The 57458-nt window shown below is 42.0% G+C and overlaps 1 protein-coding gene across 2 annotated transcripts; it reads left to right on the forward strand.

Annotated features, from left to right (window-relative positions):
* The first annotated feature begins 780 nt into the window (after positions 1 to 780).
* DCTN6 (dynactin subunit 6) lies at positions 781 to 28469 on the forward strand. Of its 2 annotated transcripts, none has more exons than XM_055295874.2 (7): positions 781 to 1356; positions 9024 to 9088; positions 20047 to 20152; positions 22080 to 22168; positions 24307 to 24354; positions 25390 to 25532; positions 28008 to 28469. In XM_055295874.2, exons 1-7 carry the CDS (start codon positions 1334 to 1336, stop codon positions 28104 to 28106), a joined length of 573 nt encoding a protein of 190 aa, XP_055151849.1. In that variant the 5' UTR covers positions 781 to 1333; the 3' UTR covers positions 28107 to 28469. The 2 variants fall into 2 exon arrangements, with proteins under 2 accessions (XP_055151849.1, XP_063466973.1); XM_063610903.1 differs by having other exon boundaries at positions 1211 to 1356; positions 27839 to 28469.
* The last annotated feature ends 28989 nt before the right edge of the window (positions 28470 to 57458 follow it).

Raw genomic sequence — 57458 nt, forward strand, 5'->3', positions numbered from 1 at the left:
AAAATATAAAAACGGGATCTTGCTGTGTTGACCAGGCTGGTCTCCAACTCCTAGCCTCAAGCGATCCTCCCATCTCGGCCCCCCAAAGTGCTGGGATTACCGGTTTGAGCCACGCGCCTGGCCTCAATTTGTCTTCTAAAGGATGATTTTGACTACAAGAGAACTACTTGGATCAGGGTTGGGGGTGGGAGATGAGGGGGTGTGATTTCAGAGGCCAAGTACAGAATGAGCGAACAATTGGGAGAGACACATCAGCTGAGATTAGAGAGATGGTCAGGTTGACAGGGTAAAGTGTAAGCATGAGACTCGAGCTAGGACAAGCAGAACTTGCAGATCTATTACAGATGTAGGAGTGAGGAGTGCCAGGGTGACTCTTGAGTGTCTGGCTTGAGCAACTAGGCAAATGGTGTGGATCAAAAAAGCAGCAGGTTGGAGGGAGGACGGCAGTGTTAATCGAAAATCATGTTCTGTAAGTTTTAGGTTCGATACGACTCTGAGCGGAGATGTCAATTAGTCAACCGAATGTCAGGTGTGAAGATCGGCACAGAGGGGGCAGAACCAGAGACATTCATTAGAGAGCAAGCAGGTAGAGGGCACTTAACCTATAGGAAGGATGCGCTCATATAGAGCGAGAAAAGGGCCAGGAGGAACCCTAATAAGTAGAGAAAGGCAGAGGCTGAAAAGGAGCATCGGCGAGGTCAGAGGAATACCTTTAGGGTGTAATTACGCCTACGCGAGTGGGTAAAATGAGGGCATAATGACGCGCACTGGATTGCAATAAACAGCTTTTATTCTTTTATCAGAGACAAGATCTCGCTTTTTAGCCCAGGCTGGAGTTCAGTGGCATCCTCACAGCTCGCTGCAGCTTCATTGGGCTCAGGCGATCCTCTCGAGTAGCTGGGGGTACAGGCGCAGGCCACCATGACAGGCTTTTTTTATTTATTTTTTTTTTGAAGAGAGGGTCTCACTATGTTACCCAGGCTAGTCTCGCAGTCTCGCACTCCTGGCCTCGAGAGATCCTCCTGCCTTGGCCTCTCGGCCTCCCAAAGTGCTGGCCTGTGCCCAGCCAATGGCTGTTCCAAATTAGGGTCTACCCGTCTCTGGGCAGGGCTAAAATCCGCGGGCGGCCCCGCACCGCTGCCACGCACAGTCCTGTGCGCCCAGACCCGACGCAAACAAGAGCCGCAACCTTCCGGGCCCCCGCCCCACGCAGGGTTCCCGCCCCACTCCGGCTCCGCCCCTCTCCCAACCCTGCCAGACTCTCCAATCGCATGTGGAATTATCGCTCTACCCAGGCGGTGGTGTCGATCTCCGCTCCAATTGGGGCAGTACCATGGCGGAGAAGACTCAAAAGAGGTGGGTCTGCTGCTTGAGAAAAGCCCTTTCTCAGCTTTCCGTAGGGGTGGAACCTGTTCCTGGTCGCCAATGGTGGCGACTCAGAGGGTGTCTCATCCTGGGCCTTCGGGCTGAAGGTACCTCAAGCCCAGACCTGGCGTCCACTGAGGGAGGGGGCGACAGAGTGGGGGCGGGGAGGGTTGAGCAGGGACGCGGAGTCGCTGCCTGGAAGGTTTTTGTTCCCGTCTGGCCGTCCCTCCCCACATGCGCCTGCGCAGAGGGGTCTCCCGGCGGATCTGTGAGGGGAGGGTGACGTCAGCTTTTTCCTGGGGGAGGCCGGCTCCCTTCTCCCGCATAATCGGCGGTGCTTGGCGCGGCGGTACCCCACGGCTTGGCGCTGGATTCTCTGCTGCATGTTGCGAGACCCCCACGCCAGTGCTGGCCGCACCCCAGGCCCTTCCTGTCTCTGGAGGGTGGGATATGTAAAGGGATTTACGTCGCTGTCAAAAGGGGGGCCGCGCCTGGACTTGAACTGTGACACACACATACACTATATATTAAGATGCAAGGAGTACGTGCGCAGATTTGTTGCATAGATATATTGCGTAATGGTGAAGTTTGGGCTTCTAGTGTACTTATCACCCGAATAGTGAACATTGTACCCGATGGGTAATTTTTCAGCCCTCACACCCCTCCTACCCTCGCTGCTTTTAGAGTCCCCAGTGTCTGTTATTTCCCTCTTTATGTTTATGTGTACTCATTTTAGCTCCCACTTAAAAGTGAGAACATGTGCATTTGATTTTGTTTGAGTTATTTTATAAGGTAATGGCCTCCAGTTCCATCCATGTTGTTGCAAAAGACATGATTCCTTTCTTTCTTATGGCTCTGTAGTATTCCATGCTATAGATACACCACATTTCCTTTATCCAGTCATCCGTTGATGAACACTTAGGTTGATTCCATACTTTGCTATTGTGAATAGTACAGTGATAGTCATAGGAGTGCAGTTGCCTTTTTAATACAATGGTTTCCTTTGAGTAGATCCTGGGTCGAATGGTAGTTCCATTTGGATTGGTAGTTCTATATGGATTTCTGGGTCCAATGGTACTTGTCTTTAGTCCTTCGAGAAATCACCATACTATTTTCAATAGATGAACTAATTTACATTCCCACCAATAGTGTATAAGCTTAGAACTGTGACATTTTTTGCCAGGCGTGGAGTGGACAAGCTCCTTTGTAAACATGTGGGGACAGGAATTTTGGCTTCTTCTCCGGTAGTCTTCATTGCTGGGGGCTGTTGGTGGCTGGGATGAGACAAGCGCATAAGTAAAGCGATTTCGAACAGCAGCAGTGTTGAGCTCCCTCTGCTGACTCTTTTTGACAAAGAAAACAGACATTGTTTCTGGTGCCATAAATTAAAATTTAGATTTTTCTTCCATTTAAGTAGATACTCTGTAATCTTTTTTCATAAGCCAAAGAGGAACAGATGTACTATAAATATTATGTGCAGTAGATAGTAGCTTACATTGAAGATTAAGGTATTGTTGACTTGTTACTTTAACAGATCTAAGGTTAAGTCTTGCCCTCCCATCTGCCGGCTCACCTCTCTGCTCCCACCACTCCAAGATACAGAGGGGTCCTTGCAGAGATATTGGGACCACCTTTTAGTTGGCCTAGTAGCCTGCCCCACTGAGAAGTGTGCTGATTGTGACGCAAGCATTACCTGGGATCTCTCCCTTGGGCGTAAAACTGAAGGCAGGGGGCACTTGTGAGTCTGTCCTACTCTCAGTTGCCCATGACAAGTTGAATATTAGATAATGCTCTTTTCATAATGAGAAGGAAGCTGAGGAAATGGAAAATTGTAATGAGAAATAAGTCTAAAACAGAGACATTTTATAGAGGCTAATTTATTTGACCAGGGCTTAATAAAATTGCATATTTTAACACAAAAACCCACTTTAAATGAAAAGTATCAGAGAAATGACATTTACAGATGGTGATACATTCAAGGACAGTGTCGTTCATTTATCATGGAAAAACATCTGGAGTGACAGGATGTTTCCAGAAAACTTTCAACTAGAAGACAGATGACTGATTTCAGGACAGTGATGCCCCAGGAATGAACTCTGCTCCAAGAAATTTCTAGTCTCTGAATTTCACTTTTTTCTTCTATAATATGAGAGGGTTAGACCAGGTGATTTTCTTCTAGTCTTACTAAAATCTTTCTTTCTTCTCCAGTACAACAGGAGGGCTACATATTTTCTGTTATTTCAGCAGACTGACTTATTTTTTTTTTTTGAGACAGAATCGCTCAGGCTGGAGTGCAGTGAAAGCTTTGCACCATGCCTGATTCCTTTTTTTTTTTTTTTTTTTGAGATGGAGTCTCACTCTGTTGCCCAGGCTGGAGTGCAGTGGCACAATCTCAGCTCACTGCAACCTTTGCCTCCCGGGTTCAAGTGATCATCCTGCCTCCATCTCCAGAGTAGCTGGGACTACAGGTGCCCACCACCACACCTGGCTAATTTTTGTATTTTTAGTAGAGACGGGGTTTCACCATGTTGGCCAGGCTGGTCTTGAACTCCTGACCTCAAGGAATCTGCCCACCTTGGCCTCCCAAAGTGCTGGGATTACAGGCATGAGCCACTGCACCTGGCCCTGATTGACTCTTGACAGACTGTGTCACCCAGAAGGACCACTGGTAGGATTTCATTGACTTATGCCTTGTAAAAAGTCAGAGCCTGACAAAATGTTGGAAACAGCTGGAGCTGTGTCTATTCTCAAAACCATTTCTTGAAGATAGACTCGGGGATTATTAGTTTCTTCTATTTGATACATTTTTTTTGTTTACTTAGAGCTTTAAAAATACATTGTGGTGTGAAGGTTTGTCCACTCTAATTTGTGGAAGAAAAATTTGTGTATGTCTTCTTTTTTTTTAGTTCATCACACCAGTAGGGAAATTGGTACAATCTTAAAAATAGTTCTCGTCTTACTTTGCATGTATATTAGGGAATACTTCGGGGGAAGATTCTGGCATAGAAATGATGGAGAGACATGTTAATAAAAGAATCTTTACCCTTCTGAGTCTCAGAGCTGTGTTTTTAGAACTCTCTTATGAGCTTCAGAATCTGTATTTTCAGTCGCTTATTGGGTATATCTGGTGACCATTCCATAGACACCTCAGACTGAGTTTATCTAAAATTTAGCCAAATGACTTTTTTCTCTGAAATCTACCCCTCCTCCCATAGGCTGTTCTCAGATGGTGCCATTAGTTTTACAGATCGGAAACCTAGAGGCTTTGACCTTGCTCCCTAGCTCCTGACTTTAGGTTAGTTTTCTTTTTCTTTTTTTTCCTTCTTTTTTTTGAGACAGGGTTTCACTCCATCACCCAGGCTGGAGTGCAGTGGTGCGATCTCAGCTCACTGCAACCTCTACCTCCTGGGCTCAAGCGATCCTCCCGCCTCAGCCCCCCAAGTAGCTGAGAGTAAAGGTGTAAGTCACCATACTTGGCTAATTTTTGTATTTTTTGTAGAGATGGGGTTTTTTACCATGTGACCCAAGCTGGTTTTTGTTGTTTTTCTGGCATAAATGAAGCTGAGTCAGAGCAGCTGATTTTGAGCCCTGGAATTTGAGCTTCCCTTCCCATCAGGAATCATCCCTTTCCAGGAAGAGGACAGGATGGCACCAGTTTCCTTATTTCACTCCATGCCCCTCATCCCCATCCTTCTGTAGTTGATATGGTTTGGGTGTGTCTCCACCTAAATCTCATTTTGAATAGTAGTTCCCATAATTCCCACACGTTGTGGGAGGGACCAGGTGGAGATAATTGAATCATGGGAGCCGTTTCCCTCATCCTGTTCTCATGATAGTGAGTTAGTTCTCACAAGATCTAATGGTTTTATAAGGGGCTTCCCCCTTCACTGGGCACTCATTCTTCTCCCTGCCACCATGTGAAGAAGGACGTGTTTGCTTCCCCTTCTGCCATGGTTGTAGGTTTCCTGAGGCCTCCCCAGACATGCTGAACTGTGAGTCAATTAAACCTCTTTCCTTTATAAATTATCCAGTCTCAGATACGTCTTTATTAGCATTGTGAGAACAGACTAATACACTAGTCAAACTTATTTCCCCTGCACAGAGAAGAAAGCAAATACAGTTTGCTGTTTATATCCATGGGTTCCACATCCATGGATTCAACCAACCTCAGATCGAAAATAGGAAAAAAAAATTGTGTCTGTAAACAATACAGTATAATTATTTACATAGCATTTACATTGTATTAGGTATTGTAAATTATCTAGAAATGACAAAGTATGAGAGGATGTGTATAGGCTTTATGCAAATACTGCAGCATTTTATATCAGAGGCTTGACATCTGAGGATTGGTCCTGGAACCAATCTCCCACAGATACTGGATGCTGAGGGATGCGACTGTACACACTTCGTGGTCCATAGGGCCTGTAACAAGGAATGGGAAGTACCTACCTTCAACGTTGCCTAGAAACCAGATTTTTATTAAATGTGTTTGTTGCCAAGTCTTGTTTCTATTTCCTAGACATACCTGCAGCTTCTCCTATGTGCTACCAGTGCATTTGATATGGTTTGGCCCTGTGCCCCCACTCAAATCTCATCTTGAATTATAATGCCCACCTGTTGAGGGAGGGACCCGTAATCCAAGTGATTGGATGATGGGAGTGGTTTCCCCCATGCTGTTCTTGTGAAACCTGATGATTTTATAAATGGTAGTTTTTCCTGCGCTCACACTGTCTCTCTGTCCTGCTGCCTTGTGAAGAGCGTGCCTGCTTCCCCTTTACCTTCCGCCATGATTGTAAGTTTCCTGAGGCCTCCCCAGTCATGTGGAACTGTGAGTCAATTAAACCTCTTTCCTTTATAAATTACCCATTCTCAGGGAAGTTCTGTATAGCAGTGTGAAAATGGACTAATACAGCATTTCAGGCCTGCATTATCTCTGTAGGATTAGACCAACTGCCTCCCTGACCCCCACCACCACCAAGTACGTCTTCATATAAGTGTCAATTATCTGCATACCATTTGGTGACATTGTTGGCTTGGGAATAGGAATCTTTCAGTGACTTCTTGCCTACAGGTGCAAATTCGAATCCCTGGTCATGGTGTACAAGCTTATTCATGGGCTGGTCCTGCTTTTCCTCCCAGCCTTACCTGCTCCCTTTCTCTTTATGACTTTCGTGCTTCTTCTCATTCAGTGATGTCCAACCTGAGAGGGGGGAAGAGGTTTTTACTTTGTTACTTACCAGTCTTTGCTTAGGTGTATGCATATGGTATTTTAAAATAGATAGAATAGATAAAATTGTGTTTGAATTTTTTTTTTTTTTTTTTTTTTTTTGAGACACAGTCTTGCTCTGTCGCCCAGGCTGGAGTGCAGTGGCGCAATCTCGGTTCACTGCAAGCTCCACCTCCCGAGTTCACGCCGTTCTAGACTACAGGCACCCACCACCACGCTCGGCTAATTTTTTGTATTTTTAGTAGAGACGGGGTTTCACTGTGTTAGCCAGGATGGTCTTGATCTCCTGACCTCGCAATCCACCCGCATCGGCCTCCCAAAGTGCTGGGATTACAGGCGTGAGCCACCGCGCCCGGCCTTAATATTTTTACATAAGCGTTCTTGCACAAATATTTACACTTTTCTTTTCTTTTCTTTTCTTTTTTTTTTTTTGAGACAGAGTCTCGCTCGGTCGCCCAGGCTGGAGTGCAGTGGTGCTACCTCGGCTCACTGCAACGTCCGCCTCCTGGGTTCATACCATTCTCCTGCCTCAGCCTCCCCAGTAGCTGGGCCTACAGGTCGCCACCATGCCCGGCTAATTTTTGTATTTTTAGTAGAGACAGGGTTTTGCCATGTTGGCCAGGCTGGTTGGTCTCAAACTCCTGACCTCAAGTGATCCATCTGCCTTGGCCTCCCAAAGTCCTGGGATTACAGGTGTGAGCCACCATGCCCAGCCCAAAACTGTTGTATTTCTGTATACTGGAACAATTGGAAATCGAAATTTTGAAAAATCCAAACAAAATTACAAAGACAAAATATCTAAAATGTTAGTGTTATTTCATAGTAGCTGAGAGCAGCAGATTTAACACTATGAATGTCATTGCCACTTAGAAAAATTCTTTTCTTAATGAAAAGAAGTTTCCTAATAACTATCACTGTAATGGAGAAGTCATTTGATGCACTTCCTCATGTCAGCTCATGGTTCAGCTAGGGTCAGTGTTTACATATAGCTTTGTCAAACAAAAGATAACAGCAGAATATAAAAAAGCATCAATAAGTTATATGGAAATTTTTAGAGGCTTTTGAAGAATTTGTACTACAATTTATATTACTTGGTAAAAAGTTTCTCATGTGTGTGTATGTATATATATATATAAGAGTAAACAGAAATATTTGTAAATTTTAAATTTCTAAGTATTACCTTGCTGGTTGTTAAATAGTTTGAATGTATATTTTTTCCTCCTGCCTTTACAAAAATAATGGCATATTACATACTGTCCATTTTCTCACTTAACTTTTTTTACTTTTAACAATATAGCTTGGAGATCATTCCAATTTTTTTTTTTTTTTAAGAGATGAGGTCGCCGGGCTCGGTGGCTTACGCCTGTAATCCCAGCACTTTGGGAGGCTGAGGCAGGCGGATCACCTGAGGTCAGGAGTTCGAGACCAGCCTCACCAACATAGAGAAACCCTGTCTCTACTAGAAATACAAAATTAGCCAGGTGTGGTGGCATATGCCTGTAATCCCAGCTACTAGGGAGGCTGAGGCAGGAGAATAGCTTGAACCCGGGAGGTGGAGGTTGCAGTGAGCCGAGATGCTGCCATTGCGCTCCAGCCTGGGCAACAAGAGTGAAACTCCATCTCAAAAAAAAAGAGATGAGGTCTCACTATGTTTCCCAGGCTGGTATTGAATTCCTGGGCTTAAGCAGTTCTCCTTCCTTGGACTCCCAGAGTACTGGGATTACAGGTGTGAGCCACTGTGCTCAGCCATTCCAAAATCTTGACAAGGGATTATTCGTTCTTTTTGGTGGCCATGTAATAGTCCATAGTGTGCCATAGTTTATTAACTAATCTTCCACTGATGAATATCTAGGTCGTTTTCAGCTTTTTGCTGTTTAGAAACATGCTGGTATTAAAAGAAAAGATTCAAAACTCTTCTCAAGCGTTTTAGCACATGTGATTTGGGATGATGGACAATATACCAATTGAAAAATTTATAATCTATTAAAACCTTACCCTCTTACCTTTGACTTTTCGTTTTTCCATCTTTTTTTTTTTCCTGAGACAGAATTTCGCTCTTGTTGCCCATGCTTGAGTGCAATGGCGCGATCTTGCCTCACTGCAAACTCTGCCTCCCGAGTTCAAGCGATTCTCCTGCCTCAGCCGCCCGAGTAGCTGGGATTACAGGCGCCCACCACCACGCCTGGCTAATTTTGTATTTTTAGTAGAGATGGGGTTTCTTCATGTTGGTAAGGCTGGTGTCGAACTTCCGACCTCAGGTGATCCGCCCACCTCGGCCTCCCAAAGCGCTGGGATTACAGGTGTGAGCCATTGTGCCTGGCCTTTTTTTCCATCATTTTTTAAACCTTGTTTTCATTACAGTGTCACAGTAGCTTCTCCAGCAGTATTTTTAATCTTACCCCTGGTATATGTTACCTTTTTCTTGCTACAGTGTGAAGATTGCTCCTGGAGCAGTTGTGTGTGTAGAAAGTGAAATCAGAGGAGATGTAACTATCGGTAAGAAATAGTTTATTTACTGTTTTTCAAGAATTGATGTGATTTAATCTATTTTAGTGCTTTACAATTAGATACTGTCTTCCATGTTTATTTCACTGATGTCCTAGTTTTGTTGACAAAATAATGCATTTTCTCCTATGTGTTTAAAATTTCTGAAAGAATATAGTGTGATGGAGGCTGTGTTTAAACTCGTATCTGAAATACTAATGAGGCTGTATAACAAAGTCATTCGTGTATTTAAGAGAGATCTGTTGTGTACCTGTGATGTGCCAGGCACTGTGCTAGTGCTAGGGACACGTCAGTAAGCACAGCAGACAAAGGTGCTGCCTTTGTGGAGCTTCATGGAGAGCGTGGGCCATGGAGTCAACAGACCTGGGCTACTTTGCTCCTTGCTCTTTCTTGCTGGGTTACTTTGGACATATTACTTAACCTCTCTAATCTTGATTTTTTTTCCCATCTATATAATTGTGCGTATCAGGATCAGGTTCGGCTGCATGTAGGGGTGTCTTACACCTGCAGAGGTTTATTCTCTCATATAAAAAGTTTCGAGGTAAGTAATGCAGGGCTGATCAGTTGACTGTCCAGCATGGGGCTCTGGCCCTGCAGGCCAGGAAGTGATGGCTAGAGCACCAAGCATCATCTTGGATGAGAAAGGGGAGGCATGGAAGCAAAAGGGCATGTGTTCCAGCTATGAGTCAGCTCCCTTTAAATAGCCTTCCTGAAAGTTCCACACAGCCCTTCTCTGTGTGTCTCATGGCTAAGACAATCTCATGGACACATCAAGCTGCAGGGGAGTTTGGGAGATGTAGTCTTAGCTGGTTGCATTGCAGCCGCTAATGAGATCAGGGTTCTATTACAAGGAAAAAGAGGAGAAGAGATATTGGATGGCAATGAGCAATTTTCATAACATGCAAAATAGTAGTATCTACCTCCTAGGTTTCTTGAAAGAGAAGGTGAAAATTGTGAGTAGTAAGCTGTCAATAAATGTTTGCTGTTAACACTGTCAGATCTTCTCAGTGTAGCCTTGCCAGAGTTCAAGTCCAACATTTTACCTACATGAACTTGACTAAGCTCCTCAAACATTTTACTCTGTTCTTTTACCTGGGGTTTATCTGGATATGGTGCCCTTGTAGCTTTATTGGTGTGAGCTCATTCTTACCAGCAGCCACGTGTCACCTATATGCTACCAGACTAAAGTGTTCAGTGAACTATTACACTTTCAGAGAGGAAATACGCTTTATTTCCTTAAATGAACAGTTTCTTTAATAGAAAAAAAAAACCCTGTAACGTCATTTTTTTTTTCCAAAAAAATCTAATCCTCCAAACAATTTAGGCATCTTGTCTTATAAAACCAGTGGAGATTGTGCCAGTGTTATGGAACATTGTTAAGAATTTGCCAGGTTAGGCCAGGCACGGTGGCGCTCACGCCTGTAATCCCAGCACTTTGTGAGGCTGAGGCAGGCGGATCACCTGAGGTCAGGAGTTCGAGACCAGCCTCAACATGGAGAAACCCCGTCTCTACTAAAAATACAAAATTAGCTGGGCGTGGTGGTTCATGCCTGTAATCCCAGCTACTCGGGAGGCTGAGGCAGGAGAATTGCTTGAACCTGGGAGGCGGAGGTTGCGGTGAGCCGAGATCGCGCCATTGCACTCCAGCCTGGGCAAGAAGAGTGAAACTCCATCTCAAAAAAAAAAAAAAGAATTTGCCAGGTTGGTTGATCTAATTATTTCTTTTCAGTGCTGTGTTAACTCTTTGTCTTTTGTATTACCTAAACCACTTGCAAAGTGTTCATGAAGTAAAATGAGGAGTCATGTTTTTTAATTTTTTACAATCTCTACTGCAGACTGGGACCACATATTTATCAGAATGCTCATCTGTGTTCTTTTTACTCATCATTTTACTGCATTATAATTGTGGCTATCATCATGATATTCTAGGAATAATACCTTATAGTAGTTTACAATGCATTCTTCAGTTAGAAGGAAAGTAAGACTGAAGTGATGTAATTAATTATGTAGATATTCCCTGGCATTTCTACTTCTTCCCCATTTTACATTTTTTCTTTTCTTTTTTTTTAAATCCCCCAATGTTACAACAACCCTATTTTGGTTTTTTTTTTTCTTTCTTTTTTTTTTTTTGAGACAGGGTCTCGCTATTTTGCCAGGCTGGTCTTAAACTCCTGGGCTCAAGCGATCCTCCTGCCTCAGCTTCCCAAAGTGTTGGGATTACAGGAGTGAGCCATCACACCTGGCCCGACAACAACCCCATTTTAAATAAGTATATAATGTCTACTATAAGATAGATATGTAGGTAGTATAGATACATCTGCAGGCATAAATATACACAGACATTATGTGGTGGGAGGGGTATGTATTTCAGATTTGAAATAACATCTTTTACAGAAGCTTTTCTGGGCTGTAAAGGCATTATCCTGTGCAAGGAAGGTAGTTGCCAGTGATTGGTGGACCACTGCCTAGGACTGAGTTTTAGGGGTATCAGGGATCAGTATTCACTTTCCTGTTTCTTTCTCTGGTTTTCACTACCTTGTGCTCCTCCCCCTTCTTTATCACTCTTATGTTCCTACCTTCCCTACACGTTGAAATTATTTAAGGAAGTATAGGCTGGATGCCGTGGCTCATGGCTATAATCCTAGCACTTGGGGAGGCTGAGGTTGGGAGGATCACTTCAGCTCAAGAGTTCAAGACAAGTGTGGAAAATATAGTGGGACCAGAAAGAAAGAGAAAAAGAGAGAGAGAGAGGAAGGGAGGGAGGAAGGGAAGAAAGGAAGGAAAGGAGGAAGGAGAGGAAGGGAGGGAGGAAGGGAAGAAAGGAAGGAAAGAAAGAAGGAAAGGAAGGAAGGAAAAGAGACGAAAGAAAGAGGAAAGGGAGGGAGGGAGGAAAGGAAGGAAGGGAGAGAGAGAAGGAAAGAGAAAGAAGGAAAGAAGAAAGGAAAGGAAGAGAGAGAGAAAGGGAAGGAAGGAAGGAGAAAAAAGAAAAATTAGCAGAAGGAAGGGAGGGAGGGAGGGAGGAAGGAAGGGAAAAATTAGCCACATGTGGTGGCGCATGCCTGTAGTCCCAGCTACTTGAGAGGGCTCAGTGAGCTATAATTGCACTACTGCACTCCAGCCTGGATGACAGTATGAGACCCTGTCTCAAAAAAAAAAAAGAAATTATATAAGGAAGTGCATTGTTTAAATCTACTTTCCATCTAGTTTGTTTGTTTGTTTAGAACCAAGGTCTTGTTCTGTTGGGCAGGCTGGAGCGCACTGGTGTGATCATGGCTCACTGCAGTGTCGAACCCCTGCACTCAAGTGATTCTCCCACTTCAGCCTCCCAAGTAGCTAGGTCTACAGTGACGCACCACCATACCTGGCTAATTTTTGTATTTTTGCCCAGGCTGGTCTCAAACTCCTGGCCTCAATTGATCCTCCTGCCTTGGCCTACCAAAGTGCTGGGATTACAGGTGTGAGTCATTGCTCTTGGCCCTTCAGCTAGTTTTTGACCACTAGCTGGTGGTGCACAATTCTGATAGTTAAAATGACATTTTAACACAGATTTTCTTTTTCTTTTTTTTTTTTTTTTTTTGAGACAGAGTCTTGCTGTGTTGCCCAGGCTGGAGTGCAGTGGTGTGATCTTGGCTCACTGCAACCTTCACCTCCTGGGTTCAAGCGATTCTTATGTCTCAGCCTCCCAAGTGGCCAGAATTACAGGCATGTGCCACCACACTTGGCTAATTTTTTTTTTGTATTTTTAGTAGAGACAGGGTTTCACCATGTTGGTCAGGCTGATCTCAAACTCCTAACCTCAAATGATCCACCCCCCTCGGCCTCCCAGAGTTAGCACAGATTATAACATAAGAAATGGTAATACATTTTTAAGGAAAGAAATCTCTAGCGATTTAAAGTTTATCACAGCAGACGGCCTCCAAGTGAATACTTGTTATATTTACTTTGACCCAGTGTTTCAAAACAAAATTTTTGCTCAAATACTGAAGAGAACTCAATTTTAAAAGTTAAGGAAAATATGAGGAAAAATGAAGGTTCAGAAGAGTTATATAGTTACTCACGGTTCTGTCTTCTACAATTCTTGTCTCCTTTTTGTTATATATGTTTCTTATCTTCAACTGTATAGTATGGGAATTTTCCAGAATTGGTAATTAGATAATCATTTTTGTCATTGTTTTGTTTGGTATAAAATGTCTCAAGTCTTTTGGCTTCTATTAATTCATTTTTCTGATGTAATGCATCAGATTAAAAAGCTCCTGGGAGATATAATTATAAAAGCAAAGAGTGGAGATAAGTCATCTGATTACAACTCTCCCCACCCTGCCTTATTTTTCATTTTAGGGCTTTTATTGTTGTTTTTGCTTAGTTTATCTGAGTTAAGTAACAATAAACTGTAGTTTAATTCATAGATTTGTTTTCAGGATGTTTTGTGTAATTTTCCATCTTCTAGTCATGTATACTTTTACAAATTATTCCATTCTGAAATATTTCAGGAAGAAAGTAATGTTTTCCTTTGCTATGTTTCAGGCTAATGGAACTTTAAACCCGATCTGTTTTCCTAGAAAAGCAGGTATTTGTTTTTTCCGAGAAACTAGCTGGATGCTTGGAAGTATGGTCCTTAACCAGAAACCCTATGACTTGAAGCTCTGCTGGAGCCTGACCCCCTTATTCAAGGCTGTTCAGAGACAGAGCTTGGGAAAAGTAACAGCCCTCTTGTTAATTATAATTTGGGTAAATAAGGTTTCATAGCATCAAGCCTATTTTTAGTTAGTTTGCCTTAATTCATGGGCCATGAATTATTTCCTGTAAATCTTTATTTTGAGAGCTGATAACATTTCTGAAAGGTACCTTGAAGCACAGTCCCGTGGTCCATTACAGGGCGAGAGGCCGGGACAGAACTTGGTCAGGACATCAGTATGTGAAGGCAGAACTCGGCTCGGTGGAAATGTTTTGTGCTGGAAGCACTTTGTCCCACTTACTGAGTCTCTCTAGGAGAGTTTTAATACAGACCAGAAGCCTCCCTTTCATTGCAGCGTCTTTTTCAGTAAGGCAGAACAGTGGCTTTGACTTGAGAAATTATCACCTATAAAGCACTCTTACAGGTACTTCAGCTTACAGTTCAAGAAACTTGTTTAGTTGTCAAAAAAACAGAGCTTAAGGCCTTTTGAATTATTTATTGACAAATGGAAATGTATACAAAGATTGCTTCTGTGGCAAAGATAGACAGGGAAAGTGTCCTTTACCAGGGAAATGGAAATTGGATGCAAGGAATATCTTTCTGGCTATGTGGCACCAAGCCCAGCCAACCATTTAGAAAAATAATTCATCAGCCAGTAAGGCAGTTCCAACTCTAGACACATTTATCCAAACAAGCAGATAAGCCAAATAAGGCTTCAGCACATTTGGTAAGAAAATACACAAACTACCCTGCCAGAAGGAGCGCCAGGGTTCACAGCAGGCTTTCAAACAATGTTTTCCATGGTGACATTTTTATTTTTAAAGCACTTTAACCTCAAGACCCTTAAACTTTATGTTGAATTCAGACCCGATCTGGGTGTAATAAAAGTGCTTACGGCATCAGAAAAGCATGAAGTGAACCGTGGCCACATTTCAGTGTGCTGTTTCTTATGGTGCTTGAGTTGCTGGGCTCTGGGCTCTCTGCTGCCTAACCTCAATAGACCACGCAGACAAAGCAGAATTATCCGCATCATTCACGGAAATCACAGCCTTCCTTTAAGAAGTCCACCAGGCCAGACGCGGTGGCTCACGCCTTTAATCCTAGCACTTTCGGAGGCCGAGTCGAGCGGATTTCCTGAGCTCAGGAGTTCTAGACCAGCCTGGGCAACACGGTGAAACTCCGTCTCTACTAAAATACAAAAAATTAGCTGGGCGTGGTGGTCGGCTCCTGTAGTCCCAGCTACTTGGGAGGCTGAGGCAGGAGAATTGCTTGAACCTGGGAGGTGGAGGTTGCAGTGAGCCAAGATCGTGCCACTGCACTCCAGCCAGGACGACAGAGCGAGACTCTGTATCCAAAAAAAAACAAAGTTCACCAAACCAAAATCTTAGCGGTTATAAATCCTGAAGTACGCTTATGCTAACCACTTCAGTCTGTGCCCAAAAAAGACCCGCAAGAAGTTGAGAGAAGCTATTTGATGTATTATTGCCCGTGACATTTGCTGTCACCTCACAATTTAAAGTTGATCATTTCTCAAACTTTTATTTCAGCCACTTAACACTGGGACCTGTAGTTTGGCAATGCTGCCAGCAGGTGGAGGTGGTGTCTAAATCACTGGTCTCGCCTAAATGCAGCGGTGCTTTCCCTCTGGACACAGCCCTCAGATTTCTAACCAGGCATTTTCCAGTTACTTGTTTATTAATTATTAATAATGATAAAGAGTAATAATAATAAAATACCTGCTTAAAATAGCTCACATATTATTTTTTAAATATTGTGCAAGACGTCTTATGGGACTTGGGGTTATTTAATTTTCTTTTGAGACAGAGTCTCACTTTGCCACCCAGGCTGGAGTGCAGTGGCACAATCTCGGCTCACTGCAACCTCTGCCTCCCGGGTTCAGGTGACTCTCCTGCCTCAGCCACCCAAGTAGCTGGGATTACAGATGCCTGCCACAATGCCCGGCTAATTTTTGTGTTTTAGTAGAGGTGGGGTTTCACCATGTTGCCCAGGCTGGTCTCGAACTCCTGTGATCAAGTGATCCACCTGCCTCGGTCTCCCAAAGTGCTGGGATTACAGACGTGAGCTACCACACCTGGCCTATTTTAATTTTTAAAAATGCGTGCTTCTGGTATCTTCTGCGAAAAAAATTTAAAAAAATTTTTTAAAAGTGTGCTTATTTGTTTGGGTTCTTTATATAAGAAACTTGTATTACTTAGTCATTTTTGAAAGGGAAAAATGAAACTATCACTTGTTTTCGTAAGTTTTAAAGAAACACACAGGTCCCAGGGGTATCTTTGTCTTGTCAAGAGCTACAGCTCAACCACCGGCAGAATATCTAGTGTTTCTGGCTACTTATCTAGCAGTGGCAGAGGATCTGCTTTCTGTAACAGATGTGACAATCACTTCCTCCTATCTTTTTTTTTTTTCCTCAGAGACAATGTCTTGCTCTGTCGCCCAGGCTAGAGTACAGTGGTACAATCATTGTTCCCTGTATCCTCGAACCCCTGGACTCAAGCAATCCTCCTGCCTCAGCCTCCCAAGTAGTTGGGACCACAGGTGCACCCCACCATAACTGGCCAATTTTTTTTAAATTTTTCATTTTGTAGAGAAGGGGGTCTGACTCATTGCCCTGGCTGGTCTGGAACTCCGGGCCTTAAGTAGTCCTCCCACCTCAGTCTCCTGAAGTGCTGGGATTACAGGTGTGAGCCACTGTGCTCAGCCCCATATCTAAGATTTTTAAAGCTAGTTATGGAAAATACTTTCATTAATCTTTTTACTATCCGATCATGTGGTGTGGAATTTTTCTCCTTAGCTAACAGGAGGTATTACCCTGATACCTGAGTAGAGGTGCAAAGTGGTTCTTTTTCTTCTGTGTCCCAGACCAGAATTAGTTATTTTGCTTACTATGAAAAAGTTATGCATTAGCTCTTAGTAGTAAATAGTGATAAATCTCCCATTTTTTAAGAACCGTGGTCCAGATCCCACAATTCTTCTTTCAAACATTATTTCATATAATCCACATTTCAGCCCAATGAAGTAGGTTACAGATCTCTTCTTTCTATAGATGAGAAAACAAGCCTTTGTGAGAGTAAGCACATCACCTTTAGGTGATAGAGTCCGGTGTCTAGACTTTCTAGACAAGGGGGGAGTGGGGTTGGCTGGGGCTTTGATTACAAAGAACCTAAAAGAGGCAGATTGTGTCCTGTTATCATAGAATATTTTGACGTAAAATGTAAACCTGGTATGGTGCAAACTACAAATTTCAGTTGGTTCCCACAGCTGGAAGCCTTACAATTTCTCCTTTAAAAGAAATCCACTGCTCATTTCCCTGTTGTTTAGGGTCGCAGCCCCAAAAGTGGTGATGTCTAAATGCCATTATTAAGGGACCTGTGAAATAAATTATGGTATATTAATATGAAATGAGATACTTTTCAGCCATTAAAAAGAATATCTATCTAGATACATTTACATGGAAAAATTACCATGAAATAAGCAAATTGCAGAAGAATAGGTACTATTTATTGGTTTGAAAGAAGTATGTGCTTGAAATGCATATTTTTCTCTAAATCGTATTTATTTTTAAACTTTTTAATGAGATATAGCTTATAGGGAGTGATATTTACAGATTTTTTTTTTTTTTTTTTTTGAGACAGAGTTTCACTCTGTCACCCAGGCTGGAGTGCAGTCATGTGATCTTGGCTCATGGCAGCTTCCGCCTTCCAGGTTCAAGCGATCCTCCCACCTCAGCCTCCTGAGTAGCTGGGACCACAGGTGTGCACCACCATGCCTGGCTAATTTTTTTTGTATTTTTCGTAGAGACAGGGTTTCACCACGTTAGCTAGGCTGGTCTCGAACTCCTGACCTCAAGTGATCCACCCACCTCGGCCTCCCAAAGTGCTGGGATTACAGGCATGAGCCACCACCCCCAGCAATATTTACATGTCTTAAGTGTACAGTGGAGCTTACGTCTGGAATAATATACTCCAAACTTTTAAGAATAGTTACCTATTTTTTTGTAATTTTTTGTAATGATCATGTTATTTTATATATATATGTATGTGAATATATGTGTATATATGCATATATATTTTTTGTTTGTTTTAAAGAAAAGACTAAATGCACACATTTACACTCATGTTCAACTTGAGAAGCTTTCCAGGGATCTCAGAGTTCCATCCCATCTTGTGTCCTGAAATCTTCCATCCTGAATAGGAGAATATGCCTGGGAAATTTTACTTTAATAGCTGAAGATTTGGAAAGCCAGAAGTGACTGAGAGATCAAGGCCACTCTCTTGTTATTTCTTACCAGACTGTATGTCCTGATAAGAAATGTTGGGATGTTGGACTGAGCACCCTGCTTTAGGCCCCCACCCTTATTATTAACCCCCAGCAATTCCTCATCAGGAAAAAGAATAGGCATCCCTGAGGTTCTCTCCAATTCTCTGGGCACCAGAAACACCTCCTTATTTATTTTAGGACATTTGTGAATGAGTGTATATTAAGCATTCCCAGTTTTCAAGATAACAAATTCAAAAGGACAAAAATAACATGTATTTATTTTTGTTGCCCCATAACATATAGTGAGGCATCTCAGCTGTCACAGGCAGATAAGAATTATGAATTGACAGTTTATATAATTAGGTGGGGCACAGTGGCTGACGCCTGTAATCCCAGCATTTTGGGAGGCTGAGGCAGGAGGATTTCTTGAAACCAAGTGTTCAAGACCAGCCTGGGCAACATAGTGAGACCCCGTCTCTAAAAATTAGCTAGCCTGTAGTTCCAGCGATTCAAGAGGCTGAGGCAGGAGGATTGCTTAAGCCCAGGAATTGAAGGCTGGAGGGAGTTATGATCACTCTACTACACTCCAGCCTGGGTGACAGAATGAGACCCTGTCTCTTAAAAAAAAAAAAAACTAAAAAAAACCCAATTTACACAATTGAATACTGAGTTTCTTGGACAGTGTCACTTTCCTAATCCACCACCCCCTGTCAACACTTCTGTCCACCCTCCCTTACTTTCAGAGTCAGTTACTTCATCTGCACTTGTTTACCCATAAAAATTGCCTTGGTATTGAGGGCTACGTGGGATGGATATTGGAGAGAGGCTAAAGGAGGCTATGTTTTCTCATCAGTGGTTTCATTATCACCAGAACCCTCAGCCTGTGGTAGATAAAGCTGGGAGGGAGTGTGTTAGCATTCCAGGCTCAGGGCGGAGTAGACTGTGCTGGTGAAGTGGGAGTAATGAGGGCCCTGGCTGTTCCTTTCAATTCGAGACTGGAGGCATCGCCTCAGGGCTCCCCACGCCAAAGTCCTAGGACTCCAGTGATCACCTTTGGGTCCTTCTGCTGCCTCCCTTTAACCTTTTCAGCTTTCACTGGTTTGAATCATATCCTGGGCCAGACAGCAGAAGCTGTGCCACCTTTCAGTAGGTGTGCTCGTAACAGGGACACTGACAGAGAAACAAAGCTGTTAGATCCCGTAATTTCTGACTTCTGTCCACCCATATTTCTCCTTTTTTTTTTTTTTTTTTTTTTTTTTTTTGAGACAGGGTCTTGCTCTGTCACCCAGGCTGGAGTACAGTGGCATGATCTCAGCTCACTGCAGCCTCTGCTTCCTGGATTCACACAATTCTCCTGCCTCAGCCTCCCAAGTAGCTGTGACTACAGGTGCACATACCATCATGCCTGGCTAATTTTAGTATTTTTTGGTAAAGACGGGGTTTTGCCGTGTTGGCCAGGCTGGTCTCGTACTCCTGACCTTAAGCAATCTGCCCGCCTCGGCCTCCATATTTCTTCTCAATTACGTGATAAAAAGACTAATTCGGAGGTACGCTCACATAAGGAAGCAGAACATCTTAAGCAAAGAGAGCGTTACCTTGCTGAGGGAAAAGAAGGAATTAATTTTTATTGCCAACTTTGTGTCACATGCTGTGTCTCCAACATTATCACCCCTAGCCCTTACAGCAACCCTGTGGGACTGGTGTTGTCATCACCTCTGTTTCACCGCTGAGATCACGGGAAGCTTCCGAGTGAAGGCTGAGCCAGAGCTGTCTGGCTGTAGTGCCTGTGCCATTCCACTCACATTGGCTTGCAACTTGGCCCTGACTACTGATGATAAAGCCCAGGAGATAGTATCTGTGAAGTACCTAGCTTGGTGCCTGGCACATACTTAGAAAATGTTCCTCCCAACAGCCTCACCCATCCTCAGTCACCTTCCGCCCTCCTGTTGGAAGCATAGCCTCCACCAATAATTTCTTCTCAAACTATTTTTAACAGGACCTCGGACAGTGATCCACCCTAAAGCACGAATTATTGCGGAGGCCGGGCCAATAGTGATTGGCGAAGGGAACCTAATAGAAGAACAGGCCCTTATCATAAATGCGTAAGACTCTTATACATACTGTGAACCAAGTACCATGGGTAATGGTTTTTCTTAATTTCAGCTGTCTGTAAGAACCTTTTCAACTGACATCCAGGAGGCCTACTATTTTAGAGCTAGAGAAACATTAAGGATCTTTTTCAACATAAGTAAATGAGCACACCAAAAACCATATGAGGGAAAAGACTTTTCCAAGATGAGAGAGCTGAGTAGCTGCCTAGAATCTTTGACGCTCGGTCTGGTCATCTTCCCCTTACATGTGGCTATCTCACCCATTCCTTAAGCAAACATTTCCTGAGCACTTCAAGCCTCCACGTGCTGTGCCCACCACCCTGCAGTTTGTTTGTTTTTTTTTTGGATTTTTTGGTTCTAGCTGAAATGTTATTACTCATGCCTAAACACGTGAATTTAACTCTAATACATTTTTTCTCATGTTTTGCACAGGTGACACCCAGAATTATAGTTGAAAAATGTGGAGTCCTAGAGGCAATTTTTAAACTGTAAAGATTAAAAAATAATAAAATACTAGAACATGCGCATGATCGTAGTGAACTAGACTGTAATACCTATGAATTTTTCATAAACATTTATAAGTTCTTTCTAGATAAAATTTTGGGAAGGAATTCAAGCTTATACCTAATTTATAGCAACCATGTATGGAATTTGTAAGAAAGACCTTGGGAAAATATTTAACTGTCAGAAAAAGACTGATTTAATGCTTACTTAGGATTTAAAATACATTTGGCACCTTCAGTGTAAGTCAATTAACAGCAACTATATTCTGCAGTAACTCAACAGTCAGAGATAAAGCACCATTTAAAAATGGCGTCCTCTTCTTAGAACACAAACATTTTATCTTCCAAATATTTCAACTAACTAATAGCAATAATTATTTTATGTGAATATCTGTTTATGTTTCACAATCCCAAATGATTATTAAGGGTGGAAAATTTTCAAGTTAGGCATGATTTTGATTCTAATTAACAGCCTAAAAAGATAGCTAGCATCTTCTTTCCCTTGTCCTGGAGAAGACCCACTGGACTTTGAATTTAAAAAATAAAGTAGGCTGGGTGTGGTAGCTCACGCCTGTAATCCCAGCACTTTGGAAGGCTGAGGTGGGCAGATCACGAGGTCAGGAGTTCAAGACCAGCCTGACCAATATGGTGAAACCCCATCTCTACTGAAAATACAAAAAAAAAATTAGCCGGGCGTGGTGGCACCCCACCTTGCAATCCCAGCTACTTGGGAGGCTGAGGCAGGAAAATCGCTTGAAGCTGGGAGGCAGAGGTTGCAGTGAGCCAAGATCGTGCCACTGCACTCCAGCCTGGGGGACACAGCAAGACTCTGTCTCAAAAAAATAAAAAATAAATAAACTAAGGAAGGCTGTTCTTCTCTACACACCAATGACTTCTTCACTTTTCAGTAGCTCTCTTCAACTCAAAATCAAGCCTTCTTTAGCACACAGGATGAATGAATCGCTTAAATTAAGAAATAACTTACATAGGCTGGGCGTGGTGGCTCACACCTGTAATCCCAGCACTTTGGGAAGCTCTGGCTGGTGGATCACCTGAGATCAGTTCGAGACCAGCCTGGGCAACATGGTGAAACCCCATCTCCACAAAAATACAAAAATTAGCCAGGCCTAGTGGCACATGCCTGTAGTCCCAGCTACTCGGGAAGCTGAGGCAGGAGAATCTTTTGAACCCGGAGACGGAGGTTGCAGTGATCCAAGATGGTGCCACTGCACTAGCCTGAGTGATAGAGTGAGATTTCATATCAAAAAAAAAAAAAAAAAAGAAATAACTTACATAGTCATGTCTTTTAAACTTGATGTAGGTAAAATTGAAAGAATTAACCCAAATTCAAAAATGGGAAGAAAATTGCTTATTGTGTTATTGACTTTTTAGATGATTGTTTCTTCTGTTTACAGTTACCCAGATAATATCACTCCTGACACTGAAGATCCAGAACCAAAACCTATGATCATTGGCACCAATAATGTGTTTGAAGTTGGCTGTTGTATCCTTTACAATAATCTACCATAAATAATTTCTGGCTCTCCTTTAGTACCTAAGTCTTCTCCTGTAGAAATTGTAAAAATGTCATAATTTGTCTATCAAATGTACTTACATTCATAATATATATTATAATTACATTTTTAAAAGTAGGTCATCCAGGCTGGGTGCGGTGGCTCATGCCTGTAATCCCAGCGCTGTGGGAGGCTGAAGCAGGTGGATCACTTGAGGCCAGGAGTTCAAGACCAGCCTGGCCAACATGGTGAAACCCCATCTCTACTATTAAAAAAAAAAATTACAAAAATTAGCCGGGGACAGTGGCACACGCCTGAAATTCCACCTACTCGGGAGGCTGAGGCAGGAGAATCGCTTGAACTCGGGAGGCAGAAGTTGCAGTGAGCCAAGATTGTGCCACTGCACTCCAGCCTGGGTGACAGAGGGAGACTCCATCTCAAAAAAAAAATAATAATAAAAATAAAAGTAGGTCATCTAGCTCTTTGAACAGACTTATTGAATAGTAAATATTTTAAAAATGGTCCTTTCTGTTCCTGTAAATAAGTCAATAGAGTAAAGTAAGTATGCCATTTTTAGACAAATGCAGACACACACATATCTTTAGCTCAGCACTTTGAAAGTAACCACTTCTTTTGCTGGTACTACAGCTTGTTGACAGGTAGCAATGGCTGAGTGACAGTAAACATAGAAACAGCAATGCTGGCTTCCTTCTTGATTCAAGAACCCCAGCTTGTGTCAGTGTGGTTCCTATATAGTTTTAGGTAGACAGTGCATTGTCTGATTCAAGCAAATGGTGTGTAGGGGTGAAAATATTCCATTATTCATGTGTTGTCTTTTTTCCCCCTAGAATGTCTCCAGTTCTTTTGCTTAGTTTATACTCTAAAAAGATAGTAAAATCAGGCCAGGCGCGGTGGCTCATGCCTGTAATCCCAGCACTTTGGGAGGCCGAGGCGGGCGGATCACCTGAGGTTGGGAGTTTGAGGCCAGCCTGACCAACGTGGAGAAACCCCATCTCTACTAAAAATACAAAATTAGCCGGGTGTGATGGTGCATGCCTGTAATCCCAGCTACTCGGGAGGCTGAGGCAGGAGAATCACTTGAACCCGGGAGGTGAAGATTGCGGTGAGCCGAGATCGCGCCATTGCACCCCAGCCTGGGCAATGAGCGAAACTCCGTCTCAAAAAGATTAAAAAAAAAAAAAAAAAAAAAATAGTAAAATCTTATGGTGTCAGCAAAACATACAATATATAGTAGAAAATATTTAGAAGGAAAAGTCTAAATGTTCAATGATAGCAAGATATTTAAATAAATTGAACTATGAGCGTAAAACCACTAGGACCATTAAGCAGTCATTTAAAATTATGTTTTTAAAGATTTTATTTTATTTTATTTTTTTTGAGACAGGATCTTGCTCTGTCACCCAGGCCAGCATGCAGTGGCACAATCATAGCTTACTGCAGCCTCAGCTCCCAGACTCAAGCAATCCTCCCATCTCAGCCTTCCAAGTAGCTTGGATTATAGGTGCACACCACCGTGCCCAGCTAATTTTATTTTTAGTAGAGATAGTGTCTCACTCTGTTGCCCAGGCTGGTCCTTGAACCCCGAGGCTCAAGCAATCCTCCCACCTTGGCCTCCTAGAGTGCTGGGGTTACAGATGTGAGCCACCCTGCCTGGCCTAAAGATTTTAATAGCATGGAATAATGCTTGCAAATTTAAGTGAACTGAATAAGCTATAAAAGTTTATACAGTTTGATTCCCACTTACATACAGGAAATTCTATATATTTATATAAAGATATATCAGACTTTTAACAGTGTTTAAGTGATTGGGTGATGGATAGTTTTAATTATCTTGAAACAATTATGAAAATATTTTACTCATAAAATCAGGGTATAAGGTGCTCATTTCTTTAAAAACACAAGTCATTTATTTATACCTAGAGATATTTATGTTTAAAAATTAAGCCGTTACCACAGATTGCCCAGAGCAAAGAGTTCTGGCAAGGGTGAGCCTGCGTGGCCCCTCTGACACCCCTGTCCTCTGTCCCAGTGCAATATAAGGATATACTGTGTTAGTGGGGACTAAAGGTGAACATATTTATAGTATTTACCTAACTCTGGCTTACAGATTCCCAAGCCATGAAGATGGGAGATAATAATGTCATTGAATCAAAAGGTAAGCTACGTTCAGAGTTTCATTGTCAAAGCAGTGACCTCTTTTCTCTTTGTGGTGTCCTGGGAAACAACCTAATGGAAACTGTGGCAAGGTGTTGTGCTTGGAAGTGGGCTACAATAGCTGGCAAACTAATTGTTTGCCACTAAGGAACCTAATCTGGTTATGTGGTTATCTGGTAATGTTAAATACATTAAATTTAAAATCAGCTGTGTACAGGATTGAATTAAACCATAAAGTTTAAATGAAAGATTCGGAAAAGATTTCTACTAAATACTAGTCTCTGAAATTTTAGTTGGTTAGTGTTGTTGTAAAATTAAAGGGGAGAAAAAAATCACAGTGTCTCTAGCAGTTGCTTTCTTTAATTTCAGGAATACTTTTCCCTAGCCAGTCAGAAAGAAATATCATGTGCTTGTAAGTGGGACCAGACAGGAGATTACATAAAGTCACTGTCACTACTGGGAAGCAACTTCAAAAGCTTGTCCCACCAAGGTCCAGAAAGAACCTCTGAATGATGACAATTCTTTAGACTAGTGGGTTATCTTTCTTGGTCCTGAGTGGCATGAAAGAAAATGCTTCTTTTTTAAATAATAAAATTATACATTTTGTTAATCTACTTAATGACTTTTATTTTAATTTGGATTATCAATTATCACTATTATCATCAGCATTTTGTGTTTATTTTATGCTTACTGTGTGTCAAACCTGTGCTCATCACTTTACATCTGTTATCGCATTTATTCCTTAAACTGTGAAGTAGAATGGCCTGTTCGTTTTATAGATGAACTTGAGCTTAGAGACTTTGCAGTGACTTTCCCAAGGTCACACAAATAGCAGCAGAGCTCCATTTTGAATCCATCTGACCCTGGCTTGTACTGCCTGCCTCTGTGTTGTCCATACAAACTCCAAACTGATGTATTTTCTTTAACTTTTTTCTGAAGGCCAGTTTACATTTTTACACCTAAATCATCTTAGGAAAAAAAGTGTTGGAATCATTTGATGTCTTAAGTTGCAGTTCTTTCTATGTTTTTATTGCAGCATATGTAGGCAGAAATGTAATATTGACAAGTGGCTGCATCATTGGGGCTTGTTGCAACCTAAATACATTTGAAGTCATCCCTGAGAATACAGTGATCTATGGTGCAGACTGCCTTCGTCGGGTGCAGACTGAGCGACCACAGGTACTAGAACCTCTCTTTAAAAAGAGTTTTATCTGCTAATTTTCCCAAAATACAATGTAATTGTCTTCATGAGGCAGCAGGTACACTATTTAAGAAGAACATAATTAAAATAAAACAAAAGAGGCCAGGTTCAGTGACTCATGCCTGGAATCCTAGCACTTTGGGAGGCCGAGGCAGGAGGATGACTTGAGGCCAGGAATTTAAGACCAGCCTGGGCAACATAGTGAGACTCTGTCTCTACAAAAACTAGAAAAACTTAGCCAGGTGTGGTGGGGCATGACTATAGCCCAGCTACTGAGGAGGCTAAGGTGGGAACATAATGCTTGAGTGTGAGGTTGCCATGAGCCATGATCATGCCACTGCACTCCAACCTGAGCAACAGAGACCGCAACTCAAAAAATGAATAAATAAAAAGAAAACAATGAGAAACATCCCGAAAACCAGGATTTAATTGCAGTTCAATCCCTAAAACCAGGATTTAATTGCAGTTCAATTATTTAGTCTTTAGGTTAATATCAAAAATATATACAAGGATGACAATGACAAGTCAGTTATGAGAAAAGATCCAGAAATGTTACTGTTGGTCTCATGCACTGTCACTGACAATGCATAAACAAAGTGTACAAGCCATATTGATTTACTCCTAAAGTATCAGTCTTCAAGGTTAAGGAATGACCATACTACATTTATCCTGTGCCTCTAACTGGGGTGTGTCTATTTAGTTTATTGCCATAGCTTCATAATAAACACAGCTTGTGAATAAGAAAGTGTGTTTGGATATTTTCCTGGCTTGAGAAATTATCTCCTCCTAGAAATTCAGATCAAGAATAATGTAGAATACATATTTGGAGTTTAATATTAGAGTAGGAGATGAAAAAGATAGGGCATTTGGGCTTCCTTTGGACATAAGACATTTGTATTGCAGTTTCTAGCCTCATTGCTTGGCCCATTGGATATGTATTTCTTTAGTTACCTAGCCTCCTTTTCCTCCCACCAAAGAAAATAGTTTCAAGCACTGTGGGAGGCCAAGGCGGGCGGATCACTTGAGCCCAGGAAGGAGTTCGAGACCAGCCTGGGCAACGTCATGAGACCCCATCTCTACAAAAAATAAAAAATAATGAGTTGGGCATGGTGGCGTTCGCCTGTAGTCCCAGCTACTTTGGAGACTGAGGTGGGAGGATCGCTTGAGCCCAGGAGGTCAGGGCTGCAGTAAGCTCTGTTTGTACCACTGCACTCCAGCCTGGGTGACAGAGTGAGACTCTGTCTTGAAAAAAGAAAGAAAAAAAGAAAAGTTTCAAGACATAACTTTGCCTCTGATTCTTAGCCATATTTTATCAGAAATCAAAACTCCAGTTCTTTCTGGGTTACTCTATTTCTGTAATGTTTGGCTTCATTATTATTATTATTTTAAGCAAGTATTACTCTATAGACTAAAAAGGAAATAAGATCAAATCCAGTCATTTTTTTTTTTACTTTCTGCATAACAGCAAAAATGACTGAAGAGTGGGAAATGAAGCTGGTGTTGGGGAAGGGAGATTAGAATTAAGTGAGCAAGAATATCTGAAGCTTAATATTTTATAATATGCCCAAATTTCACTAATTATAAGGATTATGTAGAGGTCTTTATTAAAAATAAAGATTCCCCAGACTTACTGACTCACAGTGCTAGGGCAGGGGCCTAAAAATCTATGTTTTTCACAAGTACCGCAGTGAGGTTTACAATCAGGAAAATCTGGGCAGTACTGGTATATGAAGAGTGAAGATCAGACAGGTGTATCCAAGTACACCTCAGCTGTGTGGCTCTGTAGGTCACGTGGAAAACAAAATACTCTGGGTGTTTTACTTATGTGGTCTTCTGTAATTGGAACTTTTTAACTTTTCAGAAGCCAGGATGAAATCTACAAACGCAAGTTTGAAAACTGATTTCTGTATATTTTTATATAAATATATAAAATCTGTTGGCTTTTTCTTGTAACCAAACTTAGTATATGTTCATTATAAATTTAAAAAAAAACAAGCAGGTAAGCAAAAATGAGTCAATGAAAAGCACCTGTAATTCCACAACTTATTAATAACCATTGCTACCTGGAACTTTTTTTTTTTTCTTTCTTTGAGACAGGGTCTGGCTCTGTCACCCAGGCTGGAGTGCAGTGGTGCAATCATGGCTCACTGCAGCCTCAACCTCCTGGGCTCAAACAATCCACCTCTGCCCCTAGTGCCCTGCTTCCACCTCAGCCTCCCGAGTAGCTATGACTACAGGGGCGTGCCACCACACACAGCTAATTTTTAAATTTTTTTAGTGACAGGATCTCCCAATGTTGCTTAGGCTGGTCTGGAACTCCTGGGCTCAAATCATCCTCCTGTCTGGGCCTCCCAAAGTGCTGAGATTACAGGCATGACCCACCACGCCTGGTCGCTGCGTGGTACTCTTGACTTGCTTTCTGCCAGTCAGCCTTAATTACCTCATCTTTTTAGCCCCAGACACTACAGCTGGATTTCTTGATGAAAATCTTGCCAAATTACCACCACCTAAAGAAGACTATGAAAGGAAGCTCAACTCCAGTAAAGAACTAAGAACAGTATATGACATGAAGATAACATTTTGTCTTTGACCACTGTCTTTTGAATGGGCCCACAGTGTTTATGTACTCTTAACAACTCAGAATAATACATGTTCACTTTATTTTGTAAAATTGGGTTGAGAGGAAACTAATGGAGTTTCATTGTAACTGTCCTTTGTAATTTATATAAATGTATTATTTTCCTGTATCCTTGCTTCTTTTCTGATAATTTACAGATTTAGCTTTTCTTTTGTTATATAAACTGCTAGCCACAAATTTTAGTTATGTAAAAGACTACCCTTGACAAGAAAAGACATACTGTTATGTATTTATATTCTAGCAGAGACTAAACTGAATAAAAATGCTAATAACAGGACCTTTAGTGAGCATACTTTAATCAGTTTTTCTACTTGAATTAATCTTTTCTCTTAATTTGTATTATGTATTAGTTGTATTAAAGCTAATGTGTTTACTTTTTCCTCCTGTGGATTTGTAGCTGTTTAAAATTTCAGGTGAAATTTCAGTAGCTATTGAATTAATTTAGACTTCACTTTGTTTTTAAGAAAAATACACGGCCGGGCGTGGTGGCTCACGCCTGTAATCCCAGCACTTTGGGAGGCCGAGGCGGGCGGATCACGAGGTCAGGAGATCGAGACCATCCTGGCTAACACGGTGAAACCCCGTCTCTACTAAAAATACAAAAAATTAGCCGGCTGAGGTGGCAGGTGCCTGTAGTCCCAGCTACGCGGGAGGCTGAGGCAGGAGAATGGCGTGAACCCCGGGGGGGCGGAGCCTGCAGTGAGCCGAGATCGCGCCACTGCACTCCAGCCTGGGTGAAAGAGCGAGACTCCGTCTCAAAAAAAAAAAAAAAAGAAAAATACAGTTTTTTATTTTTGGTAAAACAAAAGTAATCAGGGAAAGATGTCTTCAGTGGAATACAAATTAGTGGCATTCTTGGGTTTCTGAGGACAATGAAACTAAAAGAAATTTTGAAATTTATACAAATTTATGAAATTAATATTTTAGCATAGTATTAATCACTAATCATTGAGCTTTATTATTCTGTTGTCTATGTAGTGAGCAAAATGTTGAGAATTTTATAATTCCAAATTTTTAAAATAATTCAAGTGCATAAATTTACTGGAACATACTTCTCAACTTTTGAATTAGTAGATATTGACTAATACTAAGATACTAAAATACTAAAATTTTTCTCAAATTTTTTTATTTATTTATTTTAGAGACAAGGATCTCACACTGTTACCTAGGCTGGAGTGCAGTGGCACAATCTTTGCTCACATGGATCACTTGACCTCCTCAAACTCAAGTGATCCTCCCGCCTCAGCCTCTTGAGTAGTTGGGACTATAGGCATAAGCCACCATGCCTAGCTTTTTTATTTTTTTTAACTTTTTGTGGAGACAGGATCTTGCTGTGTTACCCAGACTGGTCTCAAACTCCTGACTCAAAATTTAATATTTAATTGTGCATAGAAAAAAATATATTTTTGAATTTCTGAAACTGACAGTGCAAATTAGCCTAATTGTTCAAAATTGGAATGATTTTGGTGAGAATACTCATGACTAAACTTGGAAAACTATACTGTAGTGGATGAAACGGTGAGCTTTTGAAAAGGAGAACATCAATCCCCTATTTCTGTTAACTGCTATTTATTCATTTTTCAACCCCCTGGTGATCAGTTCAAAATGTTGTTGATCATGGAAATTTTCTAGTTAAAAGAAATGAGAAATTACAAGACAGTCTTTGAAATTCTATACTGGTTCTAATGTATTCTCTCTGGACAGGCTCCGATATGCTAAGTAAATGGCCTCTCCAAACTACACAGGTACTGTGTGGGGCAGCAGTGAGATACCTTCTAAGGACTTGATAAGAAGAAACACCAGAGAGTCTACACATAGTGAGGAGAGTCTCAATGCTTCCCAGGTACACTGTAGGTTATTACATGATATTAACTCATTTGAGGAAGGAAAATAACCAAAATTATCAACTCACCAAAATGGGGTTTGAAGAAACAAAATATGACACTGTGTATACAGTATTATCCATGAAAAGGAAGTCCTGCATCCAAGAGATGTGAGTAATTCAGTGACCAAAAGTGTTCTCTACTTCAGTTAGGACTAGTTTATCAAGACCCAAGGTATGTGGCTTAGGGAGAACATACCTTGAGACTTGCCACTTCTTTTGGCACTAATTACAAGCCTAACTGAACCATCTTCTGATTGTTAATATGGCCTTTAAACTATTATTGTTCAGGAAAAGGGAGAATTCTGCATAAAGGCACCAACATTTCATTCTGCACATAGTAAATTTAGAGAAATTCTCTGGTTTATACATCAGTCTCATGTGAATTTTGTGTGTGTGGTTCTGTCCCCAAGTTTGTCAGTTTAGCCTATGAGTTTCTAAATATTCTGATGAAACATAGTTTCTGATTCTTCAGGATAGAGAACCAAAGCCCAGACAGATTATTGCAAACTTCACTCTTTGGGGCTTCTGCATAGCCAGGCTGTCAGCCTTCTTCTAGTGGCACTCTATCTCACTTGAGACTACACTCAAACTGCATCCCAAATATTCTAGACAAATAAGCTAAGTGGTTAGGAGAACCCAGACATCCATGTGACATGAGGTAGTAACTGGGCAGGGAAAAGAGAGAAACCATTTTATCAAATCATCTTACTGCAATCTGGCACTAGCTCTTCGGTCAGGATGATGGATCTTCACCAGTTGAATAGTGTAAGGTCTAGAAAGAGTGATGAAACTTCACTTCATCCATAAGCACACACTGTAGTAGTTATGTATGCTATGTAACAAATTACCCCCAAAACTAAAACAACACACATCTTATTAGCTCACTCAGTTTCTGAGAATCAAGAATCTGTGTGTGGCTTAGCTGATGCTGGAGCTGCAGTATTCATTTCCAAGATGGCGCACTAACATGGTTGTTGCCCGAAGGCTTCAGTTCATCATCACGTGAGCCTCTCTACAAGGCTACCTGGGTGTTCTCTTGACATGGCAGTTGGCTTTTTCCAGAATGAGTGATCCCAGAGAGGATGGAAGCCACAGGGCCTTTCATGACCTAGTCTCTGAAGTTGTACACGATCATTTCCAATGAATTTGATTTGTTAGAAGTGAGTCACTAAGTCCATTCTACACTGAAGGGATGGGGAATTAGGCTGTACCTTTTGAAGGGAATAGCATCAAAGAGTTCATGCTCATTTTTTTTTTATTTCATTTATTTGAGACAGAGTCTTGCTCTGTCACCTGGGCTGCAGTGCAGTGGCATGATCTCAGCCCACTGCAACCTCTGCCTCCTGGGTTCTAGTGATTCTCCTGCCTCAGCCTCCTGAGTAACTGGGACTACAGGTGTGTGCCACCAAGCCCGGCTAATTTTCGTATTTCTAATAGAGACGGGGTTTTGCCATTTTGCCCAGGCTGGTCTCGAACTCCTGACCTCAGGTGATCCACCTGCCTCAGCCTCCCAAAGTGCTGGGATTACAGGCATGAGCCACTGTGCCCAGCCCATGCTCATATTTTTAAACCCCAGCATGTACACACACATCCATTTACATCTGGGTTTCTCCCAGTGCACCGTCAGCATCTCTTTAGAGAGTCTCCACACTGGGAGGAAGATGACTTTGGGAAGGACTGCTGTATATTCATTGCCATGGCACATGACGTCATCAAAGGTCATCTTTTCCACTTGAAGCCCCATTGTGTTTTCTGACACCAAATGTGTGGTTTTTCCAACACCAGCAACCAATTCTCCAACACCAACTGAATGTCCAGCAATTCAGAACAGTTCTGGTGCTATCTGGAGTTAGCCCAGACCCCACACTCCCATAAAACTACCCCCACTTCATTTGCCAGCACCAAATAGGGTACCCAAACTACTCATACTTCTGTCCAGCCAACTCCAAATTGGGGTATTCCCATGATCCTTCAGGCTCAATAATTCTCTAGAATGACTCAGAGAACTCAGGAAAGTATGTATTTACTACTGCAGATGTATTACAAGGGTACAACTCAGGAACAGCCAAAAGCAAGAAGTGCTGAGGCCATGGGATGGGATGGGATGGCACAGGGTTTCCATTCCTTCTTTGAGCACGTCAGCCTCCCAGCACAGCACCAGCCTGGAAGCTTTCCAAATCTAATCATTCAGGAGTTTTTATGATCCGGTCTGTAGCCCCTCTAACCTCCCTGGAGTTTGTGGGTCAGGGCTGAGAGTTCTGATCCTCTAGCCCTGTGTTCTCATTAGCATACAAAAGACAGTACATTCTGGCCAGGCATGGTGGCTCATGCCCGCAATCCCAGCACTTTGGGAGATTGAGGCAGGCAGATAACTTGAGGTCAGGAGTTCAAGACCAGCCTGGCCAACATGGTGAAACCCCATCTCTACTAAAAATACAAAAATTAGCCAGGCATGGTGGTGGGCGCCTGTAATCCCAACTACTTGGGGAGGCTGAGGCAGAATTGCTTGAACTCGGGAGGCAGAGGTTGCAGTGAGCCAGGATGGCACCACTGCACTCCCCCTGAGAGCAAGACTCCGTCTCAAGAAAAAAAAAAAAAAAACAACCCAGTAATTTCCAAGGGTCTGAGAAGCTCTGTGCCAAGGACCAGGGACAAAGACCAAATATTTTTTATTTTGCACACCTGTCTTCTTAGCAATTTAGATTACTTTCCCTTAAATATAACATAAATTCCATTAAGCATCAGTTTAAGTTGAGGCGTAACAGAAATTATTATTAGCAAAAATCTTGAGAGATAAGAATACTGAGCGGGAGAAATAACAGAAGAACTATTTTAACCCTAATATACTTTCGTCAAGTCTGACTTTTTAAAAAATCACATTTATTAAGCTTGCATAGAGCTGACTACATGCCAAGCACTGTTAAAGGCAGTTTACATGTAACTCGTTAATTGCACATTATTTCCTTTAATTGTCTTAATCAGGTAGGTGATATTACTATCCTTATTTTGCAGAACTGGAAATTGAGGCACAAAGAGGTTTAAGTAACTGCCAGAGGTCCACTCAGCTAGTAAGTGGCATTTTGGCTCCAGAGTTCATGATCTTAAGCATATTCTCTGTTGCTTTATTGGAAGACTAAACCTTTTAAGATAGATATTCTATAATTCAGTGGGCTTCCTAAATGCAAATGGGGAAAACAGATGTAGATTCACCTTTCCTAAAGGCTTCGCCTCTCTTTAAGTTCTTCAACTATGTGAGACTGGAAGAGTCCAGGGGATATCACCCCCAAATATGGCACCTTGGTACGCTGATAATTTTATATTGAAGGTACTTGGGAATCAGAAGATGCCGGAAGAGGCTTTTCTTTGAGGTTTCCTTATCTACCTAAAGATCTGCCAAAAGAGAACACAATTGTCTTCTATCCCCTCCCTTGTTTTTTCATCAACCAAGGAAGCGTAAACTCATCACGGAAGAGACTGAAAGTCAAACACCACATCCAGAGCCCGATGAACTTCATCCCACACCATTATCTGTTCTTTGTCTCCATTCACCTCCCCTAAAAACTATTTGCTTTTCCTCTAAAAGTTGCCTACATCCCCTATTTCCCTCTCCCCTATGAAGAAGGGGATATAGCTTCTAAATCTCAGTGGGTATTGGGTACTCACTTTCCTGTGATGCTTCCATGCATGTGTCAGAGGTGTTTGAACCAGAAGGACTCCGTCTTGAGTAGGGGCTGGGTAAAATGAGGCTGAGACCTACTGGGCTGCATTCCCAGAGGGTTAAGGTATTCTAAGCCACAGGGTGACACAGGAGGTCAGCACAAGATACAGGTCACAAAGACTTTGCTGATAAAACAGCATGTGTTAAAGAACCTGCCAAAATCTGTCAAAACCAAGATGGCGGCCAAAGTGACCTCTGGTCATGCTCACTGCTCATTGTACACTAATTATAATGCATTGGCATGATAAAAGACACTCCCACCAGTGCCATGACAGTTTATAGATGCCATGGCAACGTAAGAAAATTACCCTATATGGTTTAAAAAGGGGAGGACCCTTCACTTCTAGGAATTATCCACCCCTTTCCCAGAAAACTCATGAATAATCCACCCCTCATTTAGCATATAATCAAGAAATAACTATAAGCATCCTCAGTCAAGCAGCCCATGCCACTGCTCTGCCTATGGAGTAGCCATTCTTTATTCCTTTGCTTTCACTTTATGGACTCATCCTGAATTCTTTCTTGTGTAAGATCCAAGAAGCCTCTCTTGGGGTCTGGATCAGGATCCCTTTCCAGTAACACATGTACTAAATGTGTGTCCCTTTTCTCCTCTTAGTCTCTTGTCCGTTCATTTCATAGACTCATTAATTGAAACTTCAGGAGGGCTGAGGGAAAGTACTCTTCACCCCTACAAGGCAAAACAATAGGGAAATTTTAAGAGTTGTTTTATCTTCCCATTGAATTCAGTAAGAATTACCCAAAGGGGGACCCGATGCTGGGGCTCCAGGTCATTCCATACAAAACTTTAAATTGGGTCTGCTTAGGTTTTTGTTTTGTTTTGTTTTGTTTTTTAAGAGACAGGGTCTTGCTGTTGCCCAGGCTGGAGTGCAAGTGGCACAATCATAGCTCACTGCAATCTCAAACTCTTGGCCTCATGCAATCCTCCTGCCTCAGCCTCCTAAGAAACTAGGACCACAGGCCTGTGCCACCATGCCCAGCTCAATCTTTTATATTTTTGTAGAGGAGAGGGTCTTGCTATATGTCCCGGGCTGGTCTTGAACTCCTGGCCTCAAGCAATCCTCCTGCCTCAGCCTCCCAAAGTGCTGGGATTACGGGTGTGAGCCATTGTGCCCAGTCTGGGTCTGCTTGTTGTAACTAATTAACTGTAGTGGTAATTTGTGGTGGTGTTTTGTTCTGTTTTTTAGTGTGTGTGTGTTTTACTGGTAAAAGTAATACATTAATAATTTCATTTTACACAGTTTAGGAGGTGGGGAGAAAACACTTCTGATTCCATGGCCCCACCTCAAGCACCACCACTTGAATCGTTTTGGGGCTAATTTTTAATGTGCAATCCAAGGTGAATGAAGATCTCTCAGACACATGCACCTTAAAGCTTCATAATTCCCATGTAGACCTGCTGTTTTAACACAAGAGGGCACCAGTAGACAGGATAGTCCCCCCCACAGTGTCTAGCAAATGGGTGCTCTTGGAGAGTTTTATTTATTTATTTATTTTTATTTGAAGACAGGGGCTGGCTCTGTTACCCAGGCTGGAAAACACGACTCACTGCGCCCTCAACCTCCTGGGCTCAAGCGATCCTCCTGCCTCAGCCTCCCGAGAAGCTGGGACCACAGGCTTGTGCTACCGGGCCCAACAAATTTTTAAATTTTTTTTTTGTGGAGATGGAGTCTCCCTACGTTTCCCAGGATGATCTCGAACTCCTGGGCTCAAGTTGTCCACCTGCCTGGGCCTCCCAAAGTGCTGAGATTACAGGCATGAGCCATCACTCCTTCTGACCCATTTTAAGGATACTTTAGACTTTAATACTTTATTAAACAAAACTAGGAGCAGTTCCTTTCCCGTCTCCTTTAAAGGGTGTTGTTTTTAAATATTTTAGAGCATTTAGCTGGGACTAGGTTCATGACACTAAACACATGCAAATGGAGGCTCAGGCTTTGAGAAGCATTGTCAGGCCCGCTAGAGACCCAGCCAAGAATGGATTGCCCAAGCCTTCATTGTCAGCATCCCTCTCCACAGGGTTTCAGCATTGCTCACCTTCATGAAAGTGTGAGTGGTGCTAAGCCCCTGAATTTAGACTTTCTTTTTTCCTTTTTTAAATTTTCAGTGACAGGGACTCACCATGTTGACCAGGCTGGTCTTGAACTCCTGGACTCAAGCCACCCTCCTGCCTCAGCCTCCCAAAGTGCTGGGATTACAGGCATGAACCACCATGGCCTGCCTAGATTTTCCATTTCTTAAACTAACTCAGCTTTCGTTAGCTACCTATATGATTCAGACTTTTGAGCCAGTCTCTGCTGTCTGTGAAAAATAATGCCTGATGCTCAGAACCCAAATTTCCCCTACTACGAAGTCGTCTGCTCCTTGGTAGGCTAATCACTGCTCTCCCTGAGTTGTATGCTTTCCAAAAATCAGTTGTATTTGGCCGGGCATGGTGGCTCACGGCTGTAATCCCAGCACTTTGGGAGGCCGAGGTGGGCGGATCACTTGAGGACAGTCAAGACCAGCCTGGCCAACATGATGAAACCCCATCTCTACTAAAAATACAAAAGTTAGCTGGGCGTGGTAGTGGGCCGCTGTAATCCCAGCTACTCAGGAGGCTGAGGCAGGAGAATTGTTTGAGTCTAGGAGGCGGAGGCTGCAGTAAGCCAAGACTGTGCCACTACACTCCTGCCTGGACGACAGAGCAAGACTCCAACTCAAAAAAAAAAAAAAAAAATCAGTTGTATTTGTTCCAAAACTTGTTTTTGCAAATTGTACTTAATAACGATGTAATTTATTTCAATATTACCAAAATCAAACAATTATGAGTGTGAAGAGAGTAATCTCTATGAAAAAAAGTTGAAAACTTGGGAAAGACCTGATAAAGACGTGTTATTAAAGAAAAAAATGCTGTGGAATTAGGTGGGGGCAAAGCAACCATGAATGTTTGGGAGGGAGAGAGAAGTGTCAAAATATAGGACTTTGCCCTCATTTTGCTTCACAAGTGTCTTGAGTCCTCATTCTACTGAAGCTGAAATTGATAATGCTTGTTGCTGTGCTAATCAATGTCCTCTGTGCAGCCCCCATCAGCAGGCCCACACGCAAAGAAAAGGTCTTAGCCTGACATCAAAGGAATGATGGGTAGATAAACCTGTTTATATTTTAAATTAAAAATAAAATTTTGAAGATATATATAATAATTTTATGAAGCCCCATATAGCTGACTTTTTTCTTTAACCAACCAACTACAGATTCTGACTGCATAGTCAGGATGGCCGGGTGCAGTAGCTCACGCCTGTAATCCCAGCACTTTGGGAGGCTGAGGTGGGTGGATTGCTTCAGCCCAGGAGTTTGAGACCAGCCAGACCTCATCTCTATTAAAAAAAAGAAGAAGAATCAGAATTTCTACAGTATAGTTCCAGGAGCTGCCAAACAGTGGTATAAGGAAATGAATTGCCTGGGCCTCAACACATCCTCAGTGTCAGTGACACATGTATACTTTCAAATGAGTAACATCTTTTTATGAAGATTATACTTTGGCATCCCTTATCTGTAGGCTAGCTGTGCTTGATTGTAATAGAATAGATTTTTAGGACTTAATAATCATTAATGTATCTGTATTAGTCCGTTTTCACACTGCTGATGAAGACATACCCAAGAATGGGCAATTTACAAAAGAAAGAGGTTGATTGGACTTATAGTTCCATGTGGCTGTAAGGCCTCACAATCATGGGAGAAGATGAAAGGTACATCTCACGTGGTGGCAGACAAGAAAAGAGGGCTTGGGCAGGGAAACTCCAGTTTTTAAAACCATCAGATCTTGTGAGACTGAAACTGAGACCAACTCACTATCACAAGAACAGAACAGGAAAGAGTCACCCCCATGATTCAATCACCTCCCACCAAGTTTCTCCCACAACATGTGGGAATTGTGGGAGTTGTGATTCAAGATGAGATTTAGGTGGAGACACAGCCAAACCATATCAGTATCTACGCCTGTTTGTTCAGAGAACAATTTCAAGTCTTTCAACTTAATCCTGCAACTGTGCCTAAAATATGTTCCCTTTTTACTTAAGGCTACCTGGCACTGCTGTAGATATGTAATATATTTTGCTTAAGTGCTTAGCACGAAAGGGAAGACTTCCACTTTTGGTTGCTGTAACCAGTGAACTTTTGCCATTATGTTCAGTAGACTTTGTAATCAGAAAAAACAAATGACCATATTGAATCCCAGATGGCATTCTTTTTTTTTCTTTTCTTTTTTTAAGAAAAGGTCTCACTGTGTCACTGAAGTACAGTGTCACTATCATGGCTCACTGCAGCCTTGACCTCCCAGGTTCACATGATCCTCCCACCTCAGCCTCCCAATTAAGCTGGGACTGTAGGCATGCACAACCATGTCCAGCTCATTTTTAAATTTTTTTTGTAGAGATGAGCTCTCCCTATGTTGCCCAGACTGATCTCGAACTCCTGGGCTCAAGCTATACTCCTGCATTGGCCTCCCAAAGTGCTGGGATTACAGGTGTGAGCCACAGCACCCTGCCCCAGAGGACATTTTTTACATTCTAACTTTATCGTAATGCAATTAGAAAAATTAAAAAGCTCTTTACTAAGTTATAATTATTAAATTTTGTTTGTCCCACGTAAAATCAAGTGCATTTTCAGTTTTGAACACTGAAAATGAAGGGTGAAATCTCTCTTGTTGGAAATGATATTTTGCTAAGGCTGCCTTCCTCTTTTTGCAAGATATGTGGCCCCTTCTGTACATTTAAAGCTCTGCACCAAAGAAGAGACATATGAGATCAAGGACAAGCATCTGTCTTCCATGTCTTGGTCCATTTAAGCTACTGTAACAAAATGCCATAGACTGAGGGGCTTAAACAACAGAAATTTATTTCTCACAGTTCTGGAGGCTGGGACGTCCAAGATCAAGGCACTGGTAGACTTGATATCTGGTGAGGGCCATCTTTTTACTGTGCCCTCATATGGCAAAAGGGGCAAACAATCTTCCTTGGGCCTCTTTTATAAGGATGCTAATGCCATTCATGAGGGCTTCATCCTCATTACCTGATCATCTCCCAAAGTCCCCACCTTCTTTTTTTTTTTTTTTTTTTTTTGAGACGAAGTTTCACTCTTGTCCCCCAGGCTGGAGTGCAATGGTGCAATCTCGGCTCACTGCAACCTCCACCTCCCAGGTTCAAGTGATTCTCCTGCCTCAGCCTCCCAAGTAGCTGGGATTACAGGCATGTGCCACCACACCTGGATAATTTTTTGTATTTTTAGTAGAGACGGAGTTTCACCATGTTGGCCAGGCTGGTCTCGAACTCCTGACCTCAGGTGATCCACCTGCCTCGGCCTCCCAAAGTGCTGAGATTACAGATGTGAGCCACTGTGCCTGGCCTAGTCCCCACCTTCTAATGCCACCATCATGGGGATGGAATTTCAAACATAAATTTGGGGGATGGGACACAGATTCAGACCATAGCACATCACTTTCTTCTTCCTAACAGATCTTCAATTTTGTTCAACTATCCACCCATCCATGGATTGACTTTAATCAGTCCATTCCAATGAATATTTGGCCTTTCCCTGATCCACAGGTGCATATATAATTTGCCTAATACAAGCTAAGGGAAGAACATATTCCATAGTTGGGGGAGGTTTTCCTTCTTCCACTGGTTGTGAATAGGGGAACATGCTGCCTATTTGCAACTGGCAGCCACCTTACCATCATGAGGGGAAGCAACAGAATGCAAAGATACAAAAAATATAGATGCCTCAAGACATGGCTGAGCCCCAACTTAGAGCCTAGTTCTTGTAGATAATACATTTTCTCCTTATTTAAGCAAGAGTGAACTGCATTGTCTGTGACTTGCAGAAATTTTGTGTCCTGTTACAAAATATCAACAATTTGCCTCAATTTTCTAGTGTCCTGCTCTACTGATGCAGTAAGCATCTGCCTGGTCCCAACATTGCTGGCTGCTGTAGGGATGGTTAACTGAAAAGGGGCAAGAGCATATTAAACATGTACAGTCACGCACTGTATAACAACGTTTCAGTCAATGACAGACCACATGTATGACAGTGGTCTCATAAGATTATAATGGAGCTAAAAAATGCTTATCACCAAGTGATGTCATAGCCATTGGAACATCATAGTGCAACACAATACTCATGTGTTGTGGCAATGCTGGTGTAAACAAACCTGTGCTGCTAGTTGTATAAAAGTATAGTACTTATCATTGTGTTATAATCACCTATAGTATTCAGAGCAGTAATGTGCAGTACAGGTTTGTAGCCTAGGAGCAATAGGCTATAGCCTAGATAATATAGTAGGATATATCGTCTAGTTTGTGTAAGTACACTCTGTGATATTCATACAATGACGAAATTGCCTAATGATACATTTCTCAGAACTCATCCCTATTGTTAAGTGACACATGATTGTAGATATGAGGCCAGAGAAAAAGCTTTGTTTACAAGAGATAATGGCAGCTTTGGGATGTGGCAATAAAGATATGGACAAGTGGAAAAATTAAAGATGTAATTAAGAGACAAAACTGATAAGATTCCGGGATGAACTAAATACTAAGGGAAGGGAGAGACAGGTGGCAGTCCTGACCCTAGGAGTTTCTATTTTGCATAAGTAGATGGATAGTGATACACTCACTAAGCTCCAGAGATCACCAGAACAGAGAAGGTTTGATATTGAAGAACAAGAATTTGACGTTTGCTGGGTGCAGTGGCTCATGCCTGTAATCCCAGTACTTTGGGAGGCTGAGGTCGTGGATCATGAGGTCAGGAGTCCGAAACCAGCCTGACCAACATGGTGAGACTCCGTAAAAATACAAAAATTAGCCGAGTGTGGTGGTACATGCCTGTAATCCCATCTACTCAAGAGGCTGAGGCAGGAGAATCGCTTGAACCCGGGAGGCAGAGGTTGCAGTGAGCCAAGATCACGCCACTTGCACTCCAGCATGGGTTACAAAGCAAGACTCTGTCTCAAAAAAAATTGATGTTTGACACACTGAGTTTGATACCTTTGAAATATCCAGTTTAGATTTTTCTATAACAGCTTTATTGATATATAATTTACCTTTTAAAAAATTATCTGGTTTTTAATATATTCAGAGTTATGCAACCATCATTTCTATCTAAATTATTTTTTAATATTTTCATCACTCCAAAAAGAAAATTTCATATCATTTAGCAGTCATTTCCTATTCTCCCTTTCTCCTAACCCCTGGCAACCACTAATCTGCTTTTCTGTCTCTAATGCTCGCCTTGGATTCAGCCTTCATGGGCTGTAATGGCTTTCCTTGGTGGCATCCATTAGAATATTTAAGGTGACAATTTTTTTTTTCCCATTCTGGGAGCCAATCACTTCAAAAAATCTTTGTCAGGTCACTGATGACTCTATAGATAGTAGAACAGAAACTTCAGTGGCCAAATGCAACTGTGAATACACACTTTGCAAAAAAATATATAGTTTGAAAAAATTAGTTAGCAAGTGGACTAAGTAGCAGCCTTCAAAAAGCAAAAATCAGCAATCACTGAGGAGGAGGAGAAATTGATTTCCAAAGTTACCACATTACAATACTCAAAATATCCAGTTCTTAACAAAAAATTACAAAGCATACAAGAAAACATAAAAGTATGGCTCATTCACAAGATTAAAAGAGTTAAAGAAACCATTCCTGAGGAAGCCCAGACACTGGAATAACTAGCCAAAGATGTCAAATTAACTCTCTTAAATATAGTCAATAGGTTAAAGGAAACCAAGAAAAAGTCTGATGGAAAACGGGAGAATAATGTGTGAATGAATAGGGAACATCAATAAAGAAATGGTAAAAAAGAATCAAATAGAAATTCTGGAGCTGAAAATTACAATAGCTGAAATGAAAAATTCATTACAGGAATGCAATGGCAGATTTGAGCCGACAGAAGAAAGAATCAGCAAACTGAAGGATAAAGCAATTGAAATTAACCAGTCTAAGGACCAGAAAACACAGAAGAAAGAAAAATGAACAGAGCCCAAGGAACTTGTGGGACACCATCAAGCATGTCAACATATACACACATCACAGGAGTGCCAAAGAGAGATTAAAAAAAGGAAGAAAAACATTTGAAGGAAATATTTTAGGAAATAATAGCTTCTCAAATTTGAGGAGAGACATGAATAAACACATCCAAGAAACTCAAGCAGGATAAACTTAAAGAGACCCACACCAAGACACATTATAGGCAAATTGTCAAAACCCAAAGACAAATATGGAATGCCGAAAGCAGCAAGAGAGATGCAATTCATTATGTACAATGGATCCTCAGCAAGATTAACAACCGATTGCTCATCAGAAACCGCAGAGACCAGAAAGCAGTAGGATAACACATCTAAAGTCTTTAGAAAATAAAAACAAAAACAATAAAAGACCTGTCAACCAAAAATTCTAAACCAGCAAAACTATTCTTCAAGAATAAAGGATAAATTAAGATATTTCCACTTTTTTTTTAAGTTGAAGAAGTTTGTTGCTACTAGATCTGCCCTACAAGAAATGCTAAAGAGAATCTTCTGGCTGAAATGAAGGAATACTAGTCAGTAACTCAAAGCCATAGAAGAAGTAAAGAACACTACTAAAGGTAACTACATAGGTAAATACAAAATCCTGTATTATTGTGTTTTGTTAAGTAACTCCTCTTTTTTCCCTATATGATTTAAAAGGCAAATATATTTAACAATAATTATGAATCTGTGGTAATGGGCCCATGATGTATAAAGATGTAATCTGTGGTAATAACAATATAAGGGAAAGGGATACAGATGTATAGGAGCACAGTTTTTGTATACTAGTCAAACTGGTGTTTATTAACACTAGTTAGTGTTAATTACTGTAGGCTGTTGTAAGTTTAAGTTGTTCATTGTAGTGCCCAAGGTAACCAGTTAGAAAATAACTTTTATATATATGTAAAGAAAAAGGTAATTAAAATCGGAGCACACACAAACAAAATCAACTAAATTAAAAAAGGAAGTGATGAAAGAACAAAAAGCATGTAAAACCTACAGATACGATGCTAAAGCATAGGCAACAACAAAATTAAAACTTTTCTGTATCAAAGGACACTATCAAGAGAGTTAAAAGACAATGCACAAAATGGGAAAATATTTGCAAATCACATCTCATAAGGGCACAACATTCAGATTATATACAGAAACTCTACAATTCAACAATTAGCACACAACCCAATTTTAAAGTGGTCAAAGGACTTGAATAAATATTTCTCCAAAGATGATATACAAATAACCAAAGAATTCTCAACATCATTTGTCATTAGGGAATGCAAATCAAATCCACAAGATACCATTTCACACCCACTAAGTGTCTGTATTCAAAACAATGAAAAATAACCTGTTGGCAAGGACGTGGAAAAATTGGATCTCTTGCTCATTGCTGGTGGGAAGAAACATGGTACAGCCACTGTGAAAAACAGTTTGACAGTTCCTCTAAAATTAAACATAGATATTCCAGTTGACCCAGCAATTTTACTTATAGGTAAAATACCCCCCAAAAATTGAAAACAGGAACTCAAATATGTGTACACCAACATTTATGGAAACATTAAGTACAACAGCTGCAGGTAGAAAATAGCCCAGTGTCCATTAACAGATGAATGGATTAAAAATATGTAGTATAGGCCCGGCATGGTGGCTCATGCCTGTAATCCTAGCACTTTGAGAGGCCAAGACGGGCAGGTCACCTGAGGTCAGAAGCTTGAGACCAGCCTGGCCAACATGGTGAAACCCTATCTCTACTAAAATACAAAAATTAGTTGGGTTTGGTGGAGCACGCCTGTAGTCCCAGCTACTCGGGAGGCTGAGGCAGGAGAATCACTTGCACCCAGGCGATGGAGCTTGCAGTGAGCCATGATGGTGTCACTGCACTCTAGTCTGGGTGACAGAGCGAGACCCTGTCTCAAAAAACTAAATAAATATGTACTATGTTCATGCAGTAGACTATAATTTGGCCATAAAAAGGAGCAAAGTACTGATACTTGCTACAACATGAATGAATCTTGAAAACATGCTAAGTGAAGGAAGGCAGACCCAAAAGGCCTTATACAGTATGATTCCATTTATATGAACTATTCAAAATAAACAAATCTATAAACACAGACAGATTAGTCGTTGACAGGGAATGAACAGAAAAGGAAATTGGAAGGTACAAGGCTTCCCTTGGGGGTGAAGAAAATATTCTGGAATTAGATAAGGATAATGGTTGTACAATATTGTAAATACACTAAAATATCACTAAATTGTATGCTGCAAAATATTTAAAATGGTGAATTTTGTTGTTATTTTCAAAACATGTGTTTCCCTGGAAATCATATGCTAAAACTTAACCTCTAATGCAACAGTGTTAAGAGGTGGGGTCTTTGGGAAGTGATTAGGCCATGAGGGCTCCACCTCCATGAATGGGATTAGTGCCCTTACAAAGAGCTGTGAGGGAGCCTGCAAGCCCTTGCTGCCATGTGAGTACACATAGAAGTCACCTTCTACAAGAAACTGAATCTGCTGGTTCCTCAATCTTGGACTTTCCAGCCTCTAGAACTGTAAGAATTAAATTTCTGTTGTTTCTAAGTTATCCCACTTAAAGTCTTTTCCTATAGCAACCCAGATGGACTAAGACATTTGTTAAGTGAATTTTACCTAAAAAAAAAATTTCTGTATCAGAGTTGTTAAAGAATGATGAAACTAGCGCTCAATACCTGAAATAAAAGAGCAAAACTGAATTTATTGCTTCTATAATGAAGGAGAACTATACTACTACCCTGGTCAGGCATGGTCTCCAGGAGCAGACCAGACTGCTGATCTGATCTCATTTAGGGTTTTTGAGAAGTTCACAGATATAAATAGGCTGTCATCATCTGTAGAAGTGTGGTCACATAAGTGAGACATAACATTGATTTGTTGTCACTTGGAGGTATTTTTAATGAAGCAAATCCATTCTTTTTTTTTTTTTTTTTTTTTTTTGAGACAGAGTCTTGCTCTGTTGCCCAGGCTAGAGTGGAGTGATCTTGGCTCACTGCAACCTCTGTTTCCTGGGCTTAAGTGATTCTTATGCCTCAGCCTCCCAAGTAGCTAGGATTACAGGTGCCTGCCACCATGTCCACCATGCCCAGCTAATTTTTTTTTTTTTTTTGAGATGGAGTTTCATTCTGTCACCCAGACCAGAGTGCAGTGGTGTGATCTTAGCTCACTGCAACCTCTGCCTCCCGGGTTCAAGCAATTCTCCTGCCTCAGCCTCCTGAGTAGCTGGGATTACAGGTGTGTGCCACCACACCAGGCTAATTTTTGTATTAATTTTTGTATTTTTGTTAATAGTAGAGACAGGGTTTTACCATGCTGCCCAAGCTGGTCTCGAAGTCCTGGCCTCAAGTGATCTACCCACCCACCTCACTGCAACCTCTGCCTCCCAGGTTCAAGCAATTCTCCTGCCTCAGCCTCCTGAGTAGCTGGGATTACAGGTGTAAGCCACCACACCTGCCCCAAATCCATTCTTATTAGCTGATTTTCATAAGCAAAGGCTGACATTGATTTGTTGGTTTGCAAAAGCATATTCACTGAGGCTAGTTGTCATGAAGTAATTGAACAGATTTAAAATTGGTTCTGATGGCTGTTTGTTACCATGGCTACAGAACAATCAGTCTTTCCCTAAATTTGTGAGACCCTTTTTATTCTCATCCCAACCTCTTCCATGTTTTCAATAACCTCTTCTATGCTGTCCCTCAGGAGAGTCTCTGCTCTTTTTTATTCATGTATTTATTCAACAAACTGTTATGGGGTTCAGAGGAGAATAACACAGTTCCTGTCTTCAGAGTACCTACAGTCTAGAGAGGGAGCCCAGCTAAACAGTTAATTCCAATTCAGTGTGGAGGAATGCCCAGGGAACCCGGAGAGGATACTCACTTTGTCTGAGAAACAGAGGGAAGTTTCACAGGAAAGGTGTATTAGTCTGTTTTCATGCTGCTAGTAAAGACATACCCGAGACTCGGTAATTTATAAAGGAAAGAGGTTTAATTGACTCACAGTTCCGCATGATGGGGAGGCCTCATAATCATGGTGGAAGAGCAAGGGATGTCTTACGTGGTGGCAGGCAAGAGAGCATGTGCAGGGGAACTCCTCTTTATAAAACCATCCGATCTCATGAGACTTATTCACTATCAGGAGAACAGCATGGGAAAGACCCGACCCCATGATTCGATTACCTCCCATTGGCTCCCTCCCTTGACATGGAGGAATTATGGGAGCTACAATTCAAGATGAGATTTGGGTGGGGACACAGTCAAACCATATCAAGAGGAAAACCTTGACTGGACCTTGACCTTGACTCAACCTTAGCCCTTACTCTGTGAGCACAAGTACACAGGACAAGACTTGTGATGGTTAATATTGAGTGTCAACTTGATTGGATTGAAGGATGCAAAGTATTGTTCCTGGGTGTGTCTGTGAGGGTGTTGCCAAAGGAGATGGACATTTGAGTCAGTGGACTGGGAGAGGCAGACTCACCCCTACTCTGGGTAAGCACCATCTAATCAGCTGCCAGCTGAATAAAGCAGGCAGGAGAAGATGGAAGAGCAGACTTGCTGAGTCTTCTGGACTTCATCTTTCTCCCGTGCTGGCTGCTTCCTGCCCTCGAACATCAGACTCCAAGTTCTTAAGCTTTTGGACTCTTGGACTTACACCAGTGGTTTGCCAGGGGCTCTCGGGCCTTTGGCCACAGACTGAAGGCTGCACTGTCGGCTTCCCTACTTTTGAGGTTTTGGGATTCGGACTGATCCACCGCTACCTTCCTTGCCCCTCAGCATGCAGACGACCTATCGTGGGACTTTACCTGGTGATTGTGTAAGTCAATTCTCCTTAATAAAATCCCTTTCATATATATATCTATCCTATTAGTTCTGTCCCTCTAGAAAGTCCTGATTAATACAAGTCAGGAAAAGGGTCTTTCAACAGAAGCAGCTTAACAATAGTTACTAATATTCTATATTAATCATAGAGATAAGAAATTAATGGTTACTTACTGTGTGCTAGGCATTTTCCTAGGGGCTTTAAATGGATTGTCTTCCTAAAAGCTCACAAAAACCTTATGATTAGATACCCCTAATACCTGATTTTCCAGTGGAGAAATCTTGCCAGGGAAACAAATATAATAACTAGCCCAAGGTTATTTGGTGAGTAGTACAGCCTGGATTCAAATACAGACAGTCTGACTTGGATACCTATGAAGACTAAGCTTAGAATTTTTTTTTTTAATCTTGCCCAAATTCCTATCTAAGGGGCCTGGAGAGTCATGCCCTACAAACCACAAATTCTCATCAGATGGGTTTTATTTAACACTATCTATCATGACTTACTTTCCAACCTGACTCTGGCATAACATCACAGGACAAGGAAGAAAATCAAAATATTTTACCCCAAAACATGTTTCTTTGCCATATCTTGATATGGCCCAGCAAAGCTGTTCTGGGGGAAATTTTGCATCTGTAAAGAATCTCTATTAACATAGCTAGATTTTTTTCTTCCAGGTCCTCCCAATCCTGAAGAGATTAATTAAAACTCCAGCACCTTTTAAACATCTAAATAGGAAACACTTGTCATCTATTGTGTCTAAGGGCAGCCACTATAAGACTTCAGAAGAACCCTGATCTCCACAATTTTTTATTCTAACCTGAACATTTTATTTCTATCGATCTCAGGTCTTTAGACAAACTCCACCAATTGTCAATCAGAAAACGTTTAAATTTACCTATAGCCTGAGAGCCCCTGCTTTGAGTTGTCCCGCCTTTCTGCACTAAACTAACATTTTTCTTGAATGTATTTGATTGATGTCTCATGCCTCCCTAAAATGTATAAAACCAAGCTGCACTCCAACCACCTTGGGCACATGTTCTCAGGACCTCCTGAGGGCTGTGTCACGGGCCATGGTCACTCATATTTGGTTCAGAACAAATCCCTTCAAATATTTTACAGAGTTTGACTCTTTTCGTTGACACCTATTTGGCCCTTCTTTGATAAATTACAAGTTCAGTAGAGGCCACCCAAGGGTAACACACAGAGGAAGTTCTTCAATTTCTATGTAAACTATTCGTAATCCATCTTAACAGGACATTTACAAAGTTTGGGGCACGCATCACAATTTGCATTTGGAAAGTATTTGAATAATGTTCACAAGGTAAAATTCATTGATTTCGGTGAACTAATTGTGGACAACATGTTAATAAAATTTCAACTAATTCTACACAATGCTGTATTTTAATGGCTGAACTATTAAAAATTTATATCCTATTATTGAACAAATGATAACAGTAATAATTCTAATTGAGCTATCAGGTAAAGAAATTAAAGTAAATTTACAGAGTAACGATAATCTTATCCTTTATAAAGAAATTTATAACTGACCAGGTACAGTGGCTCATGCCTGTAATTCCAGCACTTTGGGAGGCCAAGGTAGGAGGATCACTGGAACCCAGGAGTTCAAGACTAGCCTTGGTCACATAGGAAGACCCCTCTCTACAAAAGATACAAAAATTAGCAGGCATGCTGGCACCTGCCTGTAGTTTTAGCTACTCGGGAGGCTGAGACAGGAGGATGGCTTGAGCCTGGGAGGTCGAGGCTGCAGTGAGCCGTGATTGCACCACTGTACTCCAGCCTGGATGACAGAGCAAGCCCTGTCTCAAAAAAAAAAAAAAAAAAAAAAAAAAAAAAAAAAAAAAAAAAAAAATTCTAACTACTGCCATCCTCAAAAAGCTAAGAATGATTGCTCTAAGATTTTCAACAGGGAAGGATGACTAATACATCCTTAATGTTTGCTTCCATTTGCATTTCTATCTCGATGTTAATTATCGCTTAAGTTACGTATTTTGCCTTGGTTACCATTTTTCCTAATTAAGGATTTGGGGGTCAAGAGGTAAAAACACTACTTCAAACTAGCTTAAGCAGAAGGCCTTTTCTGGGAGGACTTGGAGATAGCTAATGGATTCCAAGAGCACCAAGGATAGCCAGCCCCACAGAGGGCTGGACCAGGAAGCCGGTGCCGGCTGCCTGTGCTTTCGTTCTTTCTCGAATTTGTCTGCTCTGTAGGTCTCTCAGCAGTCACACGTGGTCACTGCTTATGCATGCACAAGACCCACCGTGGCAGCTCTCAGCTCCCTGGTTTATGTGTCCTCTGTTGCTTGCCCTGCAGGAATGACAGTCCCACAGTCCCAACTTGAAACTCTCAGGATCCAGAGAGTGTGGTCCTGTATTGCAAGCACAACTGCTGCTCCTGAACAGGGGCAGCTCGCAGGAAAGAGGAGCAGGAGCTGAGAGCAATCATCCATGTCTCCTACAACACTCATTTGAAAAGGAATTTGCTTGTCTAAGTGTTCCCGAATTTCAGAAAAAAGAGATAGGAGAAAGGGTTAATGGACCAGACCAGGGGAGCAGACAAAAGGAGTCTGGGCCTGGGCCAGGTCAGTCTTTCAAGGGAGAGTGTTTTAGGTGGCAGAGCCTTCAGAGGCAGATGCAAAGTTCTTATTATGAGTGACTGCCGGACAGTGTCAGTTAAGACAGCCATTTCAAGCTGCTGAAAGCCTGACCTTTTATAGTCACAGAGTCCTCTGGTGAGAACTGATCCTGGAAGAGTGTGCCTGTTTGTGTCTTTATCTGGTTGGATGCAGTCTTTATCTTTTTATTTGTTTATTAAACAAAACATCTTATCCTTGTTGGCAGAGTCCCCTGTGAAATATAAAATGGAGTATTTTTCTAAGATGGAGTTAGTTATGTCAAGCGTGCTCAATACAGTAGTGGATGACTGTGAGTACTCCCTTCAGCTGTGATTATTCTAGTCTAGGGTCCCATTTGCCGTGGCCCTCACAGAAGGGTTACACCCAGATTATGAGAGAGTCTGTGGAAGCCCTTGACCTTGGTTGTGCATTGACACCCCCAGGCTAGACCTCAAAATCTCTGAAAAACTTTAAAAGTTCCCCAGGTGGCACATACCCACCAAAGGGTAAAAATAATTACACCTGTGGCTGGGCGCGGTGGCTCACACTTGTAATCCCAGCACTTTGGGAGGCCGAGGCAGGCGGATCACGAGATCAGGAGATCGAGACCACAGTGAAACCCTGTCTCTACTAAAAATACAAAAAAATTAGCCGGGCGTGGTGGCGGGCGCCTGTAGTCCCAGCTACTCGGAGAGGCTGAGGCAGGAGAATAGCGTGAACCTGGGAGGCGGAGCTTGCAGTGAGCCAAGATTGCGCCACTGCACTCCAGCCTGGGTGACAGAGCGAGACTCCGTCTCAAAAAAAAAAAAAAAAAAAAAAAATAATAATAATAATAATTACACTTGAATTTGCAAAACAAGGCTAGAAAAATTTTTTTGCAGATTTTAGTTTTATTATAAATATAAGTCACATTCAGGGCCGGGTGCGGTGGCTCACGCCTGTAATCCCAGCACTTTGGGAGGCCAAGGCGGGCGGATCACAAGGTCAGGAGATCGAGACCATCCTGGCTAACACGGTGAAACCCCGTCTCTACTAAAAAAATACAAAAAATTAGCCGGGTGCGGTGGCGGGCACCTGTAGTCCCAGCTACTCAGGAGGCTGAGGCAGGAGAATGGCGTCAACCCGGGAGGCGGAGCTTGCAGTGAGCCGAGATTGCGCCACTGCACTCCAGCCTGGGGGAGAGAGCAAGACTCCGTCTCAAAAAAAAAAAAAAAAAAAAAAAAAGTCACATTCAGTACATGAAATTTGGGAAAAAAAGGAAAGAAAAGGAAAACACATTCACAATCCCAACATAAAGAGACAACTACTTTTTTTTTTTTGAGATGGAGTCTTGCTCTGTCACCAGGCTGGAGTACAGTGATGAGATCTCGGATCACTGCAACCTCTGCCTCCCAGGTTCAAGCAGTTCTCCTGCCTCAGCCTCCCGAGTAGCTGGGACTACAGGCACCCACCACCATGCCCAGCTAATTTTTTTTGTATTTTTAGTAGAGATGGGGTTTCAGCATGTTGGCCAGGATGGTCTTGATCTCTTGACCTCGTGATCTGCCTGCCTCGGCCTCCCAAAGTGCTGGGATTACAGGGGTGAGCCACCACACTCAGCCAAGAGACAACTACTGATATCACTTTACTAGATTATCTTTTGTCTTTTCTTTCTTCTTCTTTTTTTTTTTTTTTGAGAGGGAGTCTTGCTCTGCTGCCCAGGCTGGAGTACAGTGGCGTGATCTCAGCTCACTGCAACCTCTGCCTCCCAGGTTCAAGCAGTTCTCCCACCTTAGCCTCCTGAGTAGCCAGGACTACAGGCATGCTCCACCACACCCAGCTAATTTTTGTGTTTTTAGTAGATACGGGGTTTCACCATGTTGCCCAGGCTGCTCTTGAACTCCTGAGCTCAAACAATCTGCTGGCCTTGGCCTCCCAAAGTGCTGAGATTACAGGCGTGAGCCACTGTGCCCGGCCCCACTTTACTAGATTGTCTGCTAGTGTTTTTCTTATCCATAATTTAATTTAATTTATTTATTGAGACAGAGTCTCACTCTGTCACCTAGGCACAATCTTACTGCAGCCTCCACCCCCTGGGCTCAAGCGATCCTCCCACCTTAGCCTCTTGAGTAGCTGGGACTACAGGTACATGCCACCATGCCTGGATAATTTTTCAAGGTTTATGTAGAGATGAAGTTTCACTATATTGCCCAGGCTGGCCTCAAACTCCTGGCCTCAAGCAATCTTCGTGCTTTGGTCTCCCAAAATGTAGTTTCTTTTAAACCCTGCCTGGAGGCACCTGGAAATTTGTGAGAGGACCTTTGAGTTAACACCCCTGATTTCTGAGGGCCAGCCTACACTGATGTTCCCAAAGTCTCTCCCAAAGATGGTATAACCAGGATAGGAGATTAAGTTCCCAGCCCCAGAGGGAGCGCTGCAGGACTTAATACCACCCAAGTGATGGGAGCCAGTTGCCAGCTGACAGTGGCTTTTCCTGCCCTTCCAGTGAAGGTGTCACATTATCTCTCTCAGATTTCGGAAGGCCCTTCGAAAATGGCTTCCTGCTGGGTGTGGTGGCTCACGCCTGTAATCCCAGCACTTTGGGAGGCCAAGGCGGGCAGAACACCTGAGGTTGGGAGTTCGAGACCAGCCTGACCAACATGGATAAACCCTGTCTCTACTAAAAATACGAAATTAGCCAGGCATGGTGGTGCATGCCTGTAGTCCCAGCTACTCGGGAGGCTGAGGCAGGAGAATCATTTGAACCTGGGAGGTGGAGGTTGCAGTGAGCCGAGTTCGCGCCATTGCACTCCATTCTGGGCAACAAGAGTGAAACTCTGTCTCTAAAAAAATAGAAAGCCTTCCCAGTGGCAAGAGTTCTTGTCAATGGGCAGCTGTCCTCCTCTCTGGAAATCTAAATTTTCTTTAAAAAGTTTATATTTCAATTAGGTTATTGTGCATAATTATTTTGCATAATTTTGTAGGGCTACTCAGGAGAAATGAAACAGCTTAAAGAAATGATGCAGGCTAAGCACAGTGGTGGCTCATGCCTGTAATCCCAGCACTTGGGAGGCTGAAGCAGGAGGATCACTTGAGCTCAGGAGTTTGAGACCAGCCTGGGCAACATGGTGAAACCCTGTCTCTACTAAAAATGCAAAAATTACCCAGGTGTGGTGGTGCAAGCCTGTAGTCCCAGTTACCTCGGTAGGCTGAGGTGAGAGGATCGCTTGAGCCTAGGAGGTCGAGGCTGTAGTAAGCCAAGATCACACCACTGCACCCCAACCTGGGCAGCACAGTGAGACACTGTCTCAAAAAATAAAAGAAAAAATAAAAATAAAAAAGAAACGATCACGTATATACTACATATTTGTCGAAAAAAAAGAGTCCAACTCTGTAAAATATTTGAAGAGATTTATTCTGAGCCAAATATGAGTGACCAATAACTGGCCTGTGACACAGCCCCAGAAGATCCTAAGAACATGTGCCCAAGGTGGTCAGGCTACAGCTTGATTTTATACATTTTTATACATTTTAGGGAGACATGTAATCAACACATGTAAGATGTACATTGGTTTGGTCTAGAAAGGTGAGACAACTGGAAGGTGGGGGTGGCATTCCAAAGATTCAAAGATTTTTTGATTGGCAATTGGTTGAAAGAGTTCTTTTCTAAAGACCTAGAATGTCTGGGTGAAGATAAGGGGTTGTAGAGATGAAGGTTTTATTATGCAGATGAAGCCTCCAGGTAGCAGGCTTCAGAGAGAATAGATTGTAAATGCTTCTTTTCAGACTTAAAGAGTCTGTCCTATCAGTCTTCAGGTCTCTGTATTGTTGTTAATGTTGGTCAGCTGGGCCTGAATTCCAAAAGGGAGGAGGGAATGAGGAGGCATGTCTGACATGTCCCATTCCCATCATGGCCTGAACTAGTTTTTCAGCTTAACTTTGGAATGCCATTGGCCGAGAGGACAGGGTCCATCAGTTGGCTTAGAACACTATTTTTGGTTTACATATTTATATGCACACACACCTGCATACATTGTTCCTGAGGACAAGTGCAAAGATTACGTGTCTATAACTACACATTATTTATATTGAAAAGGAGATTGAGTCAGATTTCATTCTAGAAGACTTGACACCCCACAAGTCCATTACGATCCAAGGGCAGTGATAGAAATGACAAAGCCTCCTTCCAGAATACAGGTTGAGTATCCCTTCTCTGAAATGCTTGGGACCAGAAGTGTTTTGAATTTGAGAGTGATTTTTTAAAAATATTTACATTATGTAATTACCAGTTGAGCACCCTAATCCAAAAATCTGAAATCCAAAATGCTCCAATCCTTTGAGCATCATGTTGATGCTCAGAAAGTTTTGGATTTTGGAGCATTTTGGATTTTGCATTTTTCGGATTAGGGAAGCTCAACCAATTCCTAGTAATAGAGGAAAGGCCTTTGCCCCCTGCCATGCCCAAATAAAAACTTTTCTGTTTTGTTTGCATAAAATACCACTGTTTCAACAAAGTAAACATTAGCAGAATAATTTAACAAGAATGGTGGTTGTTTTTCTTCCTAGTAAAAAGTACAACTACACCGGCTATTCTTGAGAATTTAAGAACAAACAAAGCCTTCACAATTGATCACTCTTTAGAAAATCATTCCAAACACTTGTTTCCCTGATTTGTATGCTTCCTCTTTCTAACAGTAATTTGCAGGGGGTTAAGATTGAGAATGTGTATACATCAAGGTTAATAAACTAGAAATGAACAGAGCAACAGGGAATGTGGAGAAGCAGATGTGCTAGCCCTGACTAACTAACCACTGTGACTGATTATGAGATGATTTGACTTTGAGACCGCGTACACAAAGCAGTTAGCAGAAAACCTGGAACACAGGAGTTGCTAATAAATGGTAGCTGATAGTATTATATTTCACAACCAGTATTACATTTCTCACCCATGTTGTGTCACCAAATGAAGTTGCAGCTACACTCATTCTTTTTTTTTTTTTTTTTTTTTTTTAGTTTTTGAACTGAAGTCTCACTGTGTTGCCCAGGCTGTTCTCAAACTCTTGGCCTCAAGTGATCCTCCTGCCTCAGCCTCCCAAAGTGCTGGGATTACAGGCTAGAGCCACTGTTTCCAGTACATCCATTCTTAAGGCTTTAAAATAATTCTGGAAGAAGACACCATTGGGTGGACCCTCCAGCCCAATACAGCATCAAGTTCTACCAGACAGTGTGTGATCCCACTCTTAGTTTTTTGTTTATTTGTCTGTTTGTTTTTTAAATAGATACGAGGTTTTGCTATGTTGCCCTGGCTGGTCTCAAAATCCTGGGCTCAAATAATCCTCCCACTTTGGCCTCTCAAAGTGCTGGGATTACAGGTGTGAGTGAGCCATTATGCCCAGCTGCATTCTTCTTTTGACCCAGGAACTTTTGAGACTTGCGTTTCAGGAAATAAAAAACAATAATTAAACTCACAGTATTCTTTCACCATAAGTTGAGTTCTTTCTTCTCTGCCTGGAAAATTTGGAAGCAATAAAGTCCCCAGTATATTAGTCCGAAAAACATCTCTGTGATTTTTGGTAGCCATGACAAATAAGAAAAAAGAGTAAGGCTATTGTTCTCACCACACATAAAGGAAGCTTTCAGCTAGAAGGTCTTCAGAAAATATTGCCAGTGCAGGTCAGAGAGACTGCAGAATCCAACCAAACAGGATTTTCCTCTTATCACTGCACATCTGGATCTGAGATTACTGCCCTCAATAACCAACTTGTATACCCCTAAGGCCCCAGAGCGGCCCCAGAGCTTCCCCAGAGTCTCCCAGCAATGCCCAAATGTGGGGTGTGGAGAGAGAATCCCACTTGCTACAACAGACAGGGGTTGGCATCAATAGCACAATTGCTGACCTTAGACAAAGCCAGCAAGAGGCCAGGCACGGGGGCTCACGCCTGTAATCCCAGTGCTCACACCTGTAATCCCAGCACACTGGGAGGCCGAGGCAGGTGGATCACCTGAGGTCAGGAGTTCAAAACCAGCCTGGCCAGCATGGTGAAACCCTGTCTCTACTAAAAATAAAAAAAAAAAAAAAAAATTAGCCAGACATGGTGGTACACACCTGTAATCCCAGCTACTAGGGAGGCTGAGGCAGGAGAATTGCTTGAACCTGGGAAACGGAGGTTGCAGTAAGCCGAGATAGTGCCATTGCACTCCAGCCTGGGCAACAAGAATGAAACTCTGTCTCAAAAAAACAAAAAAAGAAAGAAAAAGCCAGCCAGATTCCATCTAGGCCTGAAGGCCAAGGCTCTCTTCATATGCCTTCCTGTAGCTCTTCCCTTTTGCCTCCCTCCAAATCCTTAGAACCTTCCATTCTTTTTTTTTTTTTTTTTTTTTTTTTTTTTGAGACAGGGTCTCACTCTGTCACCCAGGCTGGAGTACACTAGTACGATCATAGCTCCCTGCAGCCTCAGACTCCTGGGCTCAAGCAATCTTCCCAACTAGCTGGGACCACAGGTATATGCCACCGTGCCTGGCTAATTTTTAAATTTTTGATAGTGATGGGGTCTCGCTATGTTGCCTAGACTGGTCTTGAACTCCAAGACTCAAGTGATCCAAAGTGCTGAGATTACAGGCATAAGGCACCATGCCCAGTTCCATTTTATTCTTTGATTCACCTAAGACAATATCAGAAGGTAGTGTGTAAAAGCCTGGCCTTTCCCCAGGTATCCCAGCATAGTACATAGTAAGCAGGCAATAACTGAATTAGAACCAAAAAGCAATTCAGAACAAAAATGGCTCTAATGCTGTGAGTTTGATCCAGGTTTTTCTTTTTTGTTTTGTTGATTTGTTGGTTGGTTGGTTTTTTTTAGAAACACGGTCAGCCTCTGTTGCCCATGCTGGAGTGCAGTGGTGTGATCATAGCTCACTATAGCCTCAAATTCCTGGGCTCAAGCAATTCACCCACTTCAGCCTCCCAAGTAGCTGGGACTACAGGCACTTGCCACCATGCCTGGCTAATTTTTAAATTTTTGGTAGAGATGGGGCCTTGCTGTGTTGCCCAGGTTGGTCTCGAACCCCTGACCCCAAGCAATGCTCCCACCTCAGCCTCCCAAAGTTTTGGGATCATTCCATTCACAGAAAGAAAGACGGGAAAAAAGAAAGAAGAAGAAGTATTGATATTACAGCCATGAGACACTGGAAAACTACTTTTTCAAATAAGGGAATGAATTGTCAAACTAAAAATGTCTAGATGATATCTTACAGATTTCCCCATACACGTAACTCGCCCTTTGCCCACACCTGTTGGATGTGCCCTCAGCCTCTATCCAATTCTCTTTCTCGTATCAGAAACTACCATCAAATATTATTATTTGGCAACTCTTCCTCAATGAGAATAAGACGATTTGGGGTGAGGGAAGGAACAATAGGTGGAGTATGTTCTGTTTTATGAATTGATAAGAAGGAAAGGAAGGGTGATATGGTTTGTGTTTGTCCCTTCCAAATCTCATGGTGAAATTTGACCTCCAATGTTGGAGAGGCAGCCTAGTGGGAGGTGTTGGATCATGGGGGTGCATCCCTCATGAACGGCTTGGTGCCCTCCTTGTAATAATGAGTGAGTTCTTGCTCACGTGGGATCTGGTTGTTTAAAAGAGTGTGGACTGGCTCATGTTTATAATCCCAGAATTTTGGGAGGCTGAGATGGGAGAGTGGCTTGAGCCCAGGAGCTTGAGGCTGCAGTGAGTTATGATTGTGCCACTGCACTCCAGCAGGGGCAACACAGCATGGCCCTGTCTAAAAAAGAAAAAAAAAAGTGTGTCACCTCCCCCATTTCTTTCTCGCTCCCGCTCTTGCCATGTGACACTGCCTTCTCCTCATTGTCCACCATGATTGTAAGCTCCCTGGTACCTCACCAGAAGCCAAGCAGATGTTGTGCCATACTTGTACAGCCTGCAGAACCATAAGCCAAAATGCACCTCTTTTCTTTATAAGTCACCCAGCCTCAGGTATTCCTTTATGGCAACATAAACGGACTAACACAGAGGGAATGTGGCCATGGTCAATTTCCATCAGTATTCAAATAGAAAATACTAATTTTTTAAAAGAAAATTTGAGGGTTAAATGTTTTTTATTTTATTTTATTTATTTTTTCGAGACGG

Source organism: Symphalangus syndactylus, chromosome 10, assembly GCF_028878055.3.
Source record: "Symphalangus syndactylus isolate Jambi chromosome 10, NHGRI_mSymSyn1-v2.1_pri, whole genome shotgun sequence".
In the NCBI taxonomy this organism is placed as follows: domain Eukaryota; kingdom Metazoa; phylum Chordata; class Mammalia; order Primates; family Hylobatidae; genus Symphalangus; species Symphalangus syndactylus.

Coding starts and splice junctions, on each gene's coding strand:
- DCTN6 (XM_055295874.2), top strand. CDS start 1,334: ATGGCGGAGAAGACTCAAAAGAG. Junction 9,089..20,046: donor CAGAGGAGATGTAACTATCG/GTAAGAAATAGT, acceptor TATTTTTAACAG/GACCTCGGACAGTGATCCAC. Junction 20,153..22,079: donor CAGGCCCTTATCATAAATGC/GTAAGACTCTTA, acceptor TTCTGTTTACAG/TTACCCAGATAATATCACTC.